Genomic DNA, 72,089 nt, shown 5'->3' with positions numbered 1-72,089 from the left:
ACGACAGGGCTACTTTTGGCCTACTTTGGAAGCGGATGCAATGGAGATGGTGAAAAAATGTGACAAGTGCCAAAGGTTTGGTAAATTAATTCACCGTCCGGCTACTGACCTCACTACCATTCACAGCCCACTGCCGTTTGCTAAGTGGGGCATGGACATTCTGGGTCCATATACGCCTGCTACAGGCGGCAGAAGGTATATACTTGTTGCCGTTGACTACTTCACTAAATGCGTAGAGGCGGAGGCTGTAAAGGGAATCAAGACGAAAGATGTAATTTCATTCATTTGGAAAAACGTCATCACTCGGTTCGGGGTTCCCATGTCTATGGTTTTTGATAATGGTCCCCAATTTGAGACACCTGTTCTCAAAGGCTGGTTGGGAGACCAAGGAATTGCACATTACTTTGCATCTGTCGGCCGTCCACAAGCAAACGTCCAGGTAGAAGCCTTTAATAAAATCATCTCAGACGGTCTCAAGAAAAAGATTGAACGAGCAGGCGGCCTATGGGCAGATGAACTACCACATGTTCTCTGGGCCATTAGGACGACTGAAAAAGGGGCGACTGGAGAAACTCCATTCCTCCTAACTTATGGTGCAGAAGCTGTTCTTCCAATAGAACACTACGAGCCGACTCTTCGAGTAATGCTATATGACGAAGAGGCAAACTGGGAAGCTATGCGCCTGGCATTAGACTCACTTCCTGAAAAGAGGGGCAATGCTGTTTTGCGCCATGAGATCTATCGCCTGAGAATGACTAGATCATACAACAAAAAAGTACACAGGCGTCCACTCAAAGTAGGGGACTTTGTACTTAGAAAAATGGAAGCAGTTGGTAGGGCTAATGAGTCTGGCAAACTAACTCCAAACTGGGAAGGACCCTACCGAATCTATGCGGAAGTCAGGGACGGTACCTACCGTCTGGAAACACCAGACGGACAACCGTTGCCTCGAACCTGGAATGTAGATAACCTTAAAAAATATTTTTTCTGAATGATGTAAAGTAAAGAGCTACTTAATAAAGTTTGCACTTACTATTCAATTTTGCATTACGAGGGGCATGCAGTCTGTACCTTTACAGTCGGCTACTCTCCATTGAGTATTTTTACTCTATCTCCAGAGGGGCACGCCGTCTGTACCTTTACACTCGGCTACTCTCCATTGAGTTTCACTCTTTATCTTTAGAGGGGCATGCCGTCTGTTCCTTTACAGTCGGCTACTCTCCATCGAGTATTTTACTCACAATACTTAGCTAAAAAGATTAGGGCCTGGCCGATCATGTAACTAACAGGCGGCTACCCTTCTTTTACTTAGCACCTACGTTCACCAAGAACTTACCAAGGCCACCGGCCGAATGATCAGACCAGGCGCCAAGCCACCTGATCAAATCTACAAAACTAATTCGACCTGTCCCAACATCATAGCAGGCGTCCAACGGCATCCCTCCGGATGAAATTCGTCGCAGAGAGCAGCTCCCTTTTGGGTGGAACATTGTTCTATAAACTAATTACACGGCACCTATACGACTGTCCCCAAGGGCAACCACGTAGCCGTTTTTGAGACAAGGATAACTCTATCACTAACCAAACCAGTGGTAGCAGTTGACATCTGAGTCAGATAACCGCCTGTATTACTTGGGATAAATGCAGGGGGTACCTATTGAGTTAATAGCCAACAAACATTGGCGAATCAAGGGGTCTAGCCGGCCTACGCCGCCTGGTACCTCTACTTCTCAAACAAAAGTGACGGCGACTGAGTAACTCCAAAGTTAACTCATAGTCACTCCTTCAAATTTGGTATGGAATCCAAAAAGTTTGAGTCGTCCGCCTGTTTTAAACAAACAAGGGCACTCGAACCCCTATTCCTACTGGATAACCTATTGAGTTAATAGCCAACAAACATTGGTGAATCAAGGGGTCTAGCCGGCCTACGCCGCCTGATACCTCTACTACTCAATCAAGATTGTGACAAAGACTAAGTAACTCCTATGTTAACTTAATAGTCACTCAAACTTAGTATGGAGCCTAAAAGGTATGAGTCGTCCACTTGTTTTTAATAAACAAAGGCTCTCAACCAATACTCTTGCTAGGTTAACAAATAACGAGTTAAAAGCCAACATTGGCGATAAAGGGAAACAACCGGTACCCGCCGCTTGTTTTCCTACTTAATTCCCTGGCTACTAGGTAATTCTATTTACTTGGTCAAACTGAATAAAGAGTTCGAATACCGATTGATTAAATGGCCGACTGATCATCTATCCTGGACACAGACAACCAGTCGTCCAGGGGCATAGGCGGCATACTTACTATTTGTACCTGTCTTAACGTTCGGCCATACACAACAGTCGGTCTAGTGAGCAAATTTCAAATACTTAGACAAATTTGAACCAAAACAAAAAATTTGATTAAAAATGAGCCGGCCATAAAAGACCAGCAGAATATTCAAAACCCCGGCCCCCTGGCCGGGTAATTACAAAGCAAACGGCACGCAGGCCGTGAAAAGAAAAAATACTTAAAGCTTAAGAAGGGGGCAGTTCAGTATCAGCAGCAGCCGCCTGGTCAGCACTCTTCTTGCTGGACTCGGCCTTAGCTGCACCATCTTTTGATGCCTTACCCCCAAGTGGCACAAGCGCCACAACCGGCTCTTCCTCCTCCAACGCACCGTCCAACGCCTCTTCTTCAGCAGCCGCCAGGATCTGTTGATTATATATTTCCGAACACTGGCGGTACGTTCTTTCCCATGAGGCAAAGTCGGCACTGGGGAACAGTCGTTCCCAGGTCATGCGTTGGATTTGAGCGGAGTCTTCCACCATCTCCCGGACGAGCTCTTGTTTCTCTTGCTCGGCCTTATCCGAGAGCTCTTGGGTAAGACTCTTCTCCTGGTTCACCAGGCGTTCTTTTACGTTAGCCAAAGATTTCTCCATGGCTTCGTAAGAGTGCATTTTTTGGCGAAGGGGTTTCAGCTCGGCTTTAAGGTTGGTGACGGTCCCCTCCAGCTCGTCAACCTTCTTTTGGGCCGCCTCTAGCTGAGCCCGAACAGCGGCGGTCGCCTGCGCCTGATAATAAAGAAGATCAATGGTCAGTACTTCATTTTGGGCAATTTGAAACATTGCCTTATCACAGCTGGAGGCGGCCATAGCCTTTGCGGCCTTTACCTCTTTGTTTTTCCGATCAATCGGCTTGCGAAGGTTGTTGACTCGGAGCAGGGCCTAAGTACAAAGAAAAACAGGCGTCAGTTTCCAGATAAAAAGTTAACAGGCGTCCTAGAACTCAAAAGCTCAAAAATGTACTAAGTATACCTCAGCAAGGACCCCTGAAATTCCATCAAGGTCAAGGGTGCCGGCACCCCTGACCGCCTCCCTGTCAGATGGAGGAACTACTTTAACCATTGACTTGGCTACCTCAACCAAGTCAAGTCCCTGGGGGCCGGCTGCATTAAGTAAAAGGATAAAACAAGTTAGACTTAATCAAGAAGGAAGCAAGGGTAAGCTTTACAATTGAGTGTCCATACATCTAGGCGGCCCCGCCTGGGTTTTTGAAGAAGTGGCCGGCTGCTTCTCAGCCGCCACTGTTTTCCTGGAGGACCCAGGAGAGCTTGCAACAGTCGTCCTCCGGGCCTTGGGGTCCGGCTGTTGCGAGGAAGAAGCCCTTGGAGTGCCAGACTGAAAACAAAAAGAGTTAGTATATGCATAAGACGACTAAAAGGGGAAGAGTTTTCAAAGCTTACCAAGGGTGCCTCCTTGTTGGGGGAGTCGGCATACGACTGCTTCATTAGCGAGACCCGCAGCATGGCCGCCGCAGTCTTAGATGCTGTTATTTTACTCATGGCGTCAGTTGCAAGAAATAAGCAGCAAAGTTAGTAAAAATCCCAAGTAAACAAGGCATGAAAAAACAGAGTATTCGTCAAGCCGGCTACCTCTAGAGCACCGGCTGCCGAGGCCACAGGCGGCCAAAAAGTACTCGTCATAGAGCCACTTGAAGCTCGGGACGCAGTTTAGGGGTACTTGCTCTCGTACCCCTGAAGTAGAGTTCACCCTAGTCTCTACTTTGAAGAGTCCTTTGTCTAGGATCTCTTTTTTAGCCTTTGGGGGAACAGGCGGCATGCTGCGGCCGCCTGCGAGAAGAGGCGGATCCCTATTCCACTTGTTAAAGCGTTTGTTCAGCTCCGTGTCTGAACCCTCGATAATAAGGAAGGTGTTCCGCCAATCCTTCCATTTGTTTGCCTTACCTCTAGTCATGAGGTAACCCCTATGGCTTGTTAATTGATACCAGCCGGTACCTCCCGACTTAGGGGTCCGGCTGAGATAGTTCATATGGGCGAAAGCCTCAAAGCTTGGCTCCACCCCGTTCAGTTCGCACCCGGCCACATAGCCGAGTACGTTTACCCAAGAGTTGGGGGCTAACTGCCATAACCCCAGATCATACCCATCTAAAATCCGCTGAACAGCCGGATGTAATGGGAAGCGTAGTCCAGCTTTGATGGCCGCCACATAGCAGCCAAAGCAGCCGTCACCATAGCTGGTACCAGCCGGCCAGACGACAGTATCTTCTGGATCCGGCACAAACAGTAAAAACTCCGGGCCCATTTTGTGGTTAGCAATAAAGCTCGCCACGTTGTCTTGCATGGTTGCGATCCGGCCCCGGGGTACCCTGCAGTAGTAGGGGGCGTTTTCCTCTCTGTAAGAGGCGGACGGCTCCGCCCAATTGTCCCCCTTCTCAACTGCATGAGAACGTCTCGCCTCTTGTAGGCGGCTATGTTTTTCTTCTGAGCCAGGAGAACTGTGGCCAGAAGAACTGGACTCAGACTCGTCCTCTGACGAGTCCGAGAAGGACGACTCCTCCCCTTTCCTAGAGGGGCCCGCCTCCTCTCCCTTAGAAGGAGCAGAAGGAAAATTAGACATGTCCACGGTAAGATGGGAAGGGAACACCTTGGCCCCTCTCTCAGAACTGTCGGCTTGACAGTCGCCTCGTTCTACATCTGGCGCCTGGTCAGATGTTTCACTAAGGAGCACCCTTTGGGAGGAGCCGTCTGAGTTTGATATCATAGCAGTCTTTTTTGTTCTGGCCATCACGTTCTGCATAGACACAGATACAGTCGGACTTTGTATAAAGGGCAAAGATGGGTCCAGAAAAGGGCAGGCGGCACTCCTAGTCCTAGATTCAGCCGTCCCCGGTGACCGGCTGATCACTAACTTAGGGCGTGTCGTGTGCTTCCATGGTGCCATTTCAAAAAATAAAAAGAAAATTAAGAGTAAGAGAACTAAGTTACCTGAACGAGTGACGGTTGATGAAGTCCTGAAAGTTCGGGTCAGTCGGCTTGTCAGAACAGGCGGTAGGCAGAAAAGGTCCGAAATGTCAGAGCAAGTTCAGGGGTCCGAATGTTCTCGCAAAGTTCTCAAATGTGAAAATGACCGAAGTCAGCACTTCCTTTTATAGGCAAAGTGAGAAGGCGAAAGGTCGCTTCCAAATTCAAAATGTGGGCGGGAAAATCTCTCGGCCGTTTGCAAGATGACACCTGTAACAGGCCGTCGCCTGTCACCGTGCGACACCTGTCACAGGCGACCCGTGACCAGTCACGTGCCACCTGTGAGGGGCAAATGATTAGGGGGTTTTTATCCACCAATCACCTTCTGACAAGTGGACCAACCAGGTTCCGCCACGTGTCCTTCACGAAGGACAACAGGAGCCTGCCACGTGTCAGTCACAGATACGTCCTCTACGGACCACTATAGACACGCCACGTGTCCACCCATGCCAAATGGGACAACCGGTCATCAAGGCCCAATTCAGTCTAGAGGCCCGATCAGCCCTAGGTTTACCTTAAACCTAGAGAGTTGCACGCTTCTCAAGGCTATAAATACTCGATTAATCCTCATTAATCACAGAACAGAAAAGAGATCTCATTACTTTAATTTCTGTATTAATTACTCCTTAATCAGGTACTAACTTGACCGTTGGAGGCGGAGCTCTCAGGAGTCTCCGTTATTTTGCAGGTACAGGCGTCCGGTTCCAGTCTCGGAATTGTAACTCTCCCGCAGGACATCAGAAAACCCCGAAACAAAATTAATAAAATATTATTTATGTTTGGTCCAATAGTTGAGATAAATGAATTAAATATGAGTTTTTCTACATGGTACCCCTAAATTATTGCGTTTTCTATGTTGTACCCTTTTAAATCCAAACTTCTAAATGGTGTCCAAAAGTTTTATGTATTGTTTTATATATGTCATTCCTAAGCAGCTAAGCTGTTTTGTTAACGGTAATTAACTTGTGTTAAGATAACCACCCATCTTAGTTAATTACTAATTAAAAATTATAGGATATAAATAACAAAAATTTAAACCTCATTTTGATCAAACCCCTCACATTCCATCTCTCACGCCCCTGTTTTATTGAGAACGATTATCTCGTTGAATTCCCAATTGTTACAAACCCTAAGATTTTTGCTTAGAAATTCGAAACTAATAAGGACCGATTAATATATACAATAACATATCCATAATTCTTCTCTGCTATTTTTGGATAAGAATTTTAGTGTTCTTCGATCAGGCGAAGGTATGATTGATTAGCATTTTTCATCCTAAATTAATAATTAATTTCTTGTTATTTTCTGTGTACAATAATTGAAAATGATTACATAAACTAAAAGAGTTGGTAAATTTCATAATAGTAGTTTGATGTTGGGTTGATTGTCCAATTAATCAATCTACTGTATATTTTGATGCCATGCCATGCCTTGTGATCTAATGATTTTAGTTTTTAATTGGCTTTAATTTTTCGTATGTTTCAATTGTCGGTGTAAACTTCTGCAATGTGTCCTTTATGTTTGCCATGTTGAGAATGTCTTGAATTTGTTTTAGTGGAGTTGTTGTGGTTTACAAGTATTGAATTTTATGGTTTGTTCAGAGAAAAAGAGTTCATTTTTATCAATGTTTATTATGGAGAAGAAGAAGAAAGAAGCTGACAATGGTGGAAGATCGTAAATTTGGGGGAAATATAACCAAATCATATCAATACTATATATTAAAGTAATCATTGAAGGGAACACTTGGCGTAATTTTGTGAAATGTTTTCCCTCCAAAATGCTATTTTATTTTTAAATTCTATCAAAAAAAATAAAATCCTTTGAATAAACTTTATTTACATATATTTGTATCACATAGGAATTCAAAGGATGGACATTAATAAATTTAAATTTCAAAAAATAAAAAGTGTTGTATAAGTCATTTAATTTCTATATAAAAAAAAGGGAAAAATAGCAAAAAATAATACAACATTTGGCCGATTCTTTTTTAATAATATAACCTTTGGATTATTTCTAAATATTACAACCTTTAGGGGTGTTCATTTTAAACAAGACAAAATACTTGTAACCTGTTAAACCGGTTGCACATGACACATGTTTTTATGTAACTGGTCTAAATATTACTTTTTTAAATAAATAAATAATTTTTTTTTATTAATTGATAAGACTGTTTAACATTAATTATGCCTAATTATAACATTACTTTCCAGACCTATTGGAGTTAACGATCTCATGGATCGTTAAGTGGTGTAACCTTCACCCTTTGAACGGTTTACAAGTTCCTAAAACTTGTTGGCGACTCTTTTGCTCTAGCTTCCTTCCCTTTGGACGCAACCATGCTTTAGTGTATGATCATAGTGGGGTTCAAGTTTGGGGTAATGCTTGAAATATTTCCTACAGTTTTTAGCGACTCCTCTGGGGAGGATCTCTATTTTAATTCCTTAAATTTATCTCAGCAATGATTTAGAATGAGTGGATGAGACTCAAAAAGTTCTAAGTATTTCATGTGCGCAATTTTGATTAACATTATTGTCATATGCATAAAAAAGGATCTCATTGGAAAGACCATCCGTAATGAGTAAAAAAACATAGGATTTTTACACGTAAGAAATTTGAGGAATATCTTTCACAACTAGAATCGAAATAATGCTACGAAAAACTAGAAAATTTAATAATACAGAAAGCTGCTGAGGCATGTAGGACTGGCGTCTAGAAAACAGAGCCTGTCGCCACAGATATGGCTTTGTCGCCAGGCGACAGGGCTATATTGCGGTGACAGTCCCTGTTGGCTGGCGTTGCGTTCTTCCAATACCGAGCCAGAAATATGAGTTTTTTTTTTCGACCAGTTCTAGAAATGTTGGCTCGACTCTACTTCCAGATTGAGTTTTTCTCACTTTTCTGAAACCCATATGTGTTCTATATATGGACACAACCCTCTGGGAATTCATGCTCCATTTACCTGATTGAACGCTCTGAGCAATAAAGGGTACATCTGAAAGGAATGGTGTCCTTTGAACAAGTGTACTATTCCGTTAGTGGGTTCAGAATTATTAGAAAGCTAATATATTCAGTAAGGTCAAGTGATCGGAATGTCTAGGTGGAGGCCGCTTCCGATCAGTAATATTAATGCATAATTAATATTACAACTTAATCTTGATTGAACCCTTCGGGTCACACCCTTTGCGGTAAACGTACCGACTCGAGGAATTAATTCGGAAGAAATTAATTCGTCGCCCGAGTATTAAATATTTAGACGTCGGAAATTCGAGCTTGGAGCGTCAAAACCGAGCGTCGGAGAATCTCAAATGTCGAGCCAAAATTTAGGATTTGGTGAGACGGGAAAATGCTTCAAGCAACAAATAAAATCCTTGCCACGCGCCCAACAGGTGCGTGCCACGTGGCAGCACACATGGCAAAATGCCATGTGGCAGCACACGTTGGCAGCCACCTAGTGGCAGCCGCCAAGTGGCAGCGCGCCACTTTGGCGACACATGTGGCAAGGGTCGTGGACCCAGGGTGATGGGTCATGGACAGGGGCCAAAATAAAATGGCCCAACCGAACCCAACTTGGGGCTCAAGGTTGGGTGACACATGGTTAGTTCACATTGCATGTGAAATGCCTTGGGGACCGAGTGGGAAAGTGGTCCTCACCTAACAATGTGACACTTGTTACTTGTTCCTTGGTTTATTTAACTAAGGGTTGAATTCATCAATCTTTCCATGTAGGATCTTTTTGTGAAAAAGTCCCACATTGAAAGATGAGTGGAATTCACAAGCTATCCTTCCTTATAAATAGCCAAAGCATGGCTTGAGAATTCTTTGCTTGAGTAGGAGTTCAATAGAGTATTGCATTAACAAAAACTCTTAAACTCACAAAATACTCGGGTTTTGGTCGGACCTCGCTAACCTCGAGGTAACAGACCTTAAAGTCGCTATTAGTTTTTGCGGGTGGACTTTCGTTGGAGGCTCTCGTGTGAGCGGGGCTAAGATTTCAAGTAAGAGTCCATTTGGTCGGGCGAAGCACGCTTCAAAGGTAAATTCCGATTTTATCCTTTTATGTTTATTTGTTATGCTTTATGATTTTATTAATTGCGAGTGGTTCTTTGGGTCGAGGTTGTTTCCGCGGTGAGTCGGACTCACCAAACCCCAACAGCGGTATCGGAGTCACGCTCGTTTATTTTTAAAATCATAATATTTTCAAGATGATTTTTATGGCTTAATTTTTCTGGTTTAAGTTGCTAATTAGATTAGTAGCTTGTATTATCTATTTTAACCTCGTATTTAAGCTACCTTCAGCCCCGAACCCAGATTTCGACCCAAAAATAGTGAATTTTGGGTGGAAAAGGCGTTTTGGAAATGGTTTTACCCTTTTAAACCTCGGTTTTTAGCCAAAAAACGACAAGAAATGCACTTTTCGAGGGATTTTTCGTTTTGACGAAAATTTTTAAGTCTTTCTAACCTTGAAAATTAATTGCATATTTATGGTGATTATGTAATTGGTTCAATACATATTTTATATACAATTTTTAACCACTTTAGGCATGATTACTTGGTGGTAATTTGTGCTTGAAAGCTTGGTTTTATTTTTCACATAATTGCAAACTAATTGCATTAAGTGTGAAATTGTTGTTCTTTGAGGCTTCCAAGTACTAAAGATTCAATCTTTAATTATGTTAAGTGATTGAAACTTTGAGTTACTAAATTCCATGAATTTTTGTTAAACTTTGTTGATTAATCATTTTTTAGTTGATTGGAATCATAAATTTTGAAACTTTGTGATAGAAAATTATTTATCTTCACATTGGAAGATATAATTTTTTCAAGGATTCACAAGTATTAAAGTTGGAATCTTTATTGAACTTACGTTCATTTTTTCCAACTCTCTTTTATTTTGTCAAAACCTCAAGATTAATTTAAACTAACTAAATTAATAGTGAGTAATTGCCCTCTTATTATTTTTGTTGCACCAAGTTAAACCAATTTAATTAAAGAATGGTTCTTGGGAATTATTTTGGTTAGATGCACTTTGAAAATTTTATTTTAAGTTAGACTTGTTTAAATTTTCATTTTTGCTCAATGAATTAATTCTAAAATTAATTTAGAATTGATTAGAGATGTCACAAAAAATCGGGAATTAATCCCGAGGCACAAGCACGCAAACCAAGGCACAATAGCCATGTGCATCCCTAGGCCAACTGGGCTGCTCGCACAGCCCGCATGTGGCTGCCGAGGGACAAGGCTGCTACGCTTGGTGTGTATGATGCTAGGTGTGTGCGAGGAGTTGTATGCTGACTTGGTGCATAAGGAGCGTGCGAGATGATGCTAGGAAGCTGCAGCTAGACGCGCATCGAGTGCGCGCTGCCAAGCAGCACCCAACAGCATCACAGCACGCAAGGCCGAGGCTGCTAGGCAAGCGCTCAGCACTTGCGTGCGTGGGGTGCTCAAGGGTGCTAGCCTTGGGTAGCCGATGTACTTTTCTCTCGGTTTTAATATTGCCTTTTGGACGTTTTGTTTATTTTAATTATTTTATTATTTTAATTAAAATTTTGGAGGATAGGCCTCGGGTTTTGAGCGGCATTGGCAAAATTTATTTTAACAAATTTTGGGTTTTACCGACTTAATTAATTATATTCATTGAGTTGGGTGCGGAATTTAGTGGGAGCTTCAAATTTTAATTGCACTTATTTATATAATCGGTTAAAACTACTTTGACTAGTTTTAATTAGGTGTGTAATTGGATTAACCACCTAGATTAGTTACTAGTTCTCGCGTGTTTATGCATTGTTACTTGTTTATCGTTGTAAAATGCATGGGCCATTCACAAATATTGAATGGATGAATGTAATGTATATTCTCTCACAGGTTTTATGAAATGGCAACTAGCGGGGCCCGATTAGGATAGAAAATACGGACTGCGATCCGTGATGTATTTTTGTAAATCTAAATACGGTCTGCGTACCGTTGAGTATTTTTGTACCTTAATATTTAGATTAATCCAACTCGTAGATACTAGTAGTTGCATTTATTTTGGTCAAGTCTTGGAAGACGAAGCCATGAAGTTGCAAATGAAGATCTTTTGAAGATTTGAAGATCTCAAGGGGTCATGCTAGTTGCCAAATGCATCTATATTTATGTTTTTCGATATATATATATGTGTTTCTGTATATGAATTATATGTTAGATGCATGTTTAGGATTTCGAATGTTGTGATGATTAATTAAGTTCACTTTAATCAACCAACATAGAAACTCTAGGTCGCTAAATATTGAGTAGAACTTACCATTCCAAAACAACTAACACTTACCAACCGAACGAGGGTAGTGGTGGGCTACGCCAAAGCGAGGCATCACTACCTCTCCTAGGAGCGTAAGGCATACCGAGCATGCAAGTTGGTTTTGGTTGTACTCAACGATATGAGTGATGGAGTCCTAACATGTCGTGGCAAAGTGAATAAATTGTTTAGAGAGAATTAGATGCGATGATTTATTCAACCAAGAGTGGCTTGGAGCCATTAGCAAAGCATTGCTTACATTAGGATATTGAGTGTTAAGACAAGCCAAAGCATGCTTAACCACTCTTTGTTTCTTTGGATCTTAAAATCGACTTATTCTCACCAAATGGGGACAATTTTAATCCGTGGATAAGACGTTTAATAAGATTGAAGATTTGTATGAATACCTTTTAATTTTTAAACTTATTATGTTATTTACTTGATAAATGGTTATATTTTTCACTTATATTTGTATAATTTCAAATCAAACTGTATTGTTTTCCATGATTGGTTCTTTTCACTTATACTTGATAAATGGTTATTGTAGGCGTCGTTTGAAGTGCGCCTACGTTAAAAGCATAGGTGAATATGCTTGACACTCTTAGGAAGTAGGAATTGACATATACGATTAGGGACAAGGAAAGTAGGGAGCCTCCAACAAGTTTTTAAGGAACTTGTAAACCGTTCACGGATCATAAAAGGCAACCACGATAAAGGTTACACCCCATTCATAATCCATAAGATTACTAACTCCATATGGTTCGGAACCACGAAAGGAGGATCGGGGATGATGGTACGAAAGTGAGTCATGGAGTCACATTCGCCCGTATTGGCCTCTACTCGATTCTTATATTGAAAAGCATTCCTGTGATCTCAAAGGCATACAAACAATAATTCAATTATCTCCAAACTATTATTTAACTAAATTGGTTTAATATTAATGCACACATAATTCTAAAATATTGGTGATCACTTCAATTAATAATAAGATTAAAAGGATCCTAAACCGGTTGTCCAAATTTTCTTATTAGGCGTGATTTTCAATTACATATTCCCTTTAACATGCAATATAGTGATCATAAATATAATAGAACAACATTAATATTAAAACCAATTTAATCACAATTCCAACAACATAAAATCGTTTGAAAAATAATAAAAACAAAAGGAGCATGATCCTTACTTTGATTCTGTTTGTTTGCAACTTTCACGCCTTAGCTTAAGGACAGAACCACGAGTAAAATATGGACTCCTTTGAGTGCTTGAAGAAGGAATTTTGAAGTGAAATGGGTAGGCTAGTGTTTAGGCTAAAGCATAGAAGAGAGAAAATAAAATTAGAGAATTACTCGGTACCCCGTTCATCAGAAATGAGGGGGTATTTATAGGGAAAATGTGCTGAGGGAGCACACGGAACCCTAAAATGATAAAAACCCTAAAAAATTATCCCGTTACACGGTCAAACTGTACCGTGACACGGGAAGTCCCACCGTCAGATGACAAACTTTCCCGCGACACGGGAAGTCCCACCGTCAGACGACAAACTTCCCGCGACACGGTACATTTTTGGTGTGACGCGAGAAATTTTCAGAAAACGGGATAATAAACGCGTTAAGGGTATACGCGGAAAAGACACGGAATGTCCCGTGTCACGGCAGACCTCCCGTGTCATGGGAAATCCCACTGTCAGACGGGAAGGATTCCCGTGACACGGTAGGTACCTGCCGTGGCGCGGGAAATTCCAGCCTGTTTTTTCCGTCTAAATACATTTTTACTCTAATTTCCTTCGGCATTTTAAGTGCCGATTGATAATTTCGGGCCTTTTCTGACTTTTTATTATTCGGGCTAAAATAAGAAAATAATTAAATAAAAATAAATAAAGGGTTTGGGCCAAAAATAAATAATAATACAATAAAATAAAAAGGCTTGGGCTAAAAATTAATTAATAAGTTTGGGCTGAAATTAAAACTATGCTTTTACCAAACATCAAGGCTAATCCATGGACTGTTCAAAAATATGAATTTAATAAAATACGATTTTTTAAGCACTCTCGGGATTAAATACTAAACCCGACCAATAGTGGCGGTGAAAGGTTGTTCATCATCGGGTTTGGTTTTGGGGAGAAATTTTTAGATGTCTACAGTTATACTTTGCACTTATACTTGATAAATGGTTATACTTTGCACTTATACTTTGCACTTATATTTGTAAATGAAATCTGTGAGAATGGTTCTCAAAGAAAAGTAAAGCATTTCTAAAATACAATTCTCATAAATGACTTTTATAACAAAGTCTGAAAGGACGGTTGGACATCATGTATTCAAAATAATAGGTAGTTTTGATAAAACATGAAGTATTGAGTTGCAAACTCAAAATTGTCAATATAGACAACCAACATATCTTTTCGCTTAATACATAGATGAGTAGGACTCATTGATATAGTAATTCAAGCGTGAATTAAAGGAAAAGATGGGACTTTATTTTACGGCGCATTAGATGCTTAATTATGCCTAACAAAGTATAAAAGTCAAAGACTCTTAAAGAAATGGTTCTTAAAAGATTATGAGATAAAGTATGATAAGAAATATAGGAAACGAGGAACGAAGAAAGGAATAAGATTCCATTTCAAGCCATGAGTTCATATTATTGTAGTTAACTTAGCAATTCGTTATCTTCACAAGTATCGGATACTGCTTGAGTGTTTGACTTTGAAAGTGACCTTAAACTATTGAATATAAGCTAAGTTATCGACTTACAAGCTAAGAATGAAGCAAGTGGTGCTACATTAGTTGTAAGGACGTATGCTTTGTTTAAAGACCTTTAAGCTAAGGCTGGAACAAATAAATGGTTATTGTGTTCCATAATCAGCAATTGATCCATTTATACACGGAAAGAATCACATTCAAAGCAATGAGTAATAGTTGCAAATTTATTTGAATGGCATGGTTTTCTAAACCATGAGTCAAGAATGCTTGATTATAAACAAACATTATCTTAACATGATAAACTAGCAAAAGCTCAAATTCATGGGCATGATTTGCGTTCTGAACATCTTTAGCAATGTCACATCAACAAGAACGTACTCAAGGCTCTATTAGATAGGCTCTTGATAGTTGATCGATTCAGAATCGTTCTAAGACAAGCAAGTCTTACTTGTTTAAACCGACAAAGTAAAGAGCTATTGTTCTTGGTATAGACAATTGACTTCGAAAGCTAGAGGATTCATTTACTTCAACGTCTCACAAAGAATTTGAAATAATATGGCTATATTCATTAAATGTGAACAAACTTGACCTTGAATAGTTCAAGAGTTTATAGAAGAACATAATCGACTTGGCAAGATACCAAAACATCTAGATTAGATCGAGCAATGTTTTCTTGAGCCAAGCGTAACCATCACAAAGTTGTGAAATTGAAATTTTCATAAATAACTCCATAAAGAACATAGTGTGTCTTCACGGAGACCTCGATGCCATTTAAAAATGACTGAACAATGATGGATCACATCCCTTCCTATAAAGTTTTAAGATTAGCACAAAGGACTAATGTTACACTAAACAAAATGTCGAAGCTAAGAAAGGACGTCATATTCAATTATGGATAGAATTACCTTCTAAATGTCTTTTCAAGTATGTGTCTAAAACTCTTAGCCACAGTGGGAGCTCACCGACTTAGCAAGAGCTAGATGGTTGAGTGGGAGCTTAATGGCTCATTAAAGGCTAAGATAGCTCAAGTAGGAGCTATCTGTTTGTTTTACAACGAACTTTAACCAAAGACAATATACATGTCTCTTTGTAAGCATTCAAGTGAGACCATGGGCATTATCTCCACAACCTAATTGAGAACATAGTGTTTGTTGCTCTAAGTGGTGTCTTTCTGGAAAGTAACACGTTTCCAAAACGACATGTGGGAGGAAAATGAACTCAATGACCATCGAGCTTAGCAACAAACTAGAACTGAGAATCTCGAAAGACCTTAAAAGGGCTTCGTGAGAATACTTGATCAAGAATACTAAAAAGGACTTTACAAGTACCTTAAAAGACAATTCATTTCTCACAAAACTTTTGAAAAGTTGGAGTAAGATCAAGAATATCAAAGGGCTTTGGAAGCCCTTTGAAACTCGGTGTTTGATGCAATAACCCCGTGTAGGTATAGAATTCACTAAAGGCTTGGGTTGAATCCTATAAATTTTCTATTAAGTTAGAAATAAACCTAAGACTTACAAGCATACTATTTACTATTAGATAGTAAAGGAATAATGTCTTGTAAGATAGCTACAACAAATCCAAATTCCGAATAATTGTTAGAGGCCATAAAAATCCGAGATAGACTCCATGTTTGAAAATCATGTTTGAAACTTGATTAATTTGTATAAAGGGTGAAAGAGCCATCGATTGCAAATAAGTTTTCAAGTAGAAAACTAACAAATGTGGAAATGTATATGCATACATAGCTATATTGGTTGAAAAGGATACAATTAAATTCATGGAGTTGATTTTAATAAAAACCTATTCACCAATCGGAATGCTAAAGTCTTTTCGTGATTGTTTTAGCAAAATTGCTCATATGAAATATGGCAAAATAGATACCAAAACCGCCTTCTCAAACTAGGATTTTGGAAGTGACTATGGAATGGTCTAAGGGTTTTGAAAATCTAAATAATGCTAGATTTGAAAGCAAGCTCAAGGAATCCGTTATGGGATTTAAGGAAGCATTGCATATAGGAATTGGAACGTGTTTTCTCATAAAGTTAATAAGAGGATTGGCTTATGGAGAAACATAGAAATTCTGATGAATAAGAAGTTTAATGGGAGCAAAAGTAAAGGTCCAACGAGAAGTTTACGAACTCTATTGTGAAATAACTATCAAATGCTAAATGCTTAGATTTGAAAGTATTTTCGACAATGGACCAAGCAAAAGACGATACTTAGTACGTATTGGGTATTAAGTTCTATTGTATAGACTTGATAAAATGTTTGAACGTGTAAAGGAGTTTACCATGTTAAACATGAATTGAAGGATTTTGAAAGACTTTCGCCCCGTATGTATAAAACTAAGTAAATGTTTGAACTAAGTATAAGCTAGGCTAAATACTAAGTCAAACATGAAAGACTCTATTAGAGGCTTTCAACCATATCACACAGCAAACTGTTTAGCAAAGACTCGGTGAAACTAAATGAGCTAAAATGACAAATTGATGTAATAAGATTGAGAATTACTCTGCAATTTAATCCATCATGTACGTTGTGATATGGAATCGTCACATAACTTACTTGCTTAGAGCATGTGAAGTATGTATGAAGCACCAATCAACCTGATTCTATGTATTAGATCGTTAGATTATGGCTAAGAACATCCAAAGTACTTGGATAAGTAACAGGATGAGTTCTTAACTTGTGGAAACAACTATAATTTGAGAATTGATGTTGCAAGCACAAGCCTTAACAAGGATTAGATCCTTAACAAGGTAGTCGTTTATAAGCACGAGCTAACAATAAGTCGTGGCTTGAGAATGGTAACATGGACGTGGATCCATGTGTAATGTGCAGGAATTTAAGGAAAATTTCCATGATCACAAGTGATTAGGGTATCCCAAATAATTGTGAGCCGTTTGGAATGAAACCCAAGAAAAGCATCATCAGGAAGTCTACTAAAATATATGTTGAGAATATTGTTACCTTAATGGCGATAACAAAGAAGATGTTCCATGGAAAGTTCGTTGATGAACGTTAATGATTGTAGGTTGTCAAGTTGAAGGTCTCAATCATGAAAATGAGTGGGAGCCATCACTTGGAAAATAAATCCTAAATCACATATAATCCATGACACTCTAAAATTTTATCATCTTATTATGAAAGTGATTAGTGATGAAGATGCTAAGATTAGCAAAGTAGTTATAACTAAACCTATGCAATAAGTGAACGACAACATTCACAATTGTATGAAAGAAATCAAGCATATTAGATATGGGTGTGATTTATATAGATGTTTTATAAAGAGTGATACTCTTAAAACATTCGGAAAAACCATTTATCATAAGATGAACCATTCAGGTTTTGATGTAATTTAAAATTTCATGCAATTTTTATCACTCTGTTTTCCATTTAATTGTGGTTTAGAATTAAATAATGAGTCCATTCGATTCTTGGAATATTCAAAATAGGGTATCAAGACCAGTCTTGGTAAGGAAACACCAATTAATTGAACGTTGAATATTATAATCGAAAATTATCCCTAATCAAGGTCATTTAAACGATGGACGATTAATGACCAATTGAGATTAGTGTGTAGTCTGATTTATAGCACCGTTTCTTGTGATATGAGGACATGAATGTCATAAATCATTTGCACAGGTATTGGTTTCGAACCATACTAGATCGACCTATGAGAATACTTTAAGAGATTAAAAATCGTCATAAGTATACTTCTCATTATGGCTATCGAAAACTATTTCCTCGACCATGAGTATTGTGAGTTCTCTTGTTTGAGTACTAGTCCACTTTGATGTTGTCAAACGTCTGCCGTAAAAGGGGATTATAACGGCAACACTCGGGCGGCTAGGTCCTCTCAGTATGAGGAGCTACATTACAAGACTGGGAATGTCCCCCTACTAAAATAGGGAAGATGTCTTTGTTGTATACATGGCCTCTCATAGAGCGAGACTGTGAAAATGCATGGCCGTGCTCGGATGGATTTTAGAAATCATTTGTTTATTGACATTCGGACTCGGAATCGAGAAACACTTCTGGACGTAATAAGGATGACAAAATAATCTTACCTTATAGTTCATGAAGAGACATTAAGTGACATAGGAAAAAGGTTGCACACTAAATGCGCACTTGTCCGGAAGGACAAGTGGGAGATTGAAAGGAATAGTGTCCTTCGAACAAGTGTACAATTTCGTTAGTCGGTTCAGAATTATTAAAAAGCTAATATATTCAGTAAGGTCAAGTGATCAGAATGTCTACGTGGAGGCCGCTTCCGATCAGTAATATTAATGCATGATTAATATTACAGCTTAATCTTGACTTAATATTACAGCGTCGAAACCGAGCGTCGGAGAATCTCAAATGTCGAGCCAAAATTTAGGATTTGGCAAAACGGGAAAATGCTTCAAGTAACAAGTAAAATCCTAGCCACGCAAAAGGCTAGGAAAGCGCGTCTAACAGGTGCGTGCCACGTGGCAGCACACATGGTAAAATGCCAAGTGGCACCGCCAAGTGGCAGCATGCCACGTGGCAACGTGCCACGTAGGTAGCGCGCCACTGTGGCGACACATGTGGTAGGGGCCGTGGACCCGGGGCGATGGGTCATGGACACGGGCCAAAATAAAATGGCCCAACCGAACCCAACTAGGGGCTCAAGGTTGGGTGACACATGGTTAGTTCACATTGCATGTGAAATGCCTTGAGGACCAAGTGGGAAAATGGTCCTCACCTAACCATGTGACACTTGTTACTTGTTCCTTAGTTTATTTAACTAAGGGTTGAATTCATCAATCTTTCCATGTGGGATCTTTTTGTGAAAAAGTCCCACATTAAAAGATGAGTGGAATTCACAAGCTATCCTTCCTTATAAATAGCCAAAGCATGGCTTGAGAATTCTTTGCTTGAGTAGGAGTTCAATAAAGCATTGCATTAGCAAAAACTCTTAAACTCACATAATACTCGGGTTTTGGTTGGACCTCGCTAACCTCGAGGTAACGGACCTTAAAGTCGCTAGTAGTTTTTGTGGGTGGACTTTCGTTGGAGGCTCTCGTGTGAGCGGGGCTAAGATTTCAAGTAAGAGTCCATTTGGTCGGGCGAAGCACGCTTCAAAGGTAAATTCCGATTTTATCCTTTTATGTTTATTTGTTATGCTTTATGGTTTTATTAATTGCGAGTGATTCCTTGGGTCGGGGTTGTTTCCGCGGTGAGTCGGACTCACCAAACCCCAACAACATCCAAGAATGTTGAATTCACCAAACCAAGGAAGCGAGTTTAACTCACGGGGTCCCATCCACTCGTGCCAACCTTTCCAAAGGTAAGGCTTCCGCGTGGTGCATCCGGACTCTAACCATGGACCCTCTTTGACTAACCCATATCACGAACTTTAGAGGACTAGAGCCATGGTTAGGTTGCAAACTCATTGCATCATATTGTGCCCACTTGACTACTTGCGCAATCAAATGAAGTCAAACACATTCAAACAAAGCTTTTTTAATCAAATGAAAGTGTAGGTGTCGTTTGAAGTGCGCCTACGTTAAAGCATGTGTGAATATGCTTGGCACTCATAGGAAGTGGGAATTGACATAATACGATTAGGGACAAAGAAAGTAGGGTGCCGCCAACAAATTTTTAAGGAACTTGTAAACCGTTCACGGATCATGAAAGGCAACCACGATTAAGGGACAACAAAGGTAACAACGATTGGCCGATGAAGGTTACATCCCATTCATAATTCATGAGATTACTAACTCCATATGCTTCGGAACCACGAAAGGAGGATCGGGGGTAATGGTACGAAGTGAGTCATGGAGTCACATTCGCCCGTATTGGCCTCTACTTGATTCTTATAGTGAAAAGCATTCTTGTGATCTAAAAGGTATACAAACAAAGATTCAATTTGCTCCAAACTATTATTAAGCTAAATTGGTTGAATATTAATGCAACATATAATTCTAAAATATTAGTGATTACTTTAATTAAAAAATAAGATTAAAAAGGAACATAAACCGATTGTTCAAATTATCTTATTAGACGTGATTTTCAATTACATATTCCCTTTAAACATGAAATATAGTGATCATACTAAATATAATAAAATAAACATTAATATTGGAAACAATTTAACAATAAATCCAACAATATAAAATCGTTAGAAAAATAATAGAAATAAAAGGAGCATGATTCTTACTTTGATTCTGTTTGCTTGCAACTATAAAATAATAAACGAGTTAGTAACTTCATGGAAAAACAATAAAAAAATAATTAAATTAAATTAAATAGAGTCTATTTGGGGCCAAACCCTCAAACAGTTCTACCTTTCACGCCTTGGCTTAAGGACAGAACCACGAGTAAAGTATGGACTCCTTGGAGTGCTTGAAGAGGGAATTTTGAAAGAAGAAGGGTAGGCTAGTGTTTAGGTTAGAGCATAGAAGAGATAAAAGGAGAGAATTAATTGATGCCCCGTACATCATAAATGAGGGGATGTTTATAGAAAAAATGAGCAGAGGGAACACACGGAACCCTAAAAAGATAAAAACCCTAAAAAATAGCATCGCGACACGGCACTGAGCAACGTGACACGGTGCCAGGCACCGTCAGACGGGGGAAATTCCCGTGACAGGGTGGACAACAGTGTGATGCGGGAAATATTTAGGGTACGGGGAATAAAACCCGTGAAGGGTTTACGCAGAAAGGACACAGAATTGCCCCATCTCACAGCACAGGCACCATGTCACGGGGAATTCCACCGTGGCGCGGCACTGGATCCCGTGACACTGTGCTTACTGCCGTGACGCGAGAACTTGTAGTTCGTTTTTCCGTCTAGATTCAGTTTTACCCTAATTTCGTTCAACATTTTTAAGTGCCGATTGATAATTTCGGGCCATTTCTACTTTATTATTTTTTAATTGGGCCAAAATAATAAAATAAATAATAAAATAAAATAAATAAAAGGTTTAGGCTGAAATTAAAAATAAACTATGCTTTGACTAAACATCAAGACTGATCCACGGACTATTTGAATACTAAATTTAATTAAACACGATTTTTTAAGCACTATCGGGATTAAATACTGAACCCGACCAATAATGGCGGTGAAAGATTGTTCATCATCGGGTTTGATTTTGGGGAGACATTTTTAGGTGTCTATAGATCCCCCACTTTGACTGAGTTTGTAGAAACGTCAGTTTCGAAAACGATAGTCAAAGTAGTCGATAAGGACGGAGAATGGATTTAAGACGTTCGGCGATCCTAAATCACTTTGTATACGCCGATACCTGTAAAAAAGTGTTAGTTCTACAGATAAAAGAGTAAAGGATAGAATACTTATCAGACATCAGTGTATCGATGACAAATGAGTTTGGTAGCTTCCTATGCCTGAAGGAATCCACTGGACGATGTTTCGCTGAAATACTTTCCCTGCCTGAGGAAAGTCAATTGATGAACTTGGTATCTTTCTAATCCTGAAGAAACCTACCAGATGATACTTTCCATGCCTGAGGAAAGTCGACATATGATTTTGGTGTTTTTCTATACTTGAAGAAATCCACCGATAATGCTTTCCATGCTTGAGGAAAACCGACTTGACAGTTTTCTATACTTGAAGAAAAATCCACCGATAAAGCTTTCCATGCTTGAGGAAAACCGACTTGGCGGTTTTCTATACTTGAAGAAAAATCCATCGATAATGTTTTCCATACTTGAGGAAAACCGACAACTGATATAATCGCTAAAATTTGCAAGTGCATGATGGTTCAATTATCCCCGAACGTGGGCCGCAAATGATTTACCTTTAAGTCGACTATCCGACTATATTAGGTGCTTAAAGTGTCAAAAATACAACCCTAATTCTTGTTAGGGGTAAATCGGTAATTTTGGTACCCTTTAAATCCAATTAAAATTTTCCGCGCAATTTCGGTGAGAAAATAACTAACCAAAAGTTGCGGAAAATCGTTTTAACTTAGTCAAATATGCTAAAATATCTGCCATGAAAGGAGCGTGCAGGACACACAAATTGGCACCGCGCCACGTGGACAGGTCTCGTGACACGGTGCTCCCGTCCCATCAGACGGTGCAGTTCCCCGTGCCGCGGGATTTTTTTTTTGCTGAAAATGTCTACGCGCCTTCTTCAAAACACCATCCCACGCGCAGGAACACCGTTACACGGTAACGGAATACGTGGCACGGTAATAGGGTTGCATAACGGCTACTTTGCTGCTTCTTTCCCCTTTCTCACTTCTTCTTCACCATTTTCATTCTCAAAATTGTTCTCTTCTTACTTCTCTCCTTTTTTACATTTTGACATCTCCGTCCACCGTGCCACGAAGCCTAGCACCATCACTTGTCAGGTTTCATCATGACGCGGCGCCAGTCAATGTGACACGGTGTCTATTCTCGGTGCGTGAGAACTTGCTTCGTTGTTTTCTCGTCGTTGCTGCTGCTACCTGAGCTCTGCTGCTTCCTGTTGCTGCTACCTGAGCTCCGCCGCTGTCCAGGATTCACCGTGACACGGGGAAGCTTTACCGTGCCACGGCGTTAAATCACCATGTCGCGGTGGTTGCTGCACCATTCTAGCGGGTTTTTCGAGCTTTTGTAGCTTAAATCTCCACCAAATTTGCTCCAATTTTTTGGTAGTTTCCTCATTTTCTATTTCTCACAAGGATCTATGTAATTTTCCTTTGCTTTTGTCTCAAAGTTTGATGTACATTCCTTACTTTCTTAAAACCCTAAAAAATCAAATTGGGGGTTTTTTATTTTGAGCTTCCATGTCAAAATTCTTGCTATGAATTGACTTTTATATACTCTATGTGTTTTTCCTAACCGTTTGATTTGACTTGTGTTTGTATATAAGTCTTAATAAACTAACCAAGGACTAAAAGACTTTGCTTATTTATTTAATTAATTAATTTGATCTTAAAAAATATACCTTAAAATCGAGTCATAGTTCCTTTAAATCAACCCGGATTTTATTCCCGTATACTGCACAAGCGCCAACTTGTTTTGGTCATAGCCGGAGTTCTAGGAAGAGTTACGAGTCACAGATCAAAAATTATGACTAAAATACCACAGCCTGTCCAGTTTAATGCATATGCATGAAGTCTTAACTTAGTCTTTGCTTGAGTCTAGTCACATAGTCTAGCCATATGGTCATGACACGAGTCTTAATATGTCATATACATTCACTACTCTTAGCACACACTTTGTGTATATGTCACCATGACCATGTCTTAGGTTCATGCATGAGTCGGTTTTTTCCGTCATTTGAGTTGGGGGTACATTCTATTCCTAATTTTTTTCATATATTTCCATCTACATCATATTTCCATTCTCTACATGATTTCCCCATATCAATGATCCTGTGAAACAACAATAAATGGAGCTCATGCAAGAAAGCTTGAGAAAAATATCCAATGACAACAGTTTCCAGGGCATAAGCTCACAAGGGGTCTCAGTGGACAAGGAGCTTCTTCCGCAGAAGTTCAATGCCAATGACATCCCTAAGTTTAAGCCAACTGACAATCCTTACTTTCATTTAAGGTCCTTTAAATCTGTAATGAATATTAAAGGGTTTGATAAGAATATTTTTCACTTTTTGTTCTCGCTATCTCTTGAAACCATTTGTCAACATTGGTTCTTCTCCCTTGATAAAGAGAAGACCTCTACCTGGGATGGAATAAAAAATTCTTTCATTGATAGATATAAGTGTATATTCAAATTGAAACCGACCATAGACAAATTGAGATGCTAAAACAAAAAGAGAACGAAGGGTTCTCCTCCTTCTTTAATAAATGGAGGAAACCGACCATAGACAACTTGGTTTTGTTCATACTGGTATACTTCTCATCTTGCTTTAATTTTCATGATCACAGTTCCTAGTTGGGTGATGTTTGTATATGTTATTTTACAACTATTGGATAGGTCTTGGTAAGATACTAAGATGATATTATTTAGGTGCTTGTAATTTGAATGTCATTTGTCTAGTAGTAATTATTAGTAATATTATATAACAGAGAAGGCTTTGATGCTGCTTCCTGCCACCATGCTTAGTAGGCCTTGACTCTGATTTAATGTCTATGTTGAAACTTAACACAATGATCAACTTGTCTAATTGACCTTATAATGGTAATTGTCCAAAATACCCAGTGCGTGTACATATATTATACGTAATATATTTTTTTTATTCACTTTTGAGAACTTTTTAATTACTTTTGAGTCATTTTGTTTTACTTTGAATGTTTAATATACACTAGCCTACTAGCTCAACAGATAGAGCATTGTGCATAAATGCATAAAAGATGTTGGTTCGAATCCCACGTAGATTCATTCATTATACATAACTAATTTTTTTTATTCACTCTACTTTTGAGATTTTTTTTAAGTTCACTAGGCGAAAATATGAATTGGCCACTGGTTCAAACCCCCCAATGCCACCGGTTTTGAACCGGTGGTCATTTGGGGGGTGGCAATAAAGCAAGCAAGGCCACCGGTTCAAAACCGGTGGCAAAAAGGCTTATTGCCACTGGTTAACCGGTGGTAATAATAATTATGGCCACCGGTTAACCGGTGGCAATTTAAATGCGCGGTTTTTTTTTTGGGTGGAAAACTGACTTTTGCCACCAGTTAACCGGTGGCAATAATAGGGATATATTTTTTTTTTCTTTTTTTTTCGTTTTGCCTGCAATTATTCCTACAACTGATCCTGCTATAATATTCTTCCATATTATTGCTATAAATTCTGCCATAATATAATTATTATTAATAATCATAACAAGAATTATAAATATATATTTAGACATTAATAATTAAAAACCAAATGCAATACAACAAATAAAGTGTGATATACATAAATACAAACAATACTAACTAGTAAATATTGTAGTCTAAAAGTTAATTAACAAAGTATAAATTCAAAATGATGTGACATTTACAAATTGAAGGTGATGAAAGATGCTAACATGTCTCGAACTTCATTAAGGTCCTTGCTTGTTAACGGATCTCCCTTTTGCACCTTGCAAAACTTGGAATATATAAAAATTGTGTTAGAATTAATTAAATTAGTTAAGTTAAACATGTGTAAATAAATATGTAAAAAATTAAATACTTAGGTCAAAACGGTCTAAAAGAAGGCCTAAAAGACTTCTACTTTGCCCATTTTCAACATTTTTTAACTAATGACCATGTTCTTTCTCATATCATGTCAATTATACTTAGTTATAGGTGGCTAAGCCTTGAAATCACAGAAAAATATCATTTTACTCAGTTTAAGGACGCATTTTCATCCTAAATAGCCTAAATAAGGCCTAAAAGACTTCTACTTTGCCCATTTTCTACATTTTTTAACTAATGACCATGTTCTTTTTCATAACATGTCAATTATACTTAGTTATAGGGCTAAGCCTTGAAATCACGTAAAAAGATCAACTTACTAAGTTTAAGGACGCATTTTCGCCCTAAATGGCCTAAATAAGTCCTAAATTACTTCTACTTTAGCCATTTTCTACATTATTTAACAAATGACCATGTTATTTCTCATATCATGTTAATTATACTTAGTTATAGGTGTCTACGCCTTGAAATCACGTAAAAAGAGCATTTTATTAAGTTTAAGGACGCATTTTCATCCTAAATAAGGCCTAAATGACTTCTACTTTGTCCATTTTATACATTTTTTAACTAATGACCATTTTCTTTCTCATAACATGTCAATTATACTTAGTTATAGGTGGCTAAGCCTTGAAATCACGTAAAAAGTGCATTTTACTAAGTTTAAGGACGCATTTTCATCCTAAATAGCCTAAATACGGCCTAAATGACTTCTACTTTGCCCATTTTCTACATTTTTTAACTAATGACCATGTTATTTCGCATAACATGTCAATTATACTTATTTATAGGTGGCTAAGCCTTGAAATCACGTAAAAAGAGCATTTTACTAAGTTTAAGGATGCATTTTCATCCTAAGTAGCCTAAATAAGGCCTAAATGACTTCTACTTTGCCCATTTTATACATTTTTTAACTAATGACCATGTTATTTCTCATAACATGTCAATTATACTTAGTTATAGGTGGCTAAGCCTTGAAATCACAGAAAAGAGCATTTTACTAAGTTTAAGGACGCATTTTCATCCTAAATAGCCTAAATAAGTCCTAAATGACTTCTACTTTGCCCATTTTCTACAATTTTTAACTAATGACCATGTTCTTTCTCATAAAATGTCAATTATACTTATTAATAGGTGGCTAAGCCTTGAAATCACATAAAAAGAGCAACTTAATAAGTTTAAGGACGCATTTTCACCCTAAATGGCCTAAATAAGTCCTAAATTACTTCTACTTTACCCATTTTCTACATTTTTTAACTAATGACCATGTTATTTCTCATAATATGTCAATTGTACTTAGTTATAGGTGGCTAAGCCTTGAAATCACATAAAAAGAGCATTTTACTAAGTTTAAGGACGCATTTTCATCCTAAATAAGGCCTAAATGACTTCTACTTTGCCCATTTTCTACATTTTTTAACTAATGACCATGTTCTTTCTCATAACATGTCAATTATACTTAATTATAGGTGGCTAAGCCTTGAAATCACTGAAAAAGAGCATTTTACTAAGTAAGGTCGTACCTCATCAAGATGTATGGTGTTGGTACAATGAGTCGCTATGTCAAGCATGAATCTCATCACGTATAATCCACAATCAACTCCATTATCTTGTTGTGGGAAATAGCATAGGAACAAATCAAATGAATCAAACGTTATATAAAATCCACAATTGTTTAGCAATGTTTATTAAGATAATCACAATATGATGTGGCATTACCATAGGTGATTTCCATGTAGGACCTCGTGGAGCACGACCATGTATCTTCATCATAATACTATGGGAAAGTAAATTCAAATTTGATTAGTTTGACTACTAAATGAGTTAGATTAAGATAATCAACACTAGATAGCTATATTTACTTTTGTAGTACAGACATCACGAGGTACTTCTTTGCTGATCGAGCTGAATCAAGGTGAAAGATTGTGTTATTAGCAGGACAAATCACCATGAGGAACCAATGAAACCTACATAAATTCACAATACACAAACAAATCAATAATTAGGGTACAACATATAATTCAATTGTAGAAAGAATTGAATCACACATGGTTAAACGTAATCCTCATAACATGGGGCGAATATGAACTTGTCTCCCGCACGCATTGATTCCCTAATACTATGATAAACATAATACATCACCTCGGGGGAGTTGTGTAAGATTCTAGTCTCGGATGTCTGTTCGGGGCATAACCACCCAACTTTACCAGGAGAATTAGTGTCATTTAAGTGCTCCCGTAGTGCTCTGCGTGCATGGACAATGAAAAATTTATTGACATATGAAGGATAAACAACACTAATATGAATAACATAATTAATTTAAGTGGCATGTGCCCGTACCTCATGAATATTTGAATGAGAGAAATGTTAAGCATTGAACCTCTTAAAAATTCCTTCACATCTTGTTTGTTTAACCATGCATTTGCATCCTCATCATAGTGGAACATTGCCTTAAGAAGTGCAATTTCAATAGGATCGTCACTAGAAAAATGACTAAAACGATTGTGTAGAAAAGATAAATCCTTAGTGAGCGATTGAAGGACATTGTCTCCAACAAGTGGAGTAGGTTGCATGGCTGAACCTTTCGAAGAATTCTTTTTCGACACTTGTTCACTCTTCGACCCTTGTTCACTCATCTTCTTTGTAGGTTGATCAACGCTTTTAGGCTTCTCCACCTTCCTTCTCTTTGATGTTTGGCTTTTTTTCGAAATCTGATCAAACAAAGATAATTAGAGTTCAAAATTTTTTGGCCAGGGGTTAAGCTATTAAGTACGCAGCAACCAAGGCAGATTTGTTAAGAGAAAAAGATAGTGCATGCAGATTTGTTATTTTGCACAACATCAAAAAAAATATTACCTCGTTGATCAACCTTACCCAAGCACGTGGCCATTGCATATAGCTATCTTTTGCTTCCCAAAGAAAAAGTAATCCCATCATCCACTATAGGCACCGGTAGTGGGATGTTTTCGAACCCATCAATATAAGAATTGATCCCGACCAAATAATGTTGTGGCCTAAGCGATTGAAAATGGACCGTATCACCGGTCGTCGCTTGTGCACTACCATACGCCACCAACTGCAACTCTCCTCCATTTGGTTGCCCCGGGGCTAGAAGTGTACACTCGGTCTCTACCTACAATAGTAACGAAATTCACTTGTAAAAACATAAATTATAAAAAAGGGTATTTTCCTACACAATTGATAATGTAACGAAATTCGCTATGTTAAAACCATACCCGCTCCCTTGAATCCTAAATTCACCTCTTAATCTGGAAATTCATGGGGTGTTGGATTATCAACCTCCCTCGAGTGCGCATGTGTGGGAGTAACAACATGCAATAGTTAATCAATAATGCCACATTAGATCTCACGTAACTCACTATGCCAAAACTAATAGATTGAAAACTATCTCATGTATCTCCTCTTCTCCATGTCTCTCATCTTCTCCTTGTCCTTTTGGGTGACTACTTGAGTCGACCGGTGTAGTCGGGGGGAACGGCAAGGGTAAGTTCATTTGCTTCTCCCAAGCATTGAATTCACCTATTAACTCATTGCGTACTTGTTCCTTGATGGATGCCACCTTGGCATCCAATTCTTCCGGTGAGTTAACACTTGCTCGGGATCTTCCCATTTTTGTGTATTCTGAACCCATCACCTTTTCCCATCCTAGCAACGTTCCTCCCATACCTACTACCCGGCCTAGATGGTAGGGCTTTCCCAAAGCCAAGGTGAAAGGGTCTTTCTCTATAGTCGGGACTAGCCTGCCTTCAACAACTTCTGTAGTGTACTCAAGTTGTAGCATAAGAAAAAATGTTAACATGAATACATATAATGTTTTTGTATGGTAAAGTTATGCAAAAGTTTCAAATAGCTTACAAGTTTATCAGTCACTTTTCTTTCCGGTTCCTTGATGACCCATTTTCCGGTTACCTTATCAAAGGAATGTAGAGAACAAATGAAATCGCCAGCACGACTAACCAATGTAGTGATCGTGGAGTTGGAGGGTTCTTCGGATGACCCTTGAATCAAAGTGGGGTATATACCCTCCTTCTTCCAAGTTTGCCTCCATTCACCAAATGTCTTGGCCCCCGTAAGATGGCACTACTCCTTCTGCAATGCATTTGCCTTGTTTTGCTCTCAAAGTTCCTACATAAATAGAAATGTTAGCATCATTACTGCAAAAAGAGTCAATATATTATACAATTCTCATTAGATTTAGTAGTTCTTACAATTGCTTTGGGTTGAGTTTTTTGAATAACAAAGTCTTTCCACTCGTCCTCTGTCATGCTTGGCCATATTTTCCACGGTGGGTCTTGTTCCTCAATATCTTCCTCATTTCCACCTTCACCATCATTCCCCTTGGAAGCTTTCTTCTTGTATTTCTTCCTCTTATAGATCCATCCACTGGTCAAGTGGGTCTTGAAGCCTCTAAATCTTTCCTCTATTAAACAATCAAACACCCTTCTCTTCTCGGGATCATTAGGAATATTAAACAACTTCTGTAATCACAAATACAAGCAATTATTATTTTCCATTTACAAACAACCATTAGGTGAAAGTATTTGTAATTGTGTAAATGTGCATTTAAACAAAACACTTGCCCTGGTATCATTCCAAAATGTTTGAATCAAGCCTGGAGGTACTTGCCGCCAACTAAGTGTAATAGGGATTTTGCGCGAACACATGCCAACTTGGTTTGCATATTTTTGAATACATTGGCCAGTAGGTCAGCCTCTTTTGTCATACTCCAGGATCATGGGACCGGTTGGCTTCTTAAAACGTGTTGTCGGACCCCTAACCTTTCTCTTAGTTGGTGCCTTTACCCCCACTTCACCACTTGTGTTCAATTGCTCCTGTCCTTGGCTTTGAGTTTGAGGGGTAGTGTTCTCACCAACAATCTCAACAATTGTAGAATCAATAGGAGGCGCACATTCAGCTGAAATTTCAAATTCTTCAAGCCTGCGCTCAAAAGCATCTTGTTCCTGATCTTCTGGCTCACCCAAATCAGTCTTCTTGTTGACATCATATGGCTCGTCCTTGTCCTCATCCTCACCCTCATAGCCATCATCATCATCCTCCAAATCCTCTACTAGTGGGTCATAATCGTCCTCCATGAGTTATAAACACTTGTCATTACAAACATAACACGAGATTAGGTCCATAAAAGATAAAATTGTTGACATATAGGTCATAATACATGTTAGCATATAAAATAGGCAATTAAGTTCACATATAGATCATTTTATTCTATTTTCATCAAATTAACTCTATAAATTACGTACTTGTTATTTTCTAGTACCTTTAACACTAAAAATATTAAATTCTATCATATTTGACGCATTTTGAGATATACTTCATTCATTAACAAGAATTTGTGAAAATTTAGCACTAAGATAACAATATCATTCATTTTCCCCAAAACTATTCATAAAATTACCTAACTTCTGATTAAATAATACTTTTAAATGCTTACAATCTCAAATTAACTGTTATAGTACTTCATTCTAATATTCCTTCGTTGTGGTCTGACCGCATATAACATGTCTGGTCATCTATGTCATTTGATGCAATAGGTCTAGGAACAGTGAAAGGTTTTGAATCATCAAACGCATCGTATTCTTCCTCATCTTCAACATCTCCAATGCCTAGGATTCTTCTTTTCCTAGCTAGCACAATGGACCATTTTGAATCGACTGGGTCAATTACATAGAACACTTGCTTAGCTTGAGATGCTCGGATGAACGGTTCCGCACTATCATTCATGTGGCCAAGATCTACAAGAGTAAAGTCATCATACTTGACATTACGCCTGATATTATCAACCCACTTACACTTGAAAAGAGCAACCGTGAAGTTACAATAATCAAGCTCCCATATTTCTTGAATTCCACCGTAGTATGACAATTTTGTATCGACAGGTGATTTATCCTTAGCAGTTGCAAAATCCCTTGACGATGCCACAAGCGTTACTCCATTGTTTTGGGTCGACGAAGATTTCAAATCCGGACCCTCTGTCCAAAAAGTATACCCATTGCTGTCATATCCCTCAAATGAGAGAACATCATCCCTAGGACCATAAGCAAGCCACCTTACTTTATCGGTGACACTATCATCCAAACGATTCATCACACGATCACTAAACCAACTCACAAACCTCTTATTATGCAACTGCATTAGTTTCCTTTCACCTTTCAATGGAAATTCATCACGCAAACTAGCCATGTGCTCATCTAAATATGGGTGAACATCTACAACATGGTGCAACACATAAATGTGTGCTTGAAGAACTGATCTCGATCAGGTGACATTCGTTTCGACCCAATTGTTCCATGACCATCCAGTCTCCCTTCAAGTCAAGAAGTAGGAAGACCAATAGGTTCAGCAACGGCTAAATAGTCGGCCACAAAATTACCAATCTCCTCTCTCACGGTCCCTTGAATCATGCTTCCTTCTGGATGAGCCGGATTCCTTACTTTATCTTGCAATGTGCCCATGTGTCTTTCAAAAGGATAGCACCACCTCAGGAAAACTGGACCGCACAACTTAATCTCACGCACCAAATGAAGAATGAGATGCACCATTATGTTAAAAAATGAGGGTGGGAAATACATCTCAAATTTGCACAAAGTCACAACCACGTCCATTTGCAAAGCATCAAGTGTACAAGGATCAAGCACTTTGCTGCATATTGTATTGAAAAACGAACATAGGCTTGTAATAGCTTCCCTCACGTGCTTCGGTAAAATACCACGTATTGCAATCAGTAGAAATACTTTCATCAACATGTGACAATCATGGGATTTCATACTTGTCAGCTTCAATTCTCCACTTAAGGATACAAATCTTTTCATGCTAGATGCGTACCCAGATGGAACCTTAATGTCGTAAAGACATGCACAAAACATCCGCTTTTCTACCCTTGACAATGTGTAGCAAGCCGGTGGTAAATACTTCTTCTCAAACTTGCCTTTACCCTCATCTCTACTCTTTGAAGCATCTGCGGCCTTTCCCTTTCCCTTGCGCTTCCCCTTTCCTTTTTTCGAAACATTTACAGTTTCTTGTTCCGGTTCCTTTCCCTTTCTATCCTTCCCCTTTGTAACCTTGTCTTGAGGCCACAATTCCGAACGAATCTCGATCTCTTGCAAATCTAACGTACACCCTTTCCATCCTTTGTTTTGCCTGAAATATTAAAAAGCGTTCCCACAAGATCATCACACACATTCTTCTCTAAATGCATCACATCAAGACAGTGCCTAACATCATGTTCTTTCAAGTACGGAAGGTTCCACAAAATTTATTCTTTTTTAAAAAGAGCTGTTGAGACCGGAGCTTTTTTCAGATTTTCCAAACACCATTCCTATACCCTTAACTCGAGCATAAAACTCAACACCGGTCAATGGCCTAGGCGCAGTCTCCTCTTCCACTGTCCCATCGAAAGCCTTTTTTTGCCTACGGTACGGGTGATCACGCCTAAGGAACCTTCGAGTCCTTAGGTACACATCTTTGTGAGAATTCTTAAGGTATATGCTTGATGTGTCATCAATACATATGGGGCATGCTTTTTTCCGTTTAACCATGTACCCACACAGGATTCCATATGCAGGGAAGTCATTCATGGTCCAAAGGGAAAGAAGATAGAGCACAAGAGTCGCCAACAAGTTTTTTAGGAACTTGTAAACCGTTCACGAGGTGAAGGTTACACCCCTTAATGATCCAAGAGATCGTCAAATCCATAAGGTCTTGAACCAAATAGGGTTCGGGGATGAAGGTACAAATCCAACCTAAAAGAGATTGAACCTGCCTTAATAATAGGCCTCTACTTTATTCTGATCGTATTCATGTGTGCTTTCTGACTAACATGCAATCAATAGCATTAACCCTAAACATGTTTATCTATGTTGGTTGAATATTAATGCACAAATAAATCTATTATTGGCGATCACTTGAATTATAATCAAATTAACCCTAAACAAGATTATTAATTATCTTATTAAGCGTGATTACAAATACCAATTCCCTTTAAACATGCATAAAAGGTGTGATCAAGCAATAACAATATAATATCATCAAGCAACATAATAATAATCATCATAATAATATATAATAATAATAATAATAATAATAATAATAATAATATTTATAATCATAATCATGAATCATAAAAATAATCATAATCATAATTATAATTAATAACCATAAATCATGTTAAAGCATAATAATAGCAAGATCCTAGGCATGATACTAACAAGATTAATAACAAACCCTAGCATGTCACTAAGCATTAAAAATCAAAGCTTTAACCCTAACATGATACTAACAATCATAAATATTAGGAAGAAAATAAGAAGCATCGCACTTTTAATCATACTTGATATTAAAGCTACCCTAGACATGATACTAGGAATCATAATAACAACCTAGACATGATTTCTACATCATAATAACAATTAAACCATTAAAGTACTTACTTGGATGCCTCGTACCTCTTTCTAATAATAAAATACACACGTTAGTAACTTCAAGGAAAATAATAAACAACAATTAAATTAAATAATTGAAAGAGAGATTTGGGACCAAACCCTCAGAAATTAAACCTTTCACGTCTAGGGCGAAGGCAACTTCGAATATGGCTAGGTGTTTCTAAATCTAATGAATGCGGAATTTTTGTATTAAAGAGAAGGCTAGTTTAGAAAAGAGAGAGAGAGAGTAATCAAGAGAATCTTGATGAGAGTTGGTGAATGAAAACGGAGTTTTTAGGAAACTATTTATAGAGAAAATCAGCCAAAAAGATAAAAAAAAAATCAAAACAGAGTTCTGACGCGTAAAACCAAATTAGCGCCAGACGCTGACATTAGCGCCAGGCGCTAACGCTAGCGCCAGACGCCAAGCTTAGCTTCAGGCGCTAATGCTGGCGTTTGGCGCTAACTAAGTTTTTGACGCGTTTTCTTAAAATCAGATAGAAATTGCCGTACAGGAGGATAAAATCGTATTTTCCTCAAAAACGTTCTTTTATTCTGCTTAAAACTCTAAAAAGTCAACAAAAGTCAATTTATCAATGCTAATTGAATTAGGAATGAAAAGAACCTTCTAGAAGAATATAGAAATCTAAAACCATTCCTAATTGCATTAGGAATGATAAATCCATGTTAGGCCCTCCTCTAGATCATTGGGCCGCATATAAGGCTCAAACCAGGCCCAGTTCGGTAATTTGGCAATAACTTCCACAATATTCATCGGAATTGGGCTTATAATATATCGTTGGAAAGCTCTTTTCAAGCCCCATCCAACTACACTATTATTGGACCCATATCATGGACCAACCAAACTGGATTGGCTGTTTTCTTAAAATAGGTTTTCAAAAACAGAGAGAAGAGAAAAGAAATTAAAACTAACCGCAACACTAAACTTTCTATACTTTCACTTCATTCGATTATGATTCGACGTGAAAGGTACTCATCACTGGGTTTGGTTTTGGGGAGACACAAATGGGTGTCTACAGCCCCGTTATTAGCAATGAAAACATTATATACTTCCGTTTCATACATAACCAAGGAGGCAAATTGTAGATCACTAAAAGAACCGGCCAAGTGTTGTGTTGGGAACTAAGAGTGTCAAATGGATTCATCCCTTCTGTGCACAACCCAAGTCTTAAATTTATGACTTCATTACCAAACTCCAAAAACTTCAAATCAATATTCTTCCATTGCGGGGAGTCAGCCGGATGCTTTAGCATTCTGTTTTTCTTCCTTCCCTCGGCATGTCACCTCAAGTTTTTAGCGTCTTTTGGTGTTGAGAATAGAAGCTTAAACCTTGGAATAATAGGAAGATACCACAACACCTAGCAGGAGGTCCCTTTGTACCAGGATTGCAACTAATGCTCTTGTAGCGCGATTGCTTGCATTGTGGACACTCCCCCAATTGTTCATACTCATTATGATACAAAATACAATCATTAGGACAGGCATGTATCTTCTTATACTCTAAACCAAATGGACACATAAGCTTCTTTGCATAATAGTAAGACTTAGGAATTTCATTTCCATCAGGCAACATCTCACTTAATGCGGTCAACAAAGAAGTAAAACTAACGTTCGTCCACCCATGTTTCGAAATAATATTAAAAAGTGTTAGCACGGCAGAAAGTTTGGAGTATTTTTTTCACCCAAGTACAAAGGATTTTTGGAAGCCTCCGATAGTAATTCAAACACATCACCTTCGCATTATGCAACATCTCATCCACGTCCTCATCCTCGACCTCATCCACTGGATCATCCTCAGCTCCATCCTCACCACTATCAATAACATATTCATCATTCTCGCATTCCTCATCCACATAAATCTCATTGCTTCTATCATGCACATCATTCCTATCAAGATCCCCACTATATTCTCCACTTTCACCATGTCAAATCTACACATGGTATTTAAGTCTAAACCCACGAGAAAGTACATGATCTCTAATGATTTCAACACTATTGACCACCTTCACATTATTACAATCAACACAAGGACAGTATAGGCCTTCCTCACCAATTTTGCGCTGATAAGATAAAGCCGTCTCGCAAAACTCTTGAACCCCATTCCAAAATTCCATTGTATCACGTCTACCATACATCCAACCACGATCCTTCCCCATTTGGTAAAGTGTCTCTAAACATATATAGCAACATATTATCAATAATGTACAATTACTACATATCTTATGTAAATCAACTTCAAGTACACACCGTGAATATACCATTCATATAGTGAAAAAATGCAAGTTTCCAAAGTGTCATTATCACTCCAACCTAACCCATCCTTAAATGTCTACTCTCACTAGTGAATGTATATCAACTTTCCAATTTTAAGGGAAATCCGGCAGCACTTCCCCCCAATTCTCCAAGTACAAGATGTAGATAATTACTTACCCACATATGTACCCAGAGAACATGGTGAAGAAATGGAAAGCCAAGATGTTCCTTAAAATCGAAAAAAAGACATACATTCACCACCTAAGTGAGAGTAAACATTCAAGAACAGTCCCAACCGGGGACTATTCAAGACTTTCTCCTAATGAGAAAGCCTTGAACGGGTATCTAGGCATATGATGATGCAAACATTCAACATATTATTGTAATTATTTATAATTAAACAAGACACAACTTGTAATATCATGAACAAACTTTTATCAAATGGATAAATAGAAAGAAATATAGCTCCATAAAGTTTATATTTCATACCAATATAGCAAGTACAATGGATGTAATGTCTCGAACTTCCCACTTGAATAGCTAATAAACTTGTGCTTCACTACATATGAATCTACAAAATATAAAAAATAAAACAAAAAATAAAAGTTAGTAATTTTGTCAAGAACTATAAAACAACCTAAAATTACACATTAAAATATACTACCAAATTCAACTAATTTTGTAACAAGGTTACTAATAATCTCTAATTTATTCAAAATTTCCTAATAAAACCTAACAATCAATTTAACACCACTCCAACATATCAAATTATACTCCATAATCCATATATTTCCTAAAAGCATTAGGAAAATCATTATGTAATGTAATCTAAAACGGATTACTCCTCAATCTAACTCCAAAATAATTCAATTCATACTATAATTAACCAAAAATTAAGCAACAACAACAAATTGATAATAATAATAATATAAAAGAAATTAAAACAACAATATACTACCAAATTCAACTAATTAAGTAACAAGGTTACTAATAATCTCTAATTTATTCAAAATTTCCTAATAAAACCTAACAATCAATTTAATTCCACTCCAACATATCAAATTATACTCCATAATCCAAAGATTTCCTAAAAGCATTAGGAAAATCATTATGTAATGTAATCTAAAACGGATTACTCCTCAATCTAACTCCAAAATAATTCAATTCATACTATAATTAACCAAAAATTAAGCAACAACAACAAATTGATAATAATAATAATATAAAAGAAATTAAAAAATTATTCAAAATACAAAATAAAATAATATACTAACCCTAGGTGGAGGTGGATAGGGAAGAGAGATGGACAGTAGAGGACGACGGTCGGTGGAGGGACCTCGGTCAGGGCCCCGGCGGCAGGGCACAGTGGCGCGGCGGCTTGGGCGAACAGGTGGTGGAGGGACCACGCTTCCCCTTGCTTGCTGCTTGTGCTCAGTGATGGAGGGAGTGCGGAGGTGTGCGCATGTGGTGGAGGGAGTGCGAAGGTGGTGGATGGTGGTGCGGTGGCTGTGGCGTCACTGGTGACAGGTGGTGGAGGGACCACGCACGCTTCCCCTTGCTTGCTGCTTGTGCTTAGTGGTGGAGGGAGTGCGGAGGTGGTGGATGGTGGTGCGGTGGTTGTGGCGTCACTGGTGGAGTTTGTGGTGGTAGGGTTTGAAGGCACGATTCGATGCTGCTCGTGGCCGTTTTGGTCGAAACTAATGAAAGTGTTCAATAGAGAATGGGGAAAGAGAAGATAAAAAGCCGCGTTTTTTTTATTCAAATATTGCCACCGGTTCAAAACCGGTGGTCTTGAGCATTTTTTCCACTGGTTCGGTTTGAACCGGTGGCAATAATATTTGCCTTAGCCCGCCCATTTTTTAAACCACCGGTTTACAAAAACCGGTGGCCTTTAAGCGGTGGCATTTTCAATTTTTCTACCAGTGGTTGCTTTTAGAATATTTTGATTCGATTAACTTTACATTCTTTTTTATTTACTATAGAGTCCATGAAACTTATTTTTTATTCTCTACTTTTTGAGATCTTTTTATTTACTTTAATTTTAGAATGTTTCAATTTTCTTTAAAGTCATTTTTATTTACTTTATATTCTTTTTTATTTACTAAAGAGACCATGCAATTATTTTTTTATTCACTCTACTTTTGAGATTTTTTAATTAACTTTTAAAATATTTCAATTTACTTTAAAGTCTTTTTTTATTTACTTTATATTCTTTTTTATATACCGTAGCTATCTGTGGCTACGGAGCAGGGGTGGGTTTAGAAAATGTACATTAATAGATAGAGCTATAGAAGTATATGAAAAAATAATACTTGTATATATAAATACAGTTAAAAATAACAGATTAATTAAGCTTTTGTCATTATATTACAAAAGAAATACATCATCAACCTCTCAAAACCAAAAGTTGAGTTGGTATAAAGTAGTGTATAATTTCAACCTAGCTAGAAGGCCTAAAACTCTATGTATTATATTATGTGATCTGATGGTATAACGCTAGAGCAAAATAGCTAGGAATTGAACTGAAAAACCAATTCAAACAAGTTACATACATCAATCTAGCATATTTCACTAAACATAGTAGCAATATTATACGAGTAGCACCCAATAAGATTAATATATACCATAGTATAAGGCAAGATATCTATCTTTTTTTATATAGCTTACCTATAATTTTTTAAAAATTTTCAGGGTAGCAGGTATCTGTAACACCCCTTGATAATCATAACCAAACACGTCGGCTGATAATGGAAGCAACGTAACAATGTGTTGCTGGTTGTTGTTGTTGAGTGGGTTAGGCAGTTGAATTGGGCATATATGTGGTGGGTTACAAGGTACTTGAGGCTGGCAGTAAGTGGGGTGATGAGGGGTGTGATGATGTGTTGCTATATCTTTCTCGATGTATTTAGTTCTACATCTCATATGCCCTTGAGCCAAGTTTTGGTGCCTTCAACTCCTCTGTTGTCCTACCATGGCTAGCTATATATATATATATATATATATATATATATATATATATATATATATATATATATATAGTATGAATGTCGAATTTGGTCTTACCTTTAATTTTTATTTGTCATCTTGAACAAGTTTGGAATCAAAATTTTGAATTTCTTGAAATTTTGCTTGAGGTTTGAGGAATTTAAATGGGTTTGAAGTTTTGTTTGGAGAGAGAAAGTGGACTTTTGGTAAAAAAAATAAAATAAAATAAAATAAAATGATTTGTACTTAATGTATGGTAAAAAAATTAATTATAGTACTATTTATCTATTTCATTATACAAAAAAAAATAATTATATTATTATACAAAAATAATATACAAAATTGTTGCACAAAAATCTGATGTACATTATAAATGAACACTACGTTCTTTTATGTATATCTCCATGTACATTATAAATGAACACTATGTTCTTTTATAAGCCCATGTACATTAGTATATACCTGCATGTTCATTCCGCCTTTTTGTACTTTGGAGCGGATCGTGCATCCGCCTCCACAAACCAAGCTTTACATTTGGTAGAAAGAGATAATATTAAAGTGTTTAACTTTAAAGTAACATTTTAAATAACTTAAAAGTGTTTCATGTTTACTTTAGGTTGGAGAAAGAAATAATAGAGCATAAGCTGGTTCTCTAATCAATCTTGGTACTGTGATAATTATTTTTTTTTTTTTTTAAGTTTTTCAGGTTTGATGATGACAAAATATATATATATATACACTTTATTTACTTCTGCGATAATTTTATTTACTTTTAACATTTTTTTATTTACTTTCCTTTACTTCGAATGTTTAATATATACTAGCCTACTTTGATAGATCAGTTTATTTACTTTTAAGATATTTTGAGTTACCTTTAAGTAATTTTTCTTTACTATGAATGTTTTATATACTAGCTCCATTTATTATGTTGAATTACTTTGCATGACTTGTTTTCTTTGTTAGAATTGGTACTACATAAACATTTTAATAACACTAATCTACTAGCTCAATCGGTAAGAAATTTTTTCTGTGGAGGCGGATGCACCATGCTTGGTGCATCCGGTTTTCTTTTAAAAAAAGGCGGAATGAACATTTAGTTGTTCAGTAAAGAACATATAGTTGTTTTTATAAAGAACATATTTCTATTTTATAAAAAACATCTAGTTTTATATGTTTTTTTAATAAATCTAAAAAACATTTGTAATATTAGTAAAGAACATTATTCATATAGTAAATGTACATTTGGTATAAATGACCGTGTATGCATATAAAAAAGTATATTTTATTGTATTATAATGTACATTGTATTATATTCTAATGAACATATATGTTATAATGTTGGTTACATGTTTAATGTACATTGTATTATTTGCATCATGGAAGTATATGAAAAAAGAACATTTTACTATATTTTAATGTACATTGCATTATTTGAATCTATGTTAAGAGTTAATTAATTTAGTCAAGGTGTGAATGTCCACACTCCAATTTCTTCATTGCATTTAATGTAGTAGCCAACCCTAATTGCCACCCTCTAAGGTTATAGCCCACAATGTAATAGTAATTCTTACTACTATAAATAACCATGCAATTTCACTTGTATGATGTACACAAAAATTATTACCAAGAGTAATACATACAAGTAGTAATACTTCTCTTATTACCTTCTTCTCTTAATCCTCTAATTTCTATATATTTCATAACACGTTATCAGCACCATCTTCAATCAGATATACTTATACCAATTATCCAATTTTTACAAAGATTCAATTTCTTTCACAAAATATATTTTGAGGAGTATGCTCTATAGTTGCCCATACGGGATCCTCTATACTAGAAACTCACAATATATTTCTCCACAAAATTACTCTACATAATTAGCCATGTTGATAAAAATGAGAATATCAATACATAACTTATATATGATATTTAATTTGGTAACTCTCATGCATGTAGGGGTGAAAGTTCGGTTTTCGGTTTGGTTTATAGGCCAAACCGAAACCGAACCACCCTAATTCGGTTTTTGGTTTTTGGAAACCAAACCGCACCACTTTACTTTTGAAACCAAACCAAACCAAACCATATAAATTTCGGTTTCAAAAGAAAAAATCGAACCAAACCGAATTTTTTTGGGCCTTGTTTATTTGGGCTTTAATCTGCAATTTTTATGGGCTTAAATCATATAAATATTATATTCATCAACATATGTAGTAGCATAAATGCTTAATGAGATTTAAACAACATTAACAAGTTCTAAAACTTCAAAGTTATAATTCAAAGTTTTAAAAGTTCAACACTTCATCCAAAAAAAAAAAAAAATTGTTCAACATTACAACTTTAACAATTGTTTAACAGCAGTAGCAACAAGCAGCATAGACCATGTTCTAAAAGGCAGTAAAAAAATTGTTTAACAGCAGTAGCAACAAGCAGCAGCATCATAACAGCAGGTCAGCAGCAAAAGCAGGTCAGCACTCAGCAGCATAGACTAAGGCAGCAGCAGTGATAGAGCAAGGCAGTAGCAAGTCTGGCAAGTGGCAACAGCAAGTCAGCAATGAGCAAAGAGCCACATCAGTCTATTATTTCAAGCACTTCATCAATATCAGCATCACCAACTGCCATATTCTTCAAGTCTATCATAATTCATAACAAAAACAACCAAGTTAAAATATATACACATAATGAAAATAAGTAACTTATGATTAGATGTTCTTATATATTACCCTCTTCAAGAAGCTCAACTTCCTCTAAAAATTCTTCAATACTTGGAAATGGTGAAGCACGTAACCAATTTTCAGCACAAACAAGACCTTCTACAACTCGAGGAGTTAATGAGCTCCTAAACTGATCTAGAACCCTGCCCCCAGTGTTGAATGCACTCTCAGAAGCTACTGTCGAAATAGGGACAGCAAGGCAATTCTCCCCACAGTAGGAAACCTTGAACAATTGAACTTTCACCAGCTCAAAATGTCAAATTCATCAATATCCTCCGCTGTATCCTCCTCCAAATATTTGTCTAACTCTATTTTTGCATCTCCATCTCTCTCACACTTGTGTTTCTTATACTTACTCTTTAAGACTTCAATCTTTTTATGTTTGGGACTCAATGGAGTTTTGCCATCCTTACTTGAAGACACTTTCTCCCTATTCACATCATTACCAGAAGAAACATGATACTCCTCATACAAAGCATTCAAAGCTACCTTCACATTATCAACTAACTTTGATGCAACAATAGGGTCATAAATTTCAGTTATCATCCACTCAACATAATCAAGCTTATAACGAGGATCAAGGACAACGGCAATAAAAATCAGGAGGTTTATTTTTTCTGGATCACCCCAATACTTTTCATATTTTTCTTTCATTCTACAAGCCATAAGACACATATCCACATCATCACTTGAAACCAAATCTTTCATAAGTACAACAACACTCACCAATTCATGAAAAAACAAATTCAAACTGACATATAAAGAGCCAGAGACATGCAAGGTCAGATCATAAAAGGCTTGTAGAAATTCAGAAAGTCTTCTTACATTATTCCAATCATCAGAATCTGGGCTACCCTTACCATCCCTCTCATTCAAATCAACTACATAGTGAGGGTCTTCCCCAGAATACCTCTCAAAAGCATCTTGAAGCTCAATAGCAGCATTCAACATCAAATAGGTGGAGTTCCACCTAGTAGGCACATCAAGGCACAATCCCTTTTTTGTGTTGATTTTTTCATCTAAGACACATTTTTTAAACCTTTGCAACCTAGCAGGAGATTGTTTGATAAACCTAACAGCATGCCTAACACGTTGAACCGACTCATTAACAGTTTTCAACCCATCAGAAACAACCAAATTGACAATGTGTGCAACACAACGCATGTGAAGGAAACGACCCTTAAGAACCCCAGTTTTCCACCCATTTATTTTCCTTCTCATATACCCAATTGCAGTATCATTTGAGCTAGCATTATCAACTGTTATGCACATGACATTTTCAAGCCCCCAATCAAGCAAACACTTTTCAATTTATTTGCCAATATCATCACCCTTATGACTAGAAATAGGACAAAAATTCAGAATTCTTTTGTGTAATTTCCAATTATTATCAATAAAGTGGACAGTCAAGCACATGTAATTGATTTGTTGTATAGAGGTCCATGTATCAGTGGTTAAAGAAACTCTTGAATTACACCTTTTTAACACATTTTTCAGCTTTTGTTTTTCAGTTAAATATGTTTCAAAACAATCTTTGGCTACTGTAATTCGAGAAGGAACATTAAATCTAGGCTCTATTACACCACAAAAATGTCTAAAACCTATACCTTCAACAAACTTAAATGGAAGTTCATCAACAATCACCATAAATGACAAAGCTTTTCTAATACTACCAGCATCAAATTTGTGGTATGTCAACCCACTAGTACCACCACTTGGTTCTTTAGCACTTTTAAATGAAAGCAAACTTTGTTTTGAATCTTTAGGGGTGTTAAAGGGATACTTACGACATCGCGAAATATGAGCCCATAACACACTAGTGCCATTTTTCTTTGCCCCACACTTGTAGCTCATCCCACAATACTTGCAAATTGCCTGCATTCCAGAAGGTAAGTCTTCTTTATCAAAGTGCTCCCAAACTTCAGAGCGTTCTTTCATCCTCTTCCTTTTTTCTCCCTGTTCTTTTTTCTGATTTTGAGAGACTTGGTCAGTCTCATGTTCGGATTGAGGCTGGTCAGGAACACCACCCACGTTGGTTGTCATTCAATAATTCGTGGTTGAATAACAATCTGTAAGAATACATGCAAACTCATAAATTAAGAATATTGGATCTTTTAAAGGGAATAATAGGTTGGGGCCGTTGTGCATTAGTCATGCAAACTGTTTTCTTGTTTATGAGGCTTGGTGCAAAACTTATTATGATATTATATTAACAATTGTTGTTAGATGAAATTAAGTTAATATTGGGTTTTGTTAGTTTTGTTACATATTTTTGAATTGTAGTTAATTTATTTTAGTAAGAATTACAATGAATTTATAGTCCTATAAAAAAAAAAAAAAAAAAAAAAAAAGAGACTTACAGTACCAATAATAATAATTATACCCCTAATAAACAAAATCAGTAGTAACTGGCTAACTGCACCAAAGACAATAACAATTTAGCAATAATAATTAGCCCCCTAAGATTCCACCCCACCACCCAAAAACAATCAAATTAAGCACTAACTGACTAACTGTACCCAAAACAAGTAAAATCAAAATTAACAATAATAACAAAGATCAACAATCTAATAAACACTTATCAAGACAATGATAATGCTATTAATCATGCGAACCCTTGAATTAATAACTAACTAATAATCTGAAACAATCTTCAACGGAGTCCAATCGAATAGAGCTTCAAAATACCAGAAAATTCAGAATGTTTTACTAGACCAAAACCCTAATCAGAATGTTTTACTAGACCAAAACCCAAAATACCCTTGAATAGACCAAAACCCCGAAGCATCAAAATACCAGAAAATTCAGAATGTTTTACTAATTTGTACAGAATAGAAAATTCAGAAACAACATCGCAATATGAACATCAAGCATAGATTAAAACCCTAATCAGAATGTTTAACAAATTTGTACATGTAATTTGCAGATTTTCGTAATTAACATTTAACACTAATCATAATTAAAACCCTAAAAAAATATGAACATCAAGCATAATCAAAACTTAAAAGCATACCTTTGGACGGTGGACGGTGTCACAATGAACGCCTGAACGAGTGTCGGTGAACGATGGAGAGTGAGAATTCTGAGAAACACAAAAGAGATGATTGAGAAACTGAGAAAGTGAGGGTGAGAGATTGAGAAATTCGCAATGAGGGTAGGGTAAGAGGCGAGGAACTGAGGAAGTCAGGAGAGAGAATCAGAGAATGAGGGTTAGGGTTTTTTTTTTCCTTATATACTTAGGGTAAATCTGGGCCTAAATTTCGGTTTTCGGTTTTTTTCGGTTTTCCATTTCCTCAAACCGAAACCAAACCGAAAACCGAAATATTTTTTTTGTAAAAACCGAACCGAACCACTTCAAAAAAAAAACCGAACCATATTTCTTATTCGGTTCGGTTCGGTTTTAACCCGAATTTGTTTCACCCCTACATGCATTGTTATAGAAAGTAATATATAATTACTTTTGCATGTGAAAATATTTGTTGTATGCATGTTAATAGAGTAAATTTCATGGTCACACAAATCATGTTCATACTTACTTGTGCATAATTACTAAAATGATAAAAAAAATGATGCAGCCTTTATATTTATTTAATTTTTAGATTACACACTTTTTATGTTTCTTACCCTTGACCTCATGAATAAATTAGGGTTCTCGGACCACTACGGCTTGCATCCCAGTGTGATACTTATTTACATTTGTAAATATTAATAGTTTGATTACGATTTTTTTTACCAGTCTACTAGAACATTGTATGATATTTTTTACAGTTGTGTAAAGCTGAAACGGATAATTTACCCCCCTATAAAAAGCGGATTACACCCCCCTTATTTCACCATACAAACCTTATTCCCTCCTTAAACTTTACCCAAATTATCTCCTCTTCTTCTTCCTCCATTCACTCCGGCCACACACCATGTTCCCCGTCGACAATCAACAACCACCACACCCCTTTACCTTTGAAGAAGATTTAAGGAAATTAAAACTATACTTAGTTTTAATTATGGCCCTAGTAGTTTTATTAATGGCAATGAAGATTTTCATCATTTTACATAAGTAGCGCTTGTTTTTTTTTTCGACAAAGGGAATTAATGCATGTAATCTCCGTAGTACTTCAAGTTTTTTTTTCTTCTAGGTAGATTATAAGTGCATTTTGTTATAATAAATGTTCCTTTTGTCTTATCATTAATGTATGTCATTAATATAAATATTATTATTGTTGTTATTATTATTATTATTATTATTATTATTATTATTATTATTATTATTATTATTATTATTATTGTCGGTGATGTAGTAATAGTAGTAGTATTTATTGTTATTGTTATTATTATCATTGTTTTTGTTGTTGATGTTATTGTTTAACAAACGTAATTATCATATTTTATTTTAGCTTAACTTTATGTAAATCATAATAATAACCCGGGGGGAGAATCAAAATATGTTTTAAAATGGCTTATTATTATGATTATAATTTGATTACTTTAATTATCACTTACTTAATTGACTTAATAATAATTATCTATTTGATTGTAGTTAAAATGGGAGACTTGATGAAAAGACAATTTGACGTATTAGACTTGTCCGGACATAATTATCTTGAATGGACAGTTGATGCCCAAATGAATTTAAAGGCTCAGGGATTGGAACATACAATCAAAGAAATTACCATCCCAGGAAACAAAAAAGATGCCCCTGCTCAAGTTAAAGTTCCTACTGATCAAGAGAAAGCAAAAGCTATAGTTCTCTTAAGGCATCATTTACATAACAGTTTAAAAACTGAGTATTTAATGGTAGAAAATCCCAAAGAACTATGGGATAGCCTGAAAGGAAGGTATGACCACCACAAAAGGGTACTCCTTCCTTCAGCACAGTTTGAGTGGACAAACCTGAGATTTCGGGACTTTAAATCTGTCAGTGATTATAATTCATCACTATATAAAATTGTATCAATATTGAGATATTGTGATCTACCGGTCACTGAAGTGCAAATGATAGAGAAAACACTCTCTACATTCCATGCTAACAACATTGTATTGCAAAAGCAATATCGTGAAAGCGGTTTTGCAAAATATTCTGAGCTTATTTCTACATTATTGGTTGCTGAAAAGAATAATGATCTTCTGTTGAAGAATCACAACCTAAGACTAACTGGGTCTCAAGCATTCAATGAAACAAATGTTGTAGAAAGCTCAAATCCACCCGAGACAAATGTTGCTCATAGAGGTGGACGTGGAAAACTTAATAATCGTGGCAGAGGTCGTGGAAATTTCCGTGGACGTGGTCATGGCCGTGGTAGAGGTCATTTCCCCCCTAGAAACAACACTCAAAGTGGGCATCAACAAGGAAACAAAAATCAAGCCACCACAAAAGGAAAAGACACATGTTATAGATGTGGCATGACTGGATATTAGGGACGTACTTGTCGTACGGCCAAACATCTAGTAGAACTATACCAGGCTTCCATTAAAGGGAAAGAAAAACATGCCGAAGCAAATTACGTTAATGAAGAAAATGTCCCTGGAACTAGCCTTGATGTGTCTGATTTCCTCATAGACAATGGTCAAGCTGGTGGTGAATTTATCTTTGGAGAGAATAATCATGTTTAGATAATTCATCAATTATTATGATATGTATTATGTTTTCTTTTTGTACTTTTCTTTATGTTTTTCATGTTCAAGTTATGTACTTTTAATTTTTCATCATTAATAAAGCAAGTCCAGTTTAATTATCTTAAACTAATCTTATACTTATTATTTTATGAAGATATGGATCTGCCCGAAGTTGGTTCCAAATTTCAATGCCGTTTGGACAGTGGAACACCACACACTATTCTGAAGGATAGAAAATATTTTTTAAAGTTAAAATTGTTTCAAGCAAATGTTAATACCATTTCTGGGTCAGCTAAGCTAATAGAAGGTTCTGGAAAAGCTTGCATAATACTCCCAAATGGAACAAAATTAATCATTAATGACGCTTTATATTCAAGTAAATCTCGAAGAAATCTTATAAGCTTTAAAGATGTGCGTCAAAATGGTTTTCATTTAGAAACAATGATAGTGGATAAAAAGGAATATTTATACCTCACGGCAGAAAATATGGCGAGAAACAAGTGTATGAGAAATTGCCAGCATATTCTTCGGGGTTATATCATATACATATACGACCAGTTGAAATAAATTCGATATCTAACCAGAAGTTAGATAATAAGAATCTGCTAACTTTATGGCATGATCGTTTGGGTCATCCTGGTACAGGAATGATGCACAAGATTATAGCAAATTCAGTAGGACATTCAATTAGGAATGTTAAAATCCCTCGATCAGATGAATTAACATGCTCTGCATGTTCACTTGGCAAATTTATAATAAGGCCATCTATGAACAAAATTGCTACTGAATCTCCAAAATTTTTAGAGAGGATTCAAGGAGACATTTGTGGACCAATTAATCTTGCATGTGGACCATTCCGATATTTTATGGTATTAATTGATGCCTCAACTCGATGGTCGCATGTAAGTCTCTTATCCAGTAGAAATGTTGCTTTTGCAAAACTTCTTGCTCAAATTATTAAATTAAGAGCACAATTTCCAGACCATACAATAAAAAGAATAAGGCTTGACAATGCTGGGGAATTTACATCCCAAACATTTAATGATTATTGTATGTCGATTGGAATTGTTGTAGAACATCCAGTAGCACATGTTCATACACAAAATGGACTCGCTGAGTCATTAATAAAGAGACTACAATTGATTGCAAGGCCATTATTGATGAGATCAAAATTGCCTTCATCTGCTTGGGTTCATGCCATAATACATGCGATAACTCTAATTAGATTGAGACCGACTGCTTATCATAAGTTCTCACCACTACAACTAGTTTTTGGTCAAGAACCTAATGTCTCACATCTAAAAATTTTTGGTTGTGCGTTGTATGTTCCTATTGCTCCACCCCAACGAACAAAGATGGGTCCACAAAGAAGGCTGGGAATTTATGTTGGGTTTGAATCACCCTCCATAATTAAATATCTTGAACCAATGACCGGTGATTTATTTACGGCTAGATTTGTCGACTGTCATTTCAATGAGACAGTATTCCCAGCCTTAGGGGGAGAGAAAGTGGACCCACGAAAGAAAGAAATAGAAATCATTTGGAATGCAACACAATTGTCCATGTTTGATCCACGAACAAATATGAGTGAACAAGAAGTTCAGAAAATTGTTCATTTACAAAGCATTGCAAATCAGCTGCCCGATGCATTTATAGATGCAAAGAAAGTGACAAAATCACATATACCAACTGAAAATGCCCCTGCACGAATTGAAATTCCATCTAGTAAAAAGATCATTGAAAATAAATCTCTGGCACGCCGAAAGCGTGGAAGACCACTTGGTTCAAAAGACTCTAAACTAAGAAAACTAAAAAGACCTAATGAGATCAACAACATTCCCCTTACGGAAGGTCAAGAAAGACAAAATACAGACGAGAATAAAGAAAAAGATGATAATCCGAAAGGGGATGAACAAGATGACCATGACATCGATAACAATGAAACTTCAATAAATTTTGTTTCTACCAGGATTTATTGGAATAGAAATAATGTTATCGTAAATGAAATATTTGCATATTCCATTGCAATTGAAATGGCATCTGACGAAAATGATAGTGAACCAAGAACAGTGGAAGAATGTCGTTGCAGGCATGATTGGCCACGACCAGCTGCACCCCCGAAACCCTTGCCCGTGAAACCACCAGCAGCCTAAATCGCACCAAATCGCCCCGAAACCCTTGCCCGTGAACTTATTGGAGCTTGAATCCGCTACACCTCGCCGGAAACCACTCCTCATGACACCGTTGCTTTCAATTCGTCAAGGCCTGAATCCGTGAGATCGAAGGCGATGGTCAGATGTTAGCTACGGGGCTGGGGTTCGAGATGGTCGATCTCCCGGTGGTCGGATTTGGGAATGAAGGGGTGGTTGTCGTGGCTGAAGGGAGGAGGGGGTGGTTGTCGTGGCTGATAGGCTGATTTTTCTTTTTTTAAAAAAAAAAATTAAGCCGATCATGTGCTGACATGTGGCATTTAAAAAACCAAATAAAAAAAAATTACCATTTCTGCAGCTAACCGGTTTTTGGGGGACTGCTGGAGGAAACTGTTCCTAATAGTTGGGCTTATTGTAGAATAAATGTTAGTTAGGATTATTGTAGGTAAATCGCCCATAGTTGGGATTATTATAGTGTATTTTTCCTAAAAAAAAGATATCATAATATTTAAAATCTTGTACAAAGTAATTAAGATTAGATACAAAGTATCTTCAATAAAAAAAAAAGTTTCAACTTTAGAAATGATAACAATTTAATTTATTTTTTTTACTAGAGAAATCATAACATTGTAAAATCTTTTACCGCACATTTAATATTAGACACAAACAATACAAAATATATACTACATAAATTAGAAATCATAAGTGTATTTTAAAAAAAAAAAATACAAATGATAACAATTTTTTATACTAGAGAAATCATAACATAACAAAATCTTGTACTACACATAATATTTGATACAAAGTATGTACGACATAATTTTAAAATCATAGTATAAATGACAAAAAAAATTTCTAAAGAAATCATAACAGTTCAAAATCTTTTACCACTACGTAAATTAGAATAATCATAGTATTATTTTTATAAAAAAAAATACACTACATTGCTATTTCGCGGACAAAATTAGGGGAGAAAACCTTAGAGGGATGTTAATGATAAATATACTTTCTATGTTGCAAAATTAGGGGGGGGGGGCCTTTAAATTTGTAACAATGAGCATCAGAAAATATAATTATTATATATATAAAAAAAACAATCTTTTGAAATATTGATAGGTCAACAGTTAATTTAAATCCGATAAAATTATAAATAAATTATAATGATTAAGAGTTATTTAAATACATATTAAATTTATTTTCCTAAAAAAAATACATATTATATTTGTTAGAAAAATATATATATTCTTTGCGAATAAAATGTAATATATACATTAAAATGATTAAGAGAAACAACATTATATTATTTTATATTATCTTCTTTTGAAACAATTGTTAAATCTTTGTGACCATCAATAATTATTTTTAACTATTATAAAATTCTATAGGATTATTAAAAATAAAACCAAAAACAAAAAAATAAATCCTTCATCTTCATTCAAATGTACGTTCAATGTTATATTGTTATATATGTAGGCTCTAATCAATTTAATAAATCCTTCTTATTTTTACTAATTCAAGTGTACGTTTGTTCGAATAAAAATAATTAAATAAAAATAAAAAAAGTGTACGTTTGTTGTACAATTAAAAAAAAAAAAAAAAAAAAAAAAAAAAAAAAAAAAAAAAACTAATTTACGTGGATTTAAGAATGATGTCTAGGAAGAAAGAGGAGTACAAAAGAGGTCCATCTAATTATTGGGATGTCGGTGAGTATTTTAGATTGTATTTTAAATTAATCATAATTTCAACAAATATTAATATATTTAATTTAGTTTTGGATTACTGATTTTTTTTTTTTCGATGTTGAAGGTTTTGAGAATTTATTTCTTGAAGCTGAAGATGGATTTTTTAATGATGAAGGTCAAGAGAACTAGAATCTAAGATGATGGACTTTTTGAAGATGATGAATAAGTGGAGTTTTTGATGCTGTGACTGCTACACCAGTTAAAGTATTCTAGAGCTTTAGGCTAAGATTTTTTTGTTTTGTTTTTTTTTTTTTTCCTAGTTTGTTTGGACAAGTTCAAGTTTGACTTTGATGTTCTATTTCTGTTTTTTTTTTTTCCCTTCTTGTTTGTTCATAAAAGTGGAATTGCAACTTTATGAATTAAGATTTTCAATCAGTAATATAGTTGAAATTTCCATTAATCTGATTTTTAATATCAATGTATGTTAATTAGGGCTGTTCACTTTTGCGGGTAGTCAAATACTCAGCCCATGACCCGACCCGCGAAATTCGGGTACCCGGTTTACTCGAAATTCTCGGGTCAAATCAAAGGGTACCCATTAACTTTTAAAAAAATAAAAAAAAAAACTGCAATTTAAAAAAGCCATACATAGCAAATACAAAAAAGTAATTCTCATATACAATCAAAGAGAATCAAAATTCAACCTACAATTTGCAAGAATTGCAACAAATAATATACAAATGCAAAATCCAGAAAAACTTTATACATAACGACATTATCAGCTTTCTCCATATCATGCTGACCATTCATCTCACATTCTCACTCGAACCCGATAATGCGTCATCTCCATTGTCGATCTCCAATGACCCATACTCAGAACATTGAGCGCACCGTACTGAATACGGAGGAGAAGGCCAGGCGTTGGTGGAGGTTTTTTGTTCTTCAAAGATTCATTTTCAGTTTTTATCCTCGCCGGTAACGATGTGTGTTCGTGGGTAGTTTAGTTTGGGGCTTTGAGGGAAAGAGGTGTTGTTGCGGGAGTGAGGGAGGGGATTAGATCGAGAGTTAAGCCTAAATTTTTGTGGTATGATGCCAAAGAATTAGATAATGCAGGTTTATGGTGGATTGAGATGTAAGAATTTGTGATTTTGATAGTCTGAGCCTTTGAGAAGGTGAGATGAGAGACAAAGTCAGTGTGCGGCGCAAGAGAGAAATGATATAGATGGAGTAAAGTCAGTAAACCCTAGACTCTTAGGGGCCGTTTGGTTCACAGAAGAGAATCGGAATGAAATGAACAACGTGAATGAAATGGAATGGAATGGCAAAGTGGAAAATTTGGAAGGTTGTTTGTTACAAAAACCAAGGAATCATTCCCTCCACCACAACACCACCACCACAGCGCAGCTCCGACCGCCGCCGAACCCTCACAGAACTCCGCCAACCGTCGCCGACCCATCCCCGACCGTCGACGACCGTCGCCGACCATCCAGCCCCCATCGCCGACCGTCGAACTCCCTCCCCGATGCTCCAGCCCCCCTCCCCGATGCTCGAACTCCCTCGCCGACAGTCGCGCCCCCCTCGCCGACGGTCGCTGACCCCTCGCCGACCCTCCTGCCCCCCTCGCCGACGGTCGCTGACCACCACCGACCACAGCACCACCTCGAACTCCCTCCCCGATGCTCCAGCCCCCCTCCCCAACGCTCGATCTCCCTCCTCCACCACAGCACCACATCGCCGACCACTCCCCGGTGCTCGCCGAGCCTCCCCAACCACTCCCCGGTGCTCGCCGACAGTCGTCGTCCGACCACCACCGACGTATATGGGTGTTAGTGTTAGGGTTAGGGTTAGGGTGGGTGGGGAATGGAATGGGAAAGTGGGGGGGGGGGGGTGGGGAATGGGGAAGAGGGGTTTTGGGGTATTTTGAAAAATGAAATGGGGGAATGATTGAGGGAAAAAGTGGCAAACAAACAGGTTGAAAGGGAATGATTCCCATTCCCTTTCCTGAAACCAGCGAACCAAACGCACCCTTTTAGAGTAGAAATAAAATATTTCATGTAATTACCGGGTACCCGCTTTACTCAACGTCCGGCCTATGACCCGACCCGAAACAAGATGTTTTTAGCGGGTCGGGTACCCAACCCGGAAAATTGAAAAAAATTATCAAATTACCCATCAGGCGGGTCGAGTCAAGCAGGTCGAGTATTTTTGTAAACCCCTAATGTTAATGCCTTGTTAAAAAAAAATATATATAAATGGATTATTAAACACCGTGTCCCCGTGTCCATATCCTAAATTTAGATTCTTTTAAAACGTGTCCCCATCCTTAATTTTAGAAATTTTTGAGTCCGACACCCGTACCGGAGTCTATGCATCCTAGCTTTTTTCCTTAACCATGGTTTTTTCCAACTAGGTTTTCTGGTAAAGTTTTTAACGAGAGAGCATCTTATGCGCATTACATAATAATGTATTCTTTTTGTACGGGTTTTCCAGTAAAATTTAGTTATTTCTTTATTTAATAGTCATCCAAGGGGAGTGTTATACTACCTCCGTTACAGGTTATGTGCAACGATTTGACATAAAGCAGAGAGGGAAAATGTTTAATCGTTGCACATAACCTGTAACGGAGGTAGTAAAATGATAAGTGGATTAGTACTACCCCATGTACTATCTAGAATATTCTAGAGTTGGGTATTTGATCTTATCCAATGATAAAACTCTAGATAATACTTCCTCCGTTCTTTTTTACTTGACCCACTTTGACTTTTATACTATTCACAACTCCTCTTTTGACCGTCTTTTATGAATAACTTGTAAGGAAAAACATGTTTATGTTGGATATTTTTGAATTCGTCTCAAGAAGTACTATCATAATATAAATTTTTTATAATTTTTACTTATGGAGAATTAAAGTTATTAATCGTTGAAGTATTGCATTGGCAAGCGTGATAAAAGAAACAGGTCAAGTAAAAAAGAACAGAGGAAGTATACATGTATGTATATCCCGTACTAGATCGAATAATATAAAAACAAAATTTCCTCATATATCTCTCTCTATATTTAACAGTTAGGCGATTTTTAGAACCTGGAAATTAAAGTAATCTCTTGTTCACCAAATATGTTAAAACACCCCCCCCCCCCTCAAATAAGATGATTGATTAGGTTACATTATGTTGAAAGAATACATTTTAAACTTAAAAGGTGTATGAAAGGCTTAAACCCATTAATGTAAATTTTTGGGAAAACATCACACCATGTTAGCCGCATTTCGTTCTATTCCTCCATTGCAAAGTCGTTCTACGACAATGCAACCATTATCGCGATAGCATCCACAAATTTTTTTTTAAATTTTTTTTGTATGGGTTCTCATCAAAATTCAAATTGAATAGCAATACCAATCGTCTGAAATGGAGCAAGCAATTTAAGACATACACTTTAGACTCACCTTCTTTACAATGCTTCTGATGGGTTCTACAATGCTCCTTGCTTCAACTGTTCCACATGTGACACTTGGAAGCAGTGGGGTAAATGCAAAATAATTTCGTGGTGAAACAACTTTGACATCATAGATTGAAGGATCCAGATCCTTCACAAAACTAATACCACCCCAGCCTGTCCCAAGCACTACCATCTTCTTCTTCTTAGGATCCATATGCTTATTTTCAGTACTTTGTGGACTATTTCCTGTATTATATTCCGAGTATGCCACCATACCTCCTGTACTGAAATAAGCAAAGTACACAAACAGATTAGTATAAGAAAAAATTGTTTCTACACATATCAACAGATCATTCCAGCACAGTATTACCTATGATTCTAATTCCCCCATGTCCCGTGAAGGGACAAAGGCGAATTATAACAAAAAAGTTTTTTTTTTACCCAATATAACAAAGTAGCAATTTACATATCGTACTGAACCTAATACTTGCATATTAAGTAACTCTGACCCTGCACTTCTACTGCAGAGCGGAGCAAGTAACTAACTTTATAAAGTTAGCAGCAAAGTTGAAGAAATTGTATATTCCAACTTATTTTAATGTTCCTAGTCATGAGATTGATTCTTAACTAGAAAGTGAGAAAGTTTAAGGAGATCAAAAGGGCACGTTATAAACATTGGCAAAGAAACAGAAATTAAAGAAACACATTTAGAGTTTAGACAGACATGTACCAAATCGTTTACTTAAATTCTTAACAGGTAGATGTGATCTTGTTGTCTAGGTGTTTGAAGGTCCAACGATGATGGGTAGAAATTATCTTCTTTGGACCAAATTTCTTAGGAATTATAATATATTTAGTAAGCAGAACTTGCTAATCACAATACATAATCATTTGTAATCTGCATATAAAAATAGCAAAACCTTTTTACTAGCCTTCTATTATACTAAAAACATGTTCATTCCAAGGGTATGTAATAATGGATCTTCAAGTCCCTGAAATAAAAGGAAAAAAAAAATGTAATTTCAAGGTGATGATCAGTAGATATCACACAAGTCAGTGATAGTATTTGAATTTATATAGTTTATCAAATTTTTAATAGACTGGACTAGTGGGAAAGGGTTGTGTAGGAAATGCATAATTAGTTGTTAAAATTAGCATGAAGAGAAAGGAAGTCAGTTTGAGAAATTCAATATAAAGAGGAGTTTAATGAGAGAAAGACATATCCTTTGGCTTTATATTGCACTTTGGAAGAGAACAGACTCTTAAAAACAATTAAACTTCCTCAGCTTTATATCTTCTGTTTTCTGTAATTTTCAGCTTTTGATTCAGAATCTTCTTGTTTTAGTTTCTGCCTCTAGTCTGTTTACATTTACAGCTAACTACAGAATTGTGCTATATAATTTCCTTGAAACTATCTGCTTCATATGTCCTGAGTCCCTATAAATTGTTCGCCACTATTACTTCTAGATTCTCCTGTCTTCTACTTTCTCTCTATCAATCCTTATTGTGCAGTATGTTTCTATAAACCAATACTGTCTCAAAATCTGAGCTCCAGGTGGTAACAAACCCTTCTCCAGTTTCTTAATTCCTTCACACAGTCGGCCTGTGACAAATGCTATTATTTCACTTACTAGTTAAGTGCTACTCAAGCTGCATCACAATAGCTTTTCCCATGTTGCCTACTACAAGCAAATTAAGCTGCAAGAAATTGTTTGCAATGACATAGTTATTCAGATTGATGCTTTGAACCCTTGAAAGAAGGCTAGTAAGCTAAGCATTGACTTTAATGTTCAGAAAGGGATTATGTCAATCCAGACAATGCATTAAAGGGTTTTATGTCAGATCATAATGAACTCATAATAAAACTAAATCTAGTTCTAAAAAAATTTGTAAAACCAAAGGGATTCCAGTACATATATAATACTTTGTAATACTTGTGATTCAGCAATCTCTACTATGTGAAGGTAACGTACTTGGACCAAGATGCCCTAGGTTCAAGCCTGAGAAGTCTCCTAATAAAAATAACCTTAATAGTATATACTACCTTCGTTTTCATTTGATCTTAACAATTACTATATGCACAAATTTTTTAAGAAAATTGGTGAGTGGAGTGGGTGGTGTAAGAAAAAAATTGGTTAAGGTGAGAGGGTGGGTGGTATAAGAAAAAATTTGGTTAAGAAAAAAACATTGTGCAAGATTATTACTGGTTCTCTTTCAAGCATCATCCTCACAATCATAAAAGGAGGTGAAGGTGGAAGTGGAAGATATCTCTAGAAAAGTGTTTTTGCCATCTGATCAATATAATTTTGGTAAAAAAGTTTTAGTTACTCAGCAATCTGCACTCAGAAGTCAGAAGTAGTGATATAAAACAAAGGTGTGTTATATGTATCAGTATACAGGCAGGGTTATTGGTTAAGGCCATTATTAATAATGTGGGAGTGTAGTTGATGATAAGTCTCAATCTCCGATCCCACTGCACGGTCCATATTTGACCATGTAATAATTAATGGTCCTATCTGTGTACAACCCTCACTCTGGCTCCAACTTATCTGATCCCTCAGAAATCAAGATGCCATTGCATATACTACGTATTAGTCCAGTCTTACTGCTCTTTGTCTCTTTTACTGCTGTCTGCCTTGGCCTCAAATTTTTACTGTCTGTTTGATCTTTGCTTGTTTTAAATGAATTGAAACATTAAAGCATATATACGGAGTATAAACAATATATAATTACGTATGCGATGTTGAAAATTCAGCATAAGTATGAACGTAAATGGGTTGTCAACTGCAGAACTAACTCAAATAAAAGTACGTGAACGTAAGAAAAAGGTTGATAAAGCAAAATAGAGCAGGTAGAAAGGTGAAAATATATTGAGGTAAGAGGGGTAATGAAGTACAAAGGGTTTGTCAAAAATGGAATAAAGTAAAGGTGTTGAGAACTTTCAGAAACGGAGGTACTCCGTAATAAATAACTAAGATGAAAAAGAAGTCGGTATATTAGGTAAAGCTTAACTTCAATGGACTCATGAGCTTTGATGCATAGAGACTGAGCTAGTGAGCCTTAAATGAAAATGAAAGTGAGATCAATGTTCCGGTACATTCACTTTATCAACAGAAAAATGTAAGTCTGACCTCTATGATGACAAGGGATTGTCTTGATTGGACCCTTGATCAAATTGAAAATCAAATTAATCACACACATATCATCGAGTTTACACTACATTTAATTTATGGTGCCCCAGACCAATCACGTATTATCATATAAGCACTCATGTTCCCATAATACAAGAATGATTGAGTTGGGACATAGGAGCACATTCAGATACTCTGCTTAGCACATACAATAGTTATCTTCAATGCTATATGGTGTGGTACCAGCTTACCACACAGATATTAGAATTCCCTCACGTCATTATTCAAGCACACGATAAATCTAGTTCTTAAACCTCCACCACATAAGAGACTAATGAACTTTGAGCTTATAGAAATACAAGCAATCAACCCTCAAACTCTCATTTAACTTCAAATAGCCATATCGGTTACTCGGCTCTCAAACATGGACACTTGGACAGTATGGACACATATTCAACAATAGGACAGTATGGACACATATTCAACACCAGCAGCTCATTCGAAGCAATATCGTTGGGTGTAAGCTATGGTGATTCTCAATGTCCTATTTCAATCTAAAGACCAAGAAATACTTCCCCCATTTCGAAAACATTGTCTGCCATTTTTGTTGATTCCCAACCATCCTATTTCATTTCAATACTGTATTATACTCCCCATGTATATAAAATATTATCAACCATGAAACTTAGACTTACATCAATGTGAGTCCAAATAGCTAGGTAGACAACTGTGGGTAGAACCGTAGAAGTTAAAGAGTTGTTTAGTACCATTTCCTTTATTGTAAACAATAAGATCATTTGGTAACAAGATCAAGATAGTTTTTTATGACAGTTTTCAGAAGTTAAAAATTAAAAATTATATTAAATACAAGTAAATCTAAAAGTAAAAATAAATTAAAAATCCCAGTACAATTATACATAATCATAAAAACTCATGTATAAAGTTTAGAACAGCCAACATAATTCACTAATTGATAGAAATTTCTTAATCAACATATCACATTCCAGAATTCATCCCAACAAAAGTCAACCTATAATCCTTTCCGCAAAAATTAAAAATAAAAAAAAAAAAAAAAAAAAAAAAAAAGCACCGTAATCTAATTTATAGAAATTCACTTTAGAAAATCCAATAAAACCCAAAATCCAAGTTCTTTTACTAAACAACATTATCATCAAAATCTCCACAAAATTCAACACAATGAGTAAATTTTACAAGAACCCAACATTAAAAATATATCAACAAGATGAATGGCACAAAAAATTGAAGGGATGAAAAATTATACCTGACAGTAAAGAGAAGTAAGAGACTAGAATAAGTTGGGTAGCCATTGAAAAGCTTTGCAGTTGTTTTGAAGATTGAGAAATTCTTCATGGTTTATAAATTGTTATTCTTTGATGAAATAATTTTGAAATTTTGGAAGCTCTTAGATTAAAATTTAATCAGAGCGTGCTATCTTTTTTTTTTTTTTTTTTTATGGACCAAAGCGTGCAATCTAATGGGGAATTAGGGAAAATCCTCTGATGTGCTACGCATACAATACAATTAAACGTTGCTTCTGACTTCCTGTAATAGTATTAAATATCCCACTTGATTGGAGTAGACGAGTAGTTTTTTAATTAGTTCGTCAACTTATTTTTTTAACTGCTATTTTCAATTCTTTCTTTCTAAGAAGATTGTCAACTTAATTAAATAGGGAGGACTGACAAATGAGTTGTAATAGTCCATGAAAAGTTGTTGCTCTTTTTGTACTTTTGGTTTGATAAACAGGTGTTAACATACAAAAAAACGAATTCAATAAAAAAATTACAAAAAAAATAATTTAATATATATATAAAAAGGGAAGTTTTTTCCCGAGTTGTTAGAGAGCCACGTAAGATTTAATTTTTTTAGCGCGTCATGTAGCATATTAAATTTAAGTGGTAGCTAATTAAATAAGAGATTATTATTTTATTTTATTTACAATTAAATAATTCAAATGTCATATAAGCAAAATTATGAGATTTTAAAGTTTAAATTAATTAAATACAAAATATTATCATTTGATATTAGGAATTTAATCTAATCCAGTGCGTCTTGTGTGTGGTTGGCCACACCATGTGGCCACTTATTAAAAAACAAAATAACCCTTGTAACACTGACCCGGTAACCCCTTGTAATATTAACCAAGTAACCCCTATTATACTAACGAAGTAACCCTTGTAAAAGTGAACGAGTAACCCCTATAACACTAATAAAGTAACCCTAATAATAGATGGCCACACCGTGTGACCAGCCACATATAAGACTTTGTGTAATCCAATATATTAAAACTAATATCTATCAAAAATAACAAAAATATATAATAACAATTTTAATCCCAATGTGAAAAATATTTTTTTTAAAATACTAACAAAGGGGAGTTTTTTCCCGAGTTTTTAGAGAGCCACGTGAGATTTTATTTTCTTAGCGCGCCACATAGGATTATAAATTTTAATAGTAGCCAATAAAATAAGAGATTATTAATTTCTTTTAAAATTAAATAATTCAAATGTCATGTAAGCAAATTTGGCTAATGAGATTTTTATGTTTAAATTAATTTAATATCATCTTTTGATATTATGAATTTTATCTAAATATATAATAAATTTTAGTACATACATAATATATATATATATATATATATATATATATATATATAAATTATCCAATTGTTGTATTTATATTGAACATTAGCTCTGTATAAGATGATACCGGTACATGTATAAATTAGGTAATCGGGTCAGATTTTCGCAATTAGATCATGTCTAATATTGACCTACTACTCATATCGGCATCTATAGTCATCCATGTGGAGACTTGCTTCCAGCCACGTAAACACTCACTGTGATAAGCTAGGTTGATTTCCTTATCTAAGCTCTGATGAAACAGAACTTGGGAAATTTCTAGAAAACGAAGAAGAATATGAGGGAGAAGAGAGTGTAACAGAATAGAGAGAGGAAGAGAGAAAGTAAAGAGAGAGAGAAAGAGAAGTCAAGTTCAATGTAATTGATATTATGAATTTCAATTACAACTTAATTAGCTTAAATAAGCCAGCTCATTATACTAAGCCTCCCCTTTTCTAACAGAAAATATTCTTTTTCTAACAAACTCAGAAAACGACAAAACTTAAGACATTCAGCTCAAAAGCATTAACCAACTTAACTAACTTCACCTATATCATACCCCCTCCCCCTTTAAAAGACTTGACTTCAAGGCAAAGGAATACAAAAACCAGGAAAGAGAGCTACAAATTCATTAGCAGAAATCCAAGAGGTTTCATGTGCTGTTTTGTCCTGCCACTGAACCAAGTACTGCTCCATTTGACCAGTAGCAGTCTGCAAAGTCCTCTTATCTAACACTGTAGAAGGCACCAAAGGAGTACGGTCAGGAGAATCACTCAAGAATGGCAACACAACAATTAGGGGCAAAGTGCCTCTAAAAACCTTCAGCTGAGAAACATGAAACACATCATGTATCTTAGCTGCACTTGGGAGTTGCAACCTGTATGAAACCTTTCCAATGATTGCAATCACTCGAAAAGGGCTAAAATACCTAGGTGCCAACTTGGTGTTGCTTCTCTGAGTGACTGATTGTTGCCTGTAATGCTGTAACTTCAGCCAAACCCAATCCCCAATCTGGAATTCCCTCTCAGATCTTTTCTTATCAACTTGCACTTTCATTCTATGTTGTGCTTTGCCCAAGTTTTCCTTCAGCAACTTGAGCATTTCCTCTCTTTTCTGCATGCTTCTATCAACCACAACATTCTTTGACTCCTCAGGAAAATAAGGAAGATGCAAGGGAGGTGCTTGATTGTACACTACCTCAAAAGGAGTAACCTTAGCGTCATTGTGATAGTGTGCATCATACCACCATTCAGCCACAGGGAGGTACTTGCACTAGTCCTTTGGTATGTCGCTGGAAAAACACCTTAAATAAGCTTCCAAACATCTATTCATAACTTCAGTTTGTCCATCTGTCTCTGGATGATAAGCAGATGATAGCAAAAACTTAGAGCCATGTAGGGAGAACAACCCTTTCCAGAATTGACTCCGAAAGATAGGATCTCTTTCACTTACTATACTCTTAGGCCATCCATGCAACTTGAACACAAAGTTTAGGTATACTTGAGCAACATCAACTGCAGTGTAGGGATGCTTTAGAGCCATGAAATGGGCACACTTACTTAACCGATCCACCACCACAAAAATCACATTCTTCCCCATAGATATAGGCAAACCAGATATGAAATCCATTGAAATATCAGTCCACACATTCTCAAGAATAGGTAGAGGCTATAAAGCCCCTGGATTAGCTTATGTATCATATTTTGAGGCCTGACATATGACACACTTCCTGAGAAATCGATTTATATCCTTCAGCATGCCCCTCCAATAAAAAAAATGCCCTGCATTCTTTTCCCAGTTTGGTGCCTACCTAAGTGATCAGCTTCCAAAGAAGCATGTTGCCAATTAATTAGCTTCTTTTTCAGGTTTTCATCTGGTCCCACCACAATCCTTCCATTTTTCTTCAAAATTCCATCCTGAAAAAGGAAACCGGGAACTGATTCACCCTGCTCCAATTTCTGAACTAGGGCAACAATATTAATATCCAAGGCATAACTTGCAGTGATTTGGTGAGCTAGGTTTGACTCAATCACAGATATAGCCATAAACATAATCTCGGAACCTTGCACCCTTGATAGTGCATTAGCCTTTATATTCTCTCTGCCAGATTTGAACTGAATCTCATAATTAAAGCCCATCAACTTAGACAACCAAAATTGCTAGAAAGGGGTTGAAATCTTTTGTTGTAAAAGCCATTTCAAGCTTTTCTGGTCAGTTCTGACAATGAAGTGAGTTCTAGTTAGGTATTGTTCCCATTTCTGGACTGCAAAAACCATAGCTAATAATTTCTTCTCATATACAGACAATTTTTGCCATTTAGGACCTAGATATTTGCTAATAAAGGCAATGGGGTGATCATCTTGCATAAAAACAGCCCCAATTCCAGCTTTAAAAGCATCTGTCTCAACCATAAACTGCTTGGAAAAGTCAGGTAAAGCTAGCACTGGAGCACAAACCAAACAGCCTTTAACTTGTCAAAAGTGCATTGAGCTACGTCAGACCACTCAAAAGACCCCTTTTTTAAGTAGATTAGTCAAGGGCTACTAAGAATTACATAGCCTTTCACAAACTTCCTATAGTATCCTGCCAGACCTAAGAAGCTTTTGAGATCTTTCACTGAAGATGGTGTAGGCCAAGAACTGATTGCATTGACTTTGCTAGGATTTGTCTCCACCGCTTTCCCGGGAATAAAGTGTCCTAGGTATTCCATTCTAAATGTGACAAAAGAATACTTTCTTAGCTTTGCATAGAGGGAGTTTTGAACCATGAGTTGAAAAACTACACAAAGATATTCTTAATGCTCTGATAAAGTCTTGTTGTACACTAAAATATCATAAAAAAAAACACCAACACACATTTTCTCAAAAGTGGTTGAAAATCAGCATTCATCCAACTCTGAAAGGAAGATGGAGCATTGGTCAAACCAAAAGGCATGACTAAGAATTCATAATGCCCTTGATGAGTCCTAAAAGAAGTTTTAAAAACATCAGAAGGGTGAATTTTAAGTTGGTGATATCAAGCTCTCAAATCCATCTTGTTGAACACCATTGCACCATATAACTCATCAATGAGTTCATCTAGGACAAGAATAGGAAATTTATTCTTGATTGTCCTTTTATTCAGCTCCCTATAGTCCACACATAATCTCCATGTACCATCTTTCTTTCCTACTGATAGGCCGTCGTCGAGCCTACCAAAGAAAAAGTCCTATCTTGGTCTCACTAGCTAATAGCAAAGGTAAGAAAGGGTCGAACCCAAGAGAGGCATTGAATCAACCACCGAAATACTACCGCATAAATAAGCTAAATGAAGTCGAAATTGGTTTGGTTTTATGTAACAAGTGCTAGTTCAAGTCAACTAAAGCTAGGGGGAGATTAACAATATTTAGAGAGTTCTAGGGCTTGGGATATACCACTCAATTTCGTCACAAATCACAATTAGCAAGTAGCAAACAATGGTAATTTGAGGGGATAATATAGAGGAAGTCATCTAAAGCACCCAACTACTCTCTCAAGCTACAGGGATTACTCGAATTATGAATACAACCTACTCTCGTGGTTACAAAGCATAAAACAAGTATTAAAGCATAATCACGATGACAGAAACATTCCCTTGACTGGAAATTCCTATTCTCATGGCATTTCAAGTCAATTAAGCATAAGGGAGCTAACTCAAGTTCATCTCTCGATCCTTCGTTGAGAAAGCTTAGATAATAGTTCTAGCAATGGCCATATACAAGAACTAAGCAATTAAACCACTTAAGCTCAACTAATTAACACCCAACAATTACCAAATTAACACATGCAACAAGTAATTAGTGACTACATTAAGGGTTTTACCCAAACCCTAGAAAATTAGACTACTCACAATCCATGGAGATTAAAGCAATTAAGGATTTCAAGTAACTCATGAACAAGAATTAACTAAAGATTAAGCTAAATAACAATCTAAGCATACAAGAATTAAGCAAGATAATTAACAATCAAAGCAATTAAAATGGAAGAGAAGAGTGAGAAAATGTTACTAGAAGCTTCAACTTGAATATCAATGGTGGAACATGTCTTCTACAATCATTGAGAATGAAATTTCCAAGCTAATAATTATAATCTAACTAATGATTTGAGAATATTTGTGTTTCTACAATTGCAAACTAAGAGGAAGCACTAAAAACTTGGCTGCCGTACAAATGAGCTCAAGGAGTTATTTATAAAGACCCCAAATAAAAAGGACGGAGAAAACAAGAGTCGGGCACCGCTACAGGTCAGCACGGACGTGCTGAGGTTGGCACGGACGTGCAGCTATACCTGCATGGACGTGCTGAGGTTGGCACGGACGTGCACCTGGGAGGCAGAAGGTACTATTTTTGCCAGGGCATCCTGCACGGACGTGCCAAATATGGCACGTACGTGCAGGCCTTTTTCAGAAGAATCAGTTTTAAAACTGATTTGGGCTGAGCAAACTGCACGGACGTGCTGAGCTCTGCACGGACGTGCATGCCTTGAAAGCAGTAGGCAGTAGCTTCTAGTCATGCTGGAACACTTCTGCACGGACGTGCCATACTTTGCAGGTCCGTGCAGACTCACTAAGGCCTTTATCTTCACTTTTCTTCGGTTTTGCTCCATTGTTTCGGCTTCTAACCTAGGTTTATCATCCAAATGCCTCAAATAATTGTCTTTGAACCTAAAAACCCAACAAAAACACTAACAACCCGTGAAGCAAGGGATACACAAAAGTTGAACAAAAATAGAGTAAAAGTGAACCAAAATGCCAATATACCAAGTAAACAAGGTTCGAAATCTCTCTAAAATCGTATCAAATAACAAGTTATCACCTACCAATACTACATGTGAAGCAAAGGGACTGGAACTAGACTGAATTACGCCATTTGTCCAACATCTCATGAACAAGTTTCTCAATGAAATCCTTCTGTTTGAGAGGATATCTGTAAGGTCTTATATTAACAGTAGTGCTGCCTGTTTAGGGTAAAAATACCCTAGACACGTGGACCAGTGAGAGGAAGCCACGTGTCGAGCTCAGGATGGCCCATGTGGCTTAACATCCTATTGACACTTGGCGCCTTCAGATACATCTCTGAAATGACGGCCTTCAACGGCCCAAATCCCTAAAAGCGCCGTTATTCGGCGCTTCTCACTGAAGTTTAGGTCAAGTTACCTAGGTAGGGGCACGTTCCCCAGGGACCCTATAAATAGGGAGATATTTCCCCACTTTGGGGACACATTTAATCATTTATTACACCTGCCTTCTATCACATCAGAGAAAGACCTAAGCTTGGAATCCAGGAAGATCCCCACCTAAATTTCCGTTCTCTTTATTTCCTTTCAAGTTACTGACTTGATCTTCGGAGGCAGAGCTCCAACCACCCGGAGTCTCCGTTATTTTGCAGGTACAGCTCAGCCGGATCAGGCTTCGTGACGTAACTCTACCAAGGGACAAAAACACCCAAAACATTTTGGCGCCGTCTGTGGGGAGAGTACCTCGAAGATGGTTCAAGAGTCTGTACCACCCCCTAACCGTCTGGGCGATGTCCCAGAAGTTTTTACAGACCAGGAGGATGAGGATACTCAGGTCAAAACCTTTACAGCCGATGATGGCTCGCTCAGAATCAAGAGCATCCGGCCCAGAGATACTCTGGATCGGGGTGCCTCCCAGGCGGGTATAAGTCGACCCTTTGGGCAGCCGGAAGGGGAAACCCACACGGCCGCTGGATCAGCACCTGTTACCCGAGACGAGCTCATGAGATTCATGACAAGTTTCAAGGGTGAAATTAAAGAGCTGATCACCTAGAGCCGGGCTGGCCCAAGTAAAGGTCAGTCGGCCAAGAAGACTTCTTTGGAAAAGGGGAAATCAGTCAGAGAACGGCAGCCCACTCCTCATCCAAAGGAGAAGGCAGCCGGGACCATTAATTGGTCGAAAATTCTTCTCCCTAAGAGGAATACCAACAATACCCGCCGGACTCAGCAACCGGTGGGAAGTAAAAAATCAACTCCTGATGCCCGGGAGATTATCAACCGGAAGAGAAATCAACAGTTGTCTGAATCGGCTTCTACGTCGAATTTTCCAGACAGCCTTAACAATACTTCTGCGGGGAATGCACCTTCCTTGCATGGGAGTTAGACAGGCGGTAATACCGTCCACTCTGGCCCTCAGATGATCGGGGCTGCACCATATGTACCTTCTCAGGTCTATGGTTAGTACCCACCTTACTATATGCAACCGGCTCTCTTCGGAGGTCAGGCGGCATACCACAACGTCCAGCCACTGGACTGGCGGCTTTGTCTGCTCCGCCTGGGTGAACAACCTTCTGCGTTCACCCGGGAGATAATCGAGGCGGCCCAGCCGGCCAAGGTTAAGAATGTATTGGTTGGTACCTATGACGGTACCACCAATCCGGAAGATCACCTCATGGCTTACACCAACCTCATGTACTTGCAGGGGTTGGATGATGCCACTTGGTGTCGTTGTTTCCCGGCTACGTTGAAGGGCATTGCCCAATAATGGTTTAGAAATCTGGCAGCCGGGTCCATCGATAGTTGTAGGAAACTTGCTTTCCTATTTGCTTCCAACTTCTCAATGAACATCGTTGCTAAGAAAATAAGCTTGGACTTGAGCACCATTAAGAAGGGGGAGAGAGAAGGGTTGCGCTCCTATGTCAGGCGGTTCAATCTGATTAGAATATTGATTCAAGGACTGTCTGATGAGGTAGCTTTTACAGACTTTTTCAAAGGTCTGAAAGACGGGTCGATTTTTAAGTTCGACCTAGTCAGAAAAGGGGCTTTCACCTTACAAGCGGCTCTGAGGGAGGCAGAAAGCTACATTCAAGCTACTAACCTCTGCTCGCCTGGTAACCAGTCGGACTCCAAGAAGTCCGACAAGCAGAAAGACAGCCGGCCTGCCCAGCCGGCCAAAAAGAAAGAAGAAAGTAAGAACAGAAAAGAAATCTGGGTGGTTAGTGATTCTGACCAGCCGTCCCAGAAGAATAAGAAAGAATTTAAACCGTATGTCCCCAAGTACGAGTTTAAAAAGGACTGCAACTCCATCCTCATGGAAATTAAGGACCGGTTGTCCCTAGAGAAGCCGAATCCAATGAAAAGTTCCATTCAATCAAGGAACAAAAATAAATTCTGTCAGTACCATGAGGAAGTTGGCCATGACACCAACGACTGCTTCATCCTTCAACGGGCGTTGGACTGTCTGGCTGACAAAGGAATGCTGAAGTCCTACATTTCAAAGTCCCAAGCCGGGACAAAGAAGAAGAATAAGGGTCAGTCCTCTAAGACTACCCCCCAGCCTGCTAGTAGTTCGGATACCGACAAGGAGCCGGTCTACACAATAGCAGGCGGGTTCTCATGTGGTGGCCCTACCATCCGGGGCACCAAGAGCCATCTTCGAAAGATGGACAAAGATGATGATGGGCAGGCGTCGACAAGCTCCTCCTTCCCAGATGTTCTGACCACTGAGAAGGACAGGGGCAGTGTTCGTCGTCCGCATGATGATCCGGTCGTCATTGAATGTAAGGTTGCCAACCAACTGGTTGGACGGATCCTTATTGATACCGGCAGATCATCAGACATCATCAGCCTCCGGCTGGGTTGATCTACCAATCCGGCTGGGTGAGAAAGAAAAGGGGCAACACCTGTTCGTCAAGTTTTTGGTAGTTGAGGAGCTGACCGCCTACAACATTATTTTGGGCCGGCCAACCCTCAACGAATCCAAGGCTGTAATCATCCCTTCCCTCATGCTCATCAAGTATGAGAGGGATGACGGCTCTGTTGGTTCCTTGAATGGGGATCAGAAGACGACCCGGGAGTGCTATCTCTCAGCCGTCAAAGATACCGTGGCCCCAGACGGCTAGGAACCGATAGACTTTGACAATGTCAAGGATGCCGATCCAATACTAGCCCCACCAGCAGTCGGGAAGAAAAGAAAGGCTCCTATGCTGGTGGAGGTGAAGAAAGAGAAAAAGTAGCAATTACTGACCGGTGAACGGTCAGATGAGCTCCGTCCCCAACCGGCTGGTGAACATATTGATATACCTCTGGACGACAGCCGTCCGGAGCATACCGTGAAGGTTGGGACGGTTGCTTTTGCTAAGTTAGGTGCAGACTTGCACTTTCTGCTGAAAGAATTCAAAGGCATTTTTGCCTTTGAAGTGGAAGAGATGCCAGGCGTCAGCCCGGATCTTGCTGTCCACAAACTCGCCGTGGACCCTAAAAAGAAGCCCATCCAGCAGAAGAAAAGAAATCACGGCGAGAAAAGAAGTCAGGCGGCAGCTGCCGAAGTTAAAAAGCTGTTGGATGCTGGGTTCATTCGGCCATGTAATTTCCCCGATTGGGTGGAGAATGTTGTGCTTGTAAAGAAGCCGAATGGTACTTGGCATATGTGTGTTAATTACACAGATCTCAACAAGGCATGTCCCAAAGATAGTTATCCGCTTCCTAAGATCGATAATCTGGTCAATTCGACAGCCGGGCATGTCTTGATGAGCTTTATGGATGCCTAATCCGGCTTCCATTTGATACCCCTGTGGAAGAAAGATCAAGAAAAGACGGCCTTCGTCACTATGATGCCGTTTGGCTTGAAAAATGCGCCGGCTACGTTCCAACGGATTGGTAGATCAACCCTTCTGACTGGGTAAAACTCAGACGGACTCTTTGTTTGAATAACTAAGTTTGATACTTAGTGTAATCTAATAATTGCTAGTCCGCCTGGGTAAAGCTCAGAGGACTCTTTGTTTATTTAATTATGTTCGATACTTGGTGTAAATTATCAATTGCTTGTCCGTCTGGGTAATACTCAGACGGATTATTTGTTCAACCAAGTTCGCGTAAAAACTAGGCACAAAAATGCTTAGTGGCTATACAACCGGTCTCGAACAAGACCAAAGGCCAATATGGCCGGATGGTTGCTCATTTTACAAAACCGCCTGTCCCAACATGGACAAAGGCGTCCGGCGACACCCCTCCGGCTGCAATCGTCGCAGAGAACGGACTATTCGTCGGTTTTATGTACCAACGCAGATGGTAAAAATTGAACGACCAAATTGGTCAGCTCATAGCCGTCTGACCAGAATAATCTAAAGAACGATTAAGTTACTGAATACCCGATGCCCTGAGGCATCAGTCGGTCATCGGCTGAAGTTCTTACTTAGTTTATTTATTCCAAAGTTGCACTCACTCCCCCTATTGGGGCAAAAGATTATGTGTAATGGCTACGCGTTAACCCCAGACGGAATACAACCGCCTGGGCAAGAAGCTCAAAGCACGCGTTCTATTGGCCGGCTGTACACTTGGTTTGGGGCAATCACCATTGTGATTGATTGGCCTAAAAACACTCCATACTTCTCCTAGTATCAAGTGTTTTCAAGCCAATCAATCAATTTAAAATAAAACTAACCACACAGCCGCCTTGGGGCAAGAGCACCCGGGCTGCAAATTGCCGCATGCTTTTTTAAGTTAGGCAAAATATTAAAGAATTGCAAGCATACACAAAAAATTTCAAATTGAAAAACTCAAAACGCAAACATATGTAAATACCGACCGAGTCGGAATACTTCATTAATATTTAAAATGGCACAAAGGCCAGAATAAGTGTTAACCGGATACCTCTGGTGAAGAAAGTAAGGAATAAAATGTTAACTCAACTCCTTTAGTTGGTAAAGATACAACAATACACGGCATACAAGCTGGCAAAGAAACGAAATGGCATACTGCCGCATAAAGTAGAGAGGCCCGCCTAAGGCTGAGGTGGCTGCTGCTCCGGCTAAGCTTGACTGGCCTAGCCCTCGTTATGCTCATCCGCCGGCTCCTCGTTGTCAGAGACTTCATATCCCTGCTCAACAGCCCAATCTTTGAAGTGAGGCGGTGGAGCATTACCCAGTAGCTGGGCATCATACACCTCAGTGGCGTAATCATACCTCAGCTTATAGACCTCAAAGTCTATTTCTGGGTAAAGGAGACTCCAGGTGATCTTAAGCCGGGCCAGGTTTTCGCGCTCATTCTCCTATGTCAGCTGTTTTTGCTCTTGGGCAAGCTCGTCCGACTTCTTTTTTCGCAGATTGACAAGCTCAACCCTCAGGCGGTTAACGTCTGTTCGGAGTTGAGCGTTTTCCTTATCAGCATCTTCTAATGCCTTGAGATCTGATTTGGCATCCTTCAGTTGCTTATCAAGGTCATCAGCCCGGCTGTTAGCTTCGTCGTTTGCAGCCGTCAAACTCCGGATCAGCTCCTCCTGTTTTAACTCTACTGCTTTAATCATTAAATTACACATATATTAGTATATTCAGCAGAGTTGAGGTTTTCAAGGGCCCTCCGTTTGGCGTCATTTACCTCTTCCTGTTCCCGCCTGAAGGGGCCCTAGAGGCCGTCCACTCTCAGCATCACCATAGACAAGAGCAACCGGTTTATGAGTTACTTAGCAGAATTAAAGATAAAAGATATCAAGGTTGTGGGATCTATTACCTCAGCCAGCTGACCCATTATCCGGTCGAAATCCACGACCTGCAGATCAGGTATGGAGTTCTTCTCGGACCGGGTGAGGGTCCTCACCATCCGTTTTGCAAAACCCGCAAGATCCGGCTCGTCAGAAGTCAGATCTGCACCAAAAGTAATACTCTGTGAGACAGAAGCAGCGTAGTCGGCATTCATCCGTTGCCGGCTGCTGACCGACCCCTTAGAGGGGTCAACCTTGGTCTTGATTCTCATAAAATCAAGTGGCCAAGGTATTTCAATTCACCCCTTACCTTGGGTTTACGGATGGGTCTCCGGCTTCTGCCTCTCCCCTGGCGTTGTCGCACCGGCTGCAACATTAGGTGGCTCATTACCCTTCGATGTCGTAGAGGCATCCGGCGCTTTCTGCTGCGAGCGTTCTGAGCTTTCGCTCAGAATTTTCATTGCAGCAGGCGATTTACCCCCAGTCGTTGGACGATCGGAATGGGCAGAAGATTGTTTCTGGGGAAGAGGGTCTCTTCTTGCGGCTTTCGCAGCCAGAGTTTTCTCTAGATCATCTCCTTGCCTTTTGAGCAGCTTAGAGAAAGATCGTGGAATTTTCTTGACGGAATCCTGAGAAATAAGCAAAAGGTAAGTACACCCAACCGTAAAAAAAAAAATGCAAACACATCAAGTCAGACGGTCTTACCCCGCCTTTTTTGGAATCTTTGGCTTTGACGGCTGCCTTTTTAGCAAGCACAACCTCTTTGCGTAGCAGCGCCGCAGACTTGGCCGGAGTCTTCGCCGAGTCGACCATTCTCAAGGCGTCGTCTGCAAGAACAAGAACTTATGGTTAGAAGAAATTATGGCAAGTTTGCAATAAAAATGAAATAACAATCATTCCGGATGAGAAGTATTCTACCCCTGGGAAACATTGTACTCAGCCCATAAGCGGACAAGAAGCACTCGTCCTTGAAGAAGTCCGGATGGGGAATCCAGTTCTTGGGAACTATGATGTGAGTCCCATCCCCATTGGGCTCAGTTGTTGTTTCAAAAAATCTCGGCTCCATTATTTGCCCCTGGGCGTTAGTAGATAGCACCGGAAGAGGGCATTTACGTCCAAGAAGAGTCGACTCAGTATTGTACCGGCGTAGTGTTCGGTTGTGTCTTAAGGTGGGGGAAGAAAC

General features: G+C 37.7%; 1 protein-coding gene across 1 annotated transcript; it reads right to left on the bottom strand.

The window, feature by feature from the left end:
• Positions 1-41,805: 41,805 nt before the first annotated feature.
• LOC110697772 (zinc finger BED domain-containing protein RICESLEEPER 2-like) lies at positions 41,806-43,079 on the bottom strand. Its single transcript, XM_021875151.1, has 2 exons — positions 42,052-43,079; positions 41,806-41,950 (listed from the first exon to the last, which is right to left on the bottom strand). Exons 1-2 carry the CDS (start codon positions 43,077-43,079, stop codon positions 41,806-41,808), a joined length of 1,173 nt encoding a protein of 390 aa, XP_021730843.1.
• Positions 43,080-72,089: the final 29,010 nt, after the last annotated feature.

This window comes from Chenopodium quinoa, unplaced genomic scaffold (genome assembly GCF_001683475.1).
Source record: "Chenopodium quinoa cultivar QQ74 unplaced genomic scaffold, ASM168347v1, whole genome shotgun sequence".
Lineage (NCBI taxonomy): Eukaryota > Viridiplantae > Streptophyta > Magnoliopsida > Caryophyllales > Amaranthaceae > Chenopodium > Chenopodium quinoa.
Note: the sequence above shows the minus strand (reverse complement) of the source record. Positions and strands in the feature narration are given on the sequence as shown.

Excerpts from the sequence above, each read along its gene's own strand:
- LOC110697772 (XM_021875151.1), bottom strand. The coding sequence starts at position 43,079 with ATGTGCATAACAGTTGATAATGCTAGCTCAAATGATACTGCAATTGGG. Across the intron at positions 41,951-42,051 it reads GAATTTGACATTTTGAGCTG|GGTTCTAGATCAGTTTAGGA; the intron begins GTGAAAGTTCAA and ends CACTGGGGGCAG.